The following is a 72,089-nucleotide window of genomic DNA, read 5'->3' as shown; positions in this document are numbered from 1 at the left end:
CTACAGTCTCTCCCTTAATAGACTCTGCTTTTGGTGTAACTGCTTAAATACATGAAATAAGCTCTCAAGTTGGATTTACCATAGCTTTAACACCTTTCCTACTTTATCCTTGTATATCACTTTCGGTCTAAATTATTCTCATGAAATCATCAATAAGCTTAAAGTCTTTCCCTGTCTTAGGTAATTGCATCAACATCCAATTAGTTACTCAAGTCCAAAATTTGGAAGTTATCCTAGTTTCCTCTACATGGAAATTAGAAAAAAGAGAGAGCCAAAGAGCCCAATCCAGGGGTAATTTCAGAGCAGCTTCCATGAATGTTACAGTCCAATAAGAAGGTATATTCTTACATTGAAGATGAGTTAATAGCATTACTTGTAAAGAGTGTCCTAATATATTTCCCTAACTTCTCATTGTAGTATGTACCTCTCATAGCCTATTAAGACTCCCTTAAAGGGAAGAAGATATCCTGAATATCTAATGTGAGTATTCAGGTCTCCCTAGCTGTCACAACTGATAAACAGACATTCTGATTTATATATCACTATATTATGAGTTAGAGCATTCATTTATTCATATATTCAACAAATATTTATTGCGTGCATGCTAGCTTATTATATGCCATGCCACTGTTCTACATGCCAGAAATATGTAAGTATAAAAACCAGACCAAACCCCTGCCCTTAAGCTTATATTCTAGTGGGCTAAAGAGAGACAGTTTGTTTTTTCTCAAGGACAAGACACAGGGCGGGGGTTCAGAAGAGTCTCCCCAGAAGTCGCCACCCTGGCATGCAGATTATTTTAAGCTGAAGGCAATTAAAGCTCAACAAACTCAAAAGAGCTATTATTTTAATCTCCTCCTTTACCTGCTTAAATAAATTCAGATAGAAAAACCTGCATATCCACCTTAGAATATAAGCACTAAATGTGGCAGACAGGAAGATCCAGACAAGTCTGTTTTTTAGACTTCTGTGTCTCATTGTTTGAGGGTGCCCAGGCAAAGATTTCTTTACCACATGTCAGCTCTTTTTCATCTACCTGTGAATTACCTATTTTCCCTTTGAAGCTCCAGACCCCTAATTCTCTCTCCTTAGTGTAGAATATACCTCATATTGTCTGATTATCTTTGTAATTTTCATGCTTATGTGAATTCTTGGTGCACATGTATTAAGACTTGATTTTCTTCCTGTTAGTTTGTTGTACGTCATTTAAATTATTTAATCAACCTGAAGAACTAAGAGGGGCAGGGGAAAGTCTCTCCATCCCCCATCAATAGTATGTCAGATAGTGATAAATTCTATAAAGAAAAAGAAAACAGGGAAAGGGACAATAGTGGAAGCAGGAAGACCCGTTGGGAAGAAATTCCAGTCGTGTAAGTGAGAAGCGATAACTTTTAAAGAGAAATGGGTGTCAGGCATGACTGCAAAACTTTGGCCTGAGTTACCAAAAGAACCAAGTTTCCATTTGCTGAGATGGGGAGGGGCAGATTTGGTGGGAAAAAAACAGGGGTTTGGTTTGAGACACCTTAGGCTTGAGAAACCCATTAAATGTCCAAGTAAAGCTATCAAAGAGGCATCTAGGTATGAGAACCTGGAAGTTTAAGGCAGAATTCCAAGCTGAAGATACATATCTGAAGGTCATCAGGACATAGATAGTATTTCAAGACATGAGACTAGATTAGATCACCATGGAAATCAATTTAAATAGAGAAGAGGCTCAAGGACTGAGCCTGGAGCACTCCAATATTTAGAGGTGGACACGAAGAAGTAGCAAAGGAGACCAAGGACTGACCAAGAGTTAGTCCCCTGAACCAACTCACTGCGGGTACACTGATAAGACTGAATTTCTGGATCTACAAAGCTAAGAAATAAACAGTAGGGACCCCCACCAAGATACTGCTGTCCTGTGAAGTTTGGCTAAGTAGGCAGTCTGCCTTCCTTTTCACATCTTTTAAATGCAACAAGCCTCATGCAGAATATGTGCAAAATAGCAATGGAGACAGGCCAGTAAGCAAGGACAGGGGGAATAAGGAAATAGACAGATAACTGAACAAAATGATTGAGCAATTTACAGCCAGATACAGGTCTCCTCCCTAGAGACAACATCTAAGCCACAGTTGTATTTCAGCTCCAGGCCCACAAAAGCAGCCAAACCAAGTGAGTGATGCCAGGACCAGCTGCAACGATTAACGACCCCCTGCCGTGGCACTGACCAATCAGTGGAGACCACGCCCCTGAAACGGCACACCTGGAAAACTGATAAACATTCTGCTGAAACCTTTCCCCTAAGGCCTCCCCTAAGATTCCAGCCTGCAAGAGAGAGATAAAAACTCAAAACAGGGGAGCAGCCCATGCCATTCCCTTCCTGCTCTTCTTTCCTCTCTTCTTCCCCACAGGCATGCATCTCCTAAACTCTTAGGGTCCCCAGGAGACTTGCAGCCAGAGGGACAGCAAGCAGTGGCAGCTTGTCCCAGGCTAACCCCCTGAACCTGCCTAGAAAGCCCTTTTTTTCTCTGACTTCTCAGTAATCTAAGACAGTCCAGCCTAGGGTCTCTTGTTGCTTCCTCTATGCTAAGCCCTTTCCTTGTTTCCCTGTCTCCAGCTTTAATAAACATACCCTCATAATCACCTGGACTCGTGTTGTGAAATCTTTTGTACATGTAGTCAAAAACCCACACACTACCGACTGGCCCCAGGCAGACCCACTCAGGGCCAGGTCCCTATCCAGTAATGGCAATGACATGGCCATTTTGTGGTAGATATGGCTAGTCTCTGGTTGGGGATGTCAAATACCAGAACTGTACATGCCACTTTTGTAGGAGGAGTTCAGTCCGTTAACCTCAAACAGACCCTCAGGCCCAGTTTTGGAGGACACCCAGAAGGGACACTGAACATATTCCCAGGGCCCCAATGCTTAGGGCTCCGTGGCTCATTGCAGCCAGCTGCTGCTACCTTCACTGCTGCTGCCAACACCAGCTGAAGTAAAGGAGCACTTTACACTAGAACACTTGGCCCTTACTGGCCAGTTAGGGTCAGGATGAGGGTTAATTTAGGGTTAGGGTTGGGTTACGGTTAGAATTCCCAGTGTGTCATGGGCTAAGTTCCAATAGCCTCAAACGTCTCCTCAGGATGCTCCTTTGGCATCCTGCTGTAACTGACACCTACACTGTCTGCTGGCCCCTCTAAAGTGTAGGCTGCTTTTTCCTCTCTTCTCCCTGCAGCTAAATGGTTTAGAGTGCAAAGAAGTAGAGCTGGAGCTCTCCTTGCTCCCCAAGGCCATTTTCTGACCTTTGTTTCTTCCCACTTTTGAGAAACCTCTGGCTCCCTCTCGGCTCGCACCATCACATTATTTCACCATCTCCCCATCCTGGTGGTAGCCCTTTGTCACCCTCCCGGTCACTATCCTCCATGAAGGCTTCAGTTCTTGACTCACAGTCTGTCCTCTTTGTCCCAACTTCTCCCATCATTCTCAGTAATTCCAATGTTCACATGGCCAACCACCCAGTACCCCTGGCCTCTTGTTTCCTCCATCTGTGCATTGCTGATGATCACTGCCACTTTGCAAAGCACTTCACAACACAGAGCACCAGTATGGGGCCTTGTACCTTGAAGGTCCCTGTACATCAGTGCATTTTATGACACTCTTGGAAGGCAAAACTATAGGGACAGAGAACAGATCAGTTGTTGCCAAGGGCTGGGGGTGGAGGAGCTCTTGACTACAAAGAAGCAGCACATGAAAATTCTTGGGACTGATGGAACAGTTTTGTATCCTGATTATGATGGTAATAGTCACACAGATCTAGTGTTAAAACTCTTAGAACTCTACACCAAAGATTACAGGTAATTTTACCACACACAAATTGCAAAAAGAATAGAGATGAAGTGAAGCGCTTAGTCCTAGGTCTTCAGATAGGTATCAGAAATTTATCATTCCTCACTTGGATCATCTCTTAGTGTTATAAAAATATCAAAGGCAAAGAAGGTAAAAGTATCATGTAACTACCATGAAAAACCATCAAAATTTGTATTACCATAGCCTGATAATGGGAGCAGATTAAATTCCATTAAGTTGTATATATATCCCCAGCATAATTCATGATATAGAGTAAGCATTCAATAAATATTTTTGGAATGAATAAGTCAGTGAGTGAGTGAGCAAGTGAGTGAATGAATAGATGAAAAGACTCACATATTTCGGTATAAAAACTTACTGTTTTGAACATCGCAAAAAATTTGGAAGCAGAATAGAAGGGCATTCAGGCATTGCCTAAAGTTAAATAAAGTGTGCTCAGGATAAAAATGCAAAAGCTGTGGAAACCACATTTTATAGTGGTATATTTAACTGCAAAGTTTAGAGCGGCTGAAGTCATTGTTGAAACACTTGTAAAACTGCTGCTAAAGACATGGTGAAAATGATAATTGGGGACAAAGCAAATGTTTTCGTCAAATGTCACAGTTCTCTTTAGAATTACAGATGTGGCTGGAAACGTAAAATGGCAAATATTCAATTTCTGACAAGGCTGATATTATTCAGTGTGAATTGATGAATCCACCAATCTTTAGAATTAGTTAATCATTTGCTATTTATCATATATGACCTAAATAAAATAATTTCATGAAGACATTGTGCTCTACTAATCTTTTCTAACTTGTAGAACTAAGAAGAGATTTCCTTCTTTCCTTCCTTCCTCTCTTCCATCCTTCCTTCACTCACCTAACTAATGATTGCTGAGCACTAACTAGGTGCCAGCCAGTGTTCCAGGCACACGGGACACAGCTGTGAACAAGAGACAAGATCCCTTCCCTCATGGATCTTACATTTGGGTAGGTGGAAACAGACAATAAACCAAGAAAAGAAAGATAACAAATAGGGATAAATGCTATACACAGCATTGAAATGGGGTGATGCGGTAGTGTTAATAGAGGCTCTGTAGATGGGGTGGTCAGGCCAGCCCTCTGAGAGGAGATAATTCAAGCTGACCTCTGAATTACAAGAAGGAACCAGCTCTGCAAACACCTGAGGAAAGACATTTCCAAGTAGAGGGAGTGGCTAGAGTAGTGGTTCTTAAAGGAATGGCACTGCCTTCTAGGGGGCATTTTGGAAATGGGGGGGACTGCAATGATGGGGCACTGTACTGGCATTTAATGGGCCAGGGGTGCTGCACATCTGCAATGCACAAGACTGTCCTTTGTTCTTCATGGCTTTCAAAGATCCCACCAGACATCCGTGTAGGTGGAAAGGCTATTTAAAATGATCAGACGTGAGAACTTAACTCTGCTTTGCTCCTAAAGACAAAACATTTTTCCACAAACCATGGTTTAGCTGTAGATTTTTAGCCTGGTATCTCTGGAATATTTTGTTTCCTTCCTGTTTTGTTAATGATATATGGCTCTGTAAGTCTATTTTTGCTGTTTTGATTAATTTTATGAATAAAAATTGGAAATATTTATTAATTCCAATAAAACCATTTTTTCACAGTGTTAATGTACATAGAATAGTCTGGAAATGCAAGTACCATGTAAATAGCAATCAGAATTTATTTTATTTCATTCAGAACTTCACCAAGAGTGGGTCAACATTTCAAAATTAACACCTCCCCAATGGCAAGACCATGTCACAGAAAACACTGCCCCTCATGGGAATCGTCGTCGTCGGCAGCCGTCCGTCTCGAGAGACGATGGTGTAGCTTCTTCAGAGTCTATCTGCACCACCGAGAATGGCTGTGCAGTCCGACTCGGGAGTGACACGGTATCTGTCTCCTCCCGTGTTGAATCGACATCTTGCGATGACGCTGGAGTGTCCTCTCCAGTGAAGCTGAAGCTACAGAGCCTGGGCAGGGTGATATGGAGGGTCTGCTGTTGCCCATGCAGCAGACCCCCGCCTCTCTTCGCAGCTGAAGGGTCCAAGGGAAAGACGGAGTCAATACAGCTTGGCTTCAGGTGCGCCGCAGGAGTTGCCGGTGTTGACTACAACGTCAAACCGCCTTAGGGACTCCGGCTCCGGATTTTCTCTCGGGGTTTACTCCCTTAGCCTTTCCCCTGAAGAGGTATGCCGCAAGGCAGCGGAGGTTTTTTGGAGTCAGAGTTTTCCTTCTCTGCCCTCATGGGAATACTTCAGAGAAAATCAGTGATAGAGGAGAGATTTTTTTAAAAATTGTTACATACATATATCCCTGATAAAAAGAAAAGAGGGAAAAAGGCAAACAGTACAAAAAAGCACATAGTCAAAAGTCAATCTTCCTTCCATCTGTGTTCCCAACTTTCTCAGTTTTCTTCCTTAGAGATAACCTGATTATCAGCCTTTTGAATATTCTCCTAGAGGGATTATCTCATTTTTTTTTGTTTTAAAAGAAAGGCAGGTGCCCTGGCCAGTTTGCTCGGTTGGTTGAAGCATTGTCATGTACACCAAAAAATGTTGTGCTTTCAATTCTCAGTCAGGGCACATACCTGGGTTGTGGGTTCAATCCCTGGTCCTGGGCACATACAGTACAGGAAACAAGCAACTGATGTTTCTCTCTCTGTGTCTCTCTGTCTTTGTCTCTGTCTCTGTCTCTCTCTCTCTTCTCAGTGAACATATCCTTGGGTGAGGATTTAAAATAAATAAATAGCCCTGACTGGTATGGTTCAGTTCGCTGGGCGTCATTTCACAAAGCAAAGGTCGCTGGTCCCATTCCCGGTTAGGACACATGCCTAGGTTGCGGGTTCCGTCGCTGGTTTGGGACTGTGCAAGAGGCAATGAATTGATGTCCCTCTCTCACACTGTTTCTCTCCTTCTATTTTTCCCTCTCTTCTTCTCTCTCTATAAACAAACAAACACACAAACAAACAAAAGGCAAGCAGGGAGGGAGGGAAGGAGGGAGAAAAGGGAAAATCCATCTAAACAAATATTTGAGCATTTAAAAAAATGTGAGGAAGGATGTGCGCATATGCACCAAGCTCTTAACACTGGTTACCGCAGAGCAGGGAGACACCCTCAAAGACTGACTTCTATTTAAGATTGTGAATAAAAAAGGGGTTCTGTGGAAAGTAACCTCATAGAATTATATGATCACAAATTCCTAACTGGGCAGGTTATGGTGGGTAGTCACACTTCTTTAGTAAAAAGCTTATCTTTGCCTTAGGCAAGCCCTGTCCATTGTTTCTGTGCATCTAGGTTAACACACCTCTGAAATACCTCTTTTCAGACCCCTCATTCAAAAATGTGACCACCGTCAAGAGAACACATATCTTAACTATCCTGTAATACAATCTCTGCCTTGCTTTTTCCTGCCTTCATGTAGTCTTCCTTCTGTTCCCTCCTTAATCTCCAATGCACAAATGAAACTGAAACTTATTTTCTGGAGTATTTGAAATCTTGTCCCCTGGCATATGTCCTCAGTTCGGTTCAAATAAACTCTTATATACAGGTTTAGACATTTCTTACATGGACATTTACTTAGTGTAGTATGGCAAGATTCCAAAGAAGCCCACCCAGGACAATCCCTTGGACCTAGACCCAGTGCTAGGTACCAGCAGGGGCCCACTGTGCTCCACCAGGTCCCCACTTCACATCAGGTGAACCTGAGTGAGTTTTTCCTTAGAATCCTGAACTATGTGGTTCTTTTTTGTCGTGTCACGGTGACTGTAGCCAAGATCCTCACCTCCACACACATGTATTTTCATTTGCTTAGATCATCTTATCTAAAGAGAATTTCTTAGTGCATAAGTGTTATGCCATCGCATAGCTCAGACTGACTGGGTGCCACCTTCACTAACTTCATGTTTATATACGGGTCCCTCCTGTTCAAGGGGTGCGGATGATTTTGGTTCCCCAAGTCCTCACCCGCTGCTACAGGACAAGATGATATTGGCTCTCTAAATACTTGCCTGTTGCCTCAGGACAAGAGGGAAGGCAGATAATCCCTTGGACCCCATGACTCCCTTGTTCTAGCTCACCGCCCCGAGAATTTTAAGGCGAATCCTGTCATTCCTATCCTCACCCACAGGAGTGAGATTAACTGGTATGATACCCCCTCCAATGCTCCATTGTCATTTTTCAGTCTCTGAGAATCTAAAGTAAACTTAGCTGGAGTTGAATTCTTGTGCTGATACATTTTTAATTTCAGCTTGTTTAAATTGGCTCAAAAGAAAAAATTAAAATTAAGGTGGGAAATTGTGCCATGAGGCAAACAAACTCCACAAGAGTCAGCCTCTCTAGTACTCTGGCAAGTTTTATGTATAATACCCAGAGTCTCGACTTGTGAGTATCTACAGAATTGGGTAAGTTTAACTAAAACTGATATCAGCTGATGATGGCCGAAATAAGGTTCTTTTGATACCTCAAGATTAACTTTTTTGGTGTACTCAGTTGGAAAAGCAGGCTCTAAAGTTGAACTGAATAAATGGGATGCTTACTTGACTGGAAAATAAAAGCCTCTAAAAGGAGCATAAACTTTCTTCTTTTCAGGAAGTTAATAAGAAAATTTTAATGACTGTCTTTCTGTGGAGGACAGACAGGTATGGGGAGATGTGGGAAGCAGACAGGCTTGGTTTAAAAGACTCTGACCGCTGTGTGGAGCTGCCCTCCGCTGGGCCCTTAGCCAGCAGGTTGTCTTCCAGGCCTGCTCTGAGTCCCACCCTCTGGGGGATTTTAAACATAGAATAGAAGTAAATAGAAATACAAAGTGGCTTTTAAGGAAAAGGGAACCTGCTCTGTTTTTCTCTGTATAGCCTCAAATGCTTGTCAGTAAAATGTGAAGAACAGAACGATTAAGTAAGAGGAAATGTTTTGATCTTGTGTAAAGTACTTGGATGTTTCAACCCTGTATTGATCTTCATTTCTCTTTCACTCCCTACCATTTGGGGAAGGGTTGCATATTTTCCTTATGTATTTCTGCACATGGATAGTGGATAAAAACCCTGGCGATTTTCCACTAGACAAAACCCCCTCCCTTCCTTCCTCAGATGGAGAGTGTCTGAGTAGTTTCTTCATCTTAGGTTCAGTAAGAGCCTCAAAAACCCCCACCCAATAAGTTGATTAGCAGGAAGTAAAAACCACAAACAATAACTATTAAGGAGTCCAGTGAAAACCTCCTCAAATCTTGCAAAACACCAGTAGGGGGTAGAAAATTTTTTACTCCCTTATTCTATTCTTCTCCCCAGCAACATGCCCAATAAATCACCAAGTGCCTTCTCCCCAGCAACATACCCAACAAAACACCTAGTGCCTCGTTGTTCCCACCATTGTGCCCGCCATTATGTTACAGAAACAGGGGAGTCCAAAAATCCCCAGAGTTTGTGGTTGGGGGATGGGGAGAAGGAAGCAGCTGTCAGAATGCCTCCACACGCCTGAGGCTGGTGGCTAGTGTCTTTTTTATGCAAAATGGCTTAAATGCATCCAAAGCCTCAGGTAGATGGGAGGGGTCTTGAACCAGGGGACAGTATGGAAAAAGCACACAGAGCCTACGTACGGTTCTGTGAATGGTCAGAACTGTTTGCAACACCCACTGCGTCAGAGGACGCAGTCAGGGATATATAAGCAGCTGTGGACATTTTAGCTCTCTCTCTTGCTCTCATGCATTCCCTCCATGTGGCTTGGAGGAGGGGGCCTCCAGGCTGCTTTAAGAAGAGGCTCTCGTCATGCGGTTTTGAGAAGGAGAGGAGATCCATGCAGTTTGCAGGAAGAAGGCAGTTTACAAGGAGGCTGAGAATCCAGGCAGTTCTGCATTGAGCTGGAGGGCACCACAGCACAGAAAGGACCTCCCCAATCAGAATTGAGTGATTGGCAACTGCTGGTAAAGCTGAACTGTGTTTGGAAAGTAGGGAAATGGTGTTTCTGACCTTCCTAAGACTGGCCAGGTTTGGTAGGGGGGAGGCAAGGATATGTGTTTATGGGTGTTTTAAAGAGCATAAGACTTAACAGCAGAAATCCGTAAATAATCTAAATCTATATAACTGTTAAATAAACAATTCTTTTTCTTTTCACTAAACTCTGGTATTGAGAGTTATAATTTTGGAGCGGGCAATCGGGCCCCTAACTAAAGAGCCCATGGGTTTGTTTTCAATTGGAGCAGCTCAGGGGTTCTGTAACAGTTACCCCCAGACCCAACCCATTGTTCCCGCCATTACCCCCAGGCGCAACCAATCACAAGGCGCCCCGACACCCTGTTCCAGTCATTCCCTATCCCTCCCTTTAAAACCTTGTCAGCCTGTACGCCAGCTGCTGTTCTCTCCTTTGAGACAGCCCAGCAGGTTCCTCTTAATAAATCTTGCATCTCAGCTTCCTTGGTTTTGGTTTTTACTATTTCTAACACTTCATCCACTCCGAGGGACCCAGAGTCTCTCTCATCTTTGAACTCTCAAATAAAATCTCTTCTCTTCGGGAAGTTAGTAAGAAATATTTAGAGACAGCCTCTGAATGAAGGAAGGCTTCTGAAACTGCTCAATGCCAACACCCCACTTCCCCCTTTCTCCAACTGCCCCACTACTTTCTTTTTTAAAAGTATATTTTATTGATTATGCTGTTATAGTTGTCCCAATTTTTTCCCTCTTCCCCCTTCTGCCTGGTACCCCCTTCCCTCCAGCAATCTCCTCACCTTAGTTCATGTCCATGGGCCGTGCGTGTAGGTTCTTTGGCTTCACCCTTTCCTATATTATTCTTAACTTCCCCCTATTTATTTTGTTCCTACCAATTATGCTTCTTAATCCCTGCACCATTTCCCCATTTCTCCCCTTTCCCCCTCCCAGCTGATAACCCTCCAAATGATGCCCATACCTATGATTCTGTTCCTATTTTGGTTGTTTGCTTAGTTTGTTTTTGTTTTTAATTTTTAGATTCAGTTGTTGATAGTTGTGAGTTTGTTCTCATTTTAATGTTTAGTTTTGATTTTCTTTTTCTTAAATGTGTCCCTTTAACATTTCATATAGTAATGGCTTAGTGATGATGGACTCCTTTAGTTTTACCTTGCCTGGGAAGCATTTTACCTGCCCTTCCATTCTAAATGAAAGCTTTGCTTGATAGAGTAACCTTAGTTGTGGGTCCTTGCTTTTCATCACTTAAATACTTCTTGCCAGTTCATTCTTGCCTGCAAGGTTTCTTTTGACAAATCAGCTAACAATCTTATGGGAACTCCTTTATAGGTAACTCTCTTCTTTTCTCTTGCTACTTTTAAGATTCTTTATCTTTAAACTTTGACATTTTAATTATGATGTGTCATGGTGTGGTCCTCTTTGGGCCCAACTTGTTTGAGACTCTCTGTGCTTCCTGGACTTGTATGTTTATTTCCTTCATCAAATTAAAGAAGTTTTCTTCGTTATTTTTTCAAATAAGTTTTCAATTTCTTGCTCTTTCTCTTCTCCTTCTGGCACCCCTATCATCCAGATGTTTGTATGTTTAAAGTTGTCCAAGAGGTTCCTAATCTTCTCATTTTTTTCAATTCTTGTTTCTTCCTTCTTTTCTGGGTTATGTTTATTTCTTCCTTTTGTTTCAAATCCTTGATTTGAATCCTGGTTTCCTTCCCATCACTGTTGGTTCCCTGTATATTTTTCTTTATTTCACTTTGTATAACCTTCATTTCTTCCCTTATTTTATGGCTGTACTGAATCATTTCTCTGAGGATCCTGATCGCCAGTGCTTTGAATTCTGCATCTGATAGGTTGGCTATCTCCATTTCATTTAGTTCTCTTTCTGGGGTTTTGTTCTGTTCTTTCATTTGGGCCATATTTCTTTGCTGAGTCGGAGTAGCTTCCAACACCCTAGGCTCAGTTGGAAATTGCTCTGTCCAGCACAGGTTTCACGACCATGATGGAACAAATCTATCCAGGACACTATATTATGTCTGGGGGGAAGGAAGGTGGCTGTTCTCTCTAGGGGATAATAGCGAACAGACCTCCATCCCTCGTGCCTTTTATTGAGAAGGATACACACTGGGAGATACAAGGTCAAAATTCATGAATCATCAATAGCTTTTAGGCGCTTGGATTACAATTGACAATAACAGATTACAAGTACCAGTACAGAGGGCACAGTGACCAGTCTGTGTCAGGGTCTATTAAACATCTTGACTCCACACTGGCATTAGGTGCAAGGTTTCATACATTCCTTGCTAGAGATTGTTTATATTACATTAAGAGATAAGAAAAGCAGAGCAAGTTCTAAAACATAATAAGCATTCTTTAAATCCAATTCTCATGGAAGCCCTCTGAGTGGCTTTCGGTTATGTCTCCCGCACAGCCTTATGTTGAGACTTAAAGACAAGCACAGCCGGGGCAGTGGCGGCAAGTCAGGCTCGGGCCCAGGCTACAATTCCCTAAACCACAAAGAGCAGTTCCCCACACTTTGCCTCCTCAATTTTGCAGCCTCCCTGTGTTTGTTTCTATGTATTAGGTAATGCTGCTTTGACTCCGTGTCTTGGTAGTATGGCCTAATGTAGTAGGTGTCCTGTAGGGTCCAGTGGCACAGCCTCCCTTATCACCCAAGCTGGGTACTCGAGGTGTGCCTTCATGTGGGCTGAGAACACCCTCCTCTTGTAATTGAGCTTTGGTTGCTGGTGGCAGGTCAATGGGAGGGATTTACCAAAGCCAGTCAGCTGCAAGGACTGGCTGTGACCACTGACCACCAGTCTCCACCTTCTGTGGAGGATCAGCTGTGCAGAGGCAGGGTGGTGGTGCTCCAATGTGGTCTGTAGCTGTCCACTCAATGTGCTGGCCCTGGGGTTTCCTGGCTTGTGCAGGCCAAGGTCAGCCCCTACCTGTGTTTTGCCTGGGGCACCCTGCCTGAGCTATAAAGGAGTCTGAGATGGCTGCTACTTGTGCTGGGCTTGGAGATTACCCAGGCAATGCCAAGCTGTGAATCTAAGTTGTCTGCTGGTAGAGCTGGGCCTGGAGCTCACTGAGGCCAGCTGTTGCTTGTTTGAGACAAGTTAGAAAGTTGTGAAGCATGAGCCAAGACAAGCCATTCATATGGAAAAGCACCTTGGTGGGCCTGTAAGTTGGGTGGGCAGAGTCTCCAGGGATCTCCAAGGTGGGTCAAACAGTGTGAGCCAGGTTGTTGGGAGTCTCAGATATGGTACCAGCTTGCCAGCTCTGTGGGGGTACGGTTTAGAAAAGAGACAATGGCCTCTGCTGTCCTTGATGCCAGGCACTTCAGCTTCTCACTGTATACCACTGGTGCCTTTCAAGCTGCTACCCCAGTGCTGGAGCTCAGAGGAAGTGTCTGAGTAGGTAAGTCCATGTGTGGGTTCTTTAAGAGGAACTGCTTGGGGCTCCAGCAGTTTCTTCCACCAATTCAATCCCTGCTGGTTTTTGCAGCCAGAAGTTGTGGGGACTTATCTTCTTGGCACTGGAACCCTGGCCTGGGGCTCTTTGTTCTTGAGATATTAGGGAGGTAAAAATCCCCTGAATTTTTATCCACCACACGTGGGTGAGAGACTAGCCCATTCTGCATCTGCGCCCCTCCTACCTGCCTCTGTGGGTGTGGTTTCTTTAATTCCATTGTTGTCAGACTTCCTTTCAGCTCAGTTTCTGATGGTTCTGGCTGATGGTTGTTCTGTATTTTAGTTGTAATTTTGATGTGGTTGTGGGAAGAGGCGAGCCATGTCTATCTATGCTGCCATCTTGACTGGATATCCCCACTACTTTCTGAGCTCCCTTTCCTGAACTTACCCTCCTCTTCTCTCCTCTCCACCACCACCCTCTACTGACTTAGGGGAAACTAAAAATAGAAAGCCAGATCAGGAAAGGCTAGAAGAAACAGAAATTCTGCCAGCTGCCTTTTGAGAAAAGCCAGTCCCAAGACAAGGGATCAGCAAAATTTACTCTCCTTGGAGTAAAGCAGAATTAAGGAATCTAACCAAAGATTTTTCCGATTTTCTCCAAAACCTTATTGGATTGACAAAATAATTTTATTTGTTAGAATATATGATCCTGGCTATTCTTACCTGTTCCAGCTAATACACGTATTGGTTTCTGAGAGCAAAGAAGCAGAATGGCTAGGTAAGGTCTGCTGAAAAACTCCTATAGGGGATTTAAAAAAAAAAAAACAAAGACAAACAGACCTAGAAAAATGCAAGGAATGAGCCCATCAGTTTCAGCAAGCCATTCCTGAGATTTTTCCCTGGAAAACAGACTAGACAAAAACCTAGCAATGTAGACAAAACCTGATGAAACTGTTACAGAACCCCTGGGCTGCTCCAATTGAAAACAAACCCATGGGCTCTTTAGTTAGGGGCCCGATTGCCCGCCGCCAAAATTATAACTCTCAATACCAGAGTTTAGTGAAAAGTAAAAGAATTGTTTATTTAACAGTTATATAGATTTAGTTATTTGCGGATTTCTGTTGTTAAGTCTTATGCTCTTTAAAACACCCACAAACACATATCCTTGCCTCCCCCACTTCCAAACCAGGCTAGTTTTAGGAAAGTCGGAGAAACCGTTTCCCTACTTTCCAAACACAGTTCAGCTTTACCAGCAGCTGCCAATCATTCAATCTGATTGGGGAGGTCCTTTCTGTGCTGTGGTGCCCTCCAGCTCTCAATGCAGAACCACCTGGATTCTCAGCCTCCTTGCAAACTGCCTTCTTCCTGCAAACCGCGTGGATCTTCTCTCCTTCTAAAAACTGCATGGCGAGAGCCTCTTAAAGCAGCCTGGAGACCCCTTCTCCAAGCCACATGGAGAAGGCCCCTTCACCAAGCCACGTGGAAGGAGCACACGAGAGAGCGAGAGCCAGAGAGAGAGAGAGAGCGTGCCAGCTAAAATGTCCGCAGCTGCTTATATATCCCTGACTGCATCCTCTGACACAGTGGGCGTTGCAAACAGTTCTGACCATTCACAAAACCCCACGTAGGCTCTGTGTGTTTTCCATACCGTCCCCTGGTTCAAGGCTCCTCCCATCTACCTGAGGCTTTGGATGCATTAAAGCCATTTTGCATAAGAAAGACATTGGCCACCAGCCTCAGGCATGTGGAGGCATTCTGAAAGCTGCTTCCTTCTCCCCATCCCCCAGCAGCAAACTCTGGGGATTTTTGGACTCCCCTGTTTCTGTAACAAAACCATACTTGTTTTCTTTGAACGTTTTGAAAAATCTTTCAAACAATGTTCAGGATTGCCTCCAGTTTTAAGAGTTATCAAAATCATATAATGCTCAATTTGGCATTTCTGGAAGGATTAGGAGTTTGTAATTCTGATTAAATAACATGAAATAAACTGGGCAACCATAGATGCTGCTAAACTAGTGACTCTGGTCAATTAATTATTTAAATTTATTCTAAATGAAGAAATGAATAAAGCACTTGAAGCATTTAGCTCAGTCTCTTGAGATCTTGCTTCCAAGTAGTTTTCTCTGTTTGGCTCAAATAAACTCTTACAAAAATTTTCTACAGGTTTGGACATTTCTCACATTGACACCCCAATCATTGAGAGCAGACCAAGGTTTCTGTAATCGGAGCAATTGCTCTCAATATAAACCCTGCAATATCTTTTAGAAAAGGTTCCTTTATCATGTGTGTCGTTAACTAGAGAACATAACAATACAAGTCTAAAAGCAATTGTGTACCTAGGATGTCTTATACTAACAAACTGCTGACTGCCCCATTCCTTTTTATTCTTATTATTTATCGGTTCTGTTCTCTCTGCCCCAGTCTATACCATAAAAACCACAGTTCAGAGCATCTACTTAGGATCAATACTGTTAGAAACAAGGACATAGTGACTCCCAAACCAGTAAAAAGTCATTAGTAACAAAGGGCAAATATAATTAAAGGGTCTTAAGGGCAAATGTAATCAGAGGATCTCTGAGAAGGGAGTTGACAGCACTGGCATATCTACAAACCACAGAAGCAGCATTTAGATAACCGTGTTAGCTTGTAACTCTGGAGTAACCAGTAATGGAGAAACGGGGAAGAAGGAGAGGGGAGGGGGAGCTAATTGCGTTAGGGCCGGGAAGCTAATCGCTCTCACTTTAGGGCAAGGAAGATAATCACTTTAGGGTGGCAATTTTAGGGTGGAAAAGATAATCACTTTAGAGTGGCAATTTCAGGGTGGGGAAGCTAAGACTGTAAAACCAGTTTCCTTTGTCTACTTGGCGCGCACATTCTCCTGGCTGTGAGGGTGCGCCCGGCTCTGCAGACTCGTGAATAAAGGCCTCGCTTTACTGCTCAAGTCCTGTGTCCCAGTTTTTACTGTGAGCGTTTCTCACAATACCACTCCCATACACACACATATATGGCTAAAAAAGAGTTGGCATCAGGATATGTGATATATAAGGAAGACACTGGGCAAATGACCAATTTTAGTTTCTATCTCATGTCACACTCTTGGTAATCCTAAATTTACACAAGTGTACTATGTTCTCCCAAGTCAACATCCCAAGATCCCAATTCATGTAAAACACATTTGCAATCCCATTTATTTGCCATGTACTTCTATGAAACATGACTTAGGTTTTAATTGATATATAAACACATTTTTAAAAATACATTCATATTCTGTTAACAGATCACTAATGAACCAAATAAATTCTGGATTTATTTTTTTTCTCAAAAAGATTTTTAAAATTAAGAGAAATTCAGAATCCCTTTTTAAAAGATTTCTATTTATTTTTAGAAAGAGTAGAAGAGAGGGAGAAAGGGCTGGAGAGAAACATCGATGCTAGAGAAGAACATCAATCCATTGCCTCTCACATGCCCCTAACCACGGGACCAAACCGGCAACCCAGGCATGTGCCCTGACTGGGAATCGAACCAGCGACACTTGGCTTGCAGGCTAACGCTCAATCCACTGAGCCACAGCAGCCAGGCCTAATATAAGTTACTTAAGGGAAAGATAAGTTTCTCATGAGTCTTCAGGATCTCTTCTAGCCTTTAGCTTAAAATAATCTGCATACCACAGAGACACGTTTTAGGGTGACTGGTTCTGAACCCTTACAGGGTGAACAAGAAGAGAGGCAGCAGTGAATACTTAGGAAACAAGAAGTCTAGCTGGCTGGGCCTCTAGAGAGCACAGTGACTCTTTCTCAACAGTCAACAAACGTGCCAGCTGCAGAGCAAATTGTAAATCCGGGAGGCTCTGGGCTGTGGCAGCCTCCTCTGCTCCACCCACCGCACCCCACCCCACTCTGAGGCTGCCAGGGCGGGCCAGCTTCCCGGGCTGGCGGCGCGTCCGTCCCTCTGCGGGCAGGCTTCGTCTGCCCCCTCTGCCGAGAGCCTGGGAGCCCCAGGCCCGAGACACTCCGTGTCCTGGGCCAGGGCTCTGCCGGCGGGGCGCGATGGCGACGTGGCGGCGTGATGGCAGGCTGACCGGCAGCCAGCGGCTGCTGTGCGCGGGGCTGGCCGGGGCGCTCAGCTTGAGCCTCACCGCGCCTCTGGAGCTCGTCACTGTGCTAGCCCAGGTCGGCGTGGTGCGAGGTCGTGGCCAGGGGCCGTGGGCCACAGGGCTCCGCGTGTGGCGGGCCGAGGGGCCCCGGGCCCTGTGGAAGGGGAACATGGTGGCCTGCCTGCGCCTCTTCCCTTACAGCGCCGTGCAGCTCAACGCCTACCGCAAGTAAGGGCCGGGCTGTGAGGGCGGGTGGTTCAGGAGCCCAAGAGCCGGGACCGCTGGGGTTCCAGGGTCAGGGCCCTGCCGCGGGCCCCACTTGTTTTACTGATCGCGTGGGAGACCCTCGGGGCAGCTTGGTGGACAGGTGACATATTCAGCCCCCAAAAGCGCAGTCCCCAAGTTTATCACGTGCCCTTGGTATTTCTTCCTGCCCAGGTGCAATTTTGTAGGGGCAACCCTGACCCAGAGAGGCTCACCAGATAGGACATAGGATGGGTGAGGGGGTGGAATGTGGCAAAAGGGGATCTGGGGGATGGAGTGAAGAGACCTACAGAGAGATGACTCCTAAAACCACTCCCACTGTCCATCAACTTGGAAACTGCCTTGGCTATCCTAGGAGACACAGAACCCTTTGAAGTGTGTGTATCCAACTGTGTCTGTGTGACCAAATCCCAGAAGAAAGTATTTGATAGGGCCAGGGGACTCAATCCATTGCCACACAAAAAGGCCACAGGTTTCTACATACACATAAACACACAAACGCACACACACACCCCTAAATGAAGCTTGCCTTTAGAGTCCAACAGAGGCTGCAGCTTCCCCTCCTCATGGTGTACTGCTCACTCCACACTCACTGCCCAGTGGCTTTGGGCTTCTTAGGACAGGATAATGCCTGATGAGTTTTGAAGCCTTCTCAGAGCTCACAGATATTTGCATTTTAGCTGGAAACAAAGCCTAAAAGAATAATGGGATTTCAGGAAGAGGAGATGTTTCTATGTTTGGCAGGATGGTCCCTGTGTTGCTCAGTGGGGAACACAGTGCCAACTCTGAAGACCGGCCTTGATTCTGAATTAGATAAACAGCCCACAGTCTTGAGCACATTGTTCAGCCTTGGAGGCTAACAGTCAAAGAATTTTGCCTTTGGCTCTGGGAGGCCAGAGCTGGAAGGCTTACCCGGCAGCTGACAAGCAAGATGGAATCAACCTTACACTGAGTCCTCCAGGCCAGGGCTCATTTCGCTTAACACCTGGGAGTAGAGTTTGCCTTGTCTTCCACTGAGAAGCAAAGGTAGTGAGATCACCAGGCATTTCTGTCAAGGGTCTCTTTCCTCCCCAGCACCCCCTTGCCCTCAGCTACTTCTGGCCTGAAGCCTGTAAACAGCTCTCTGAATTTTAATGACTCAACTTCTCCCCGCTTCACTCTCTTCTCCACAAAGCCGGTGTGCAAATTTTCCTTTGAATACATACCCAGGGAAAGAGAACAGACCTTCAAAGGCTGGTTTAAGTGTGGTGGCTTTTCTGGTAACCATCTAATATATACATCATTAGATTTTTAATACCCTGGCTGGTTTGGCTCAGTGGATTGAGCGTCGGCCTGCGAGCTAAGTGTCACTGGTTCGATCTTCCAGTCAGGGCACATCAGAGAAGGAAAACTCTGATTCCAAAAAACCTCCGCTGCCTTGCGGCATACCTCTTCAGAGGAAAGGCTAAGGGAGTAAACCCCGACAGAAAATCCGGAGCCGGAGTCCCTAAGGCGGTTTGACGTTGTAGTCAACACTGGCAACTCCTGCGGCGCACCTGAAGCCAAGCGGTATTGACTCCGTCTTTCCCTTGGACCCTTCAGCTGCGAAGGGAGGGGGGGTCTGCTGCATGGGCAACAGCAGACCCTCCATATCACCCTGACCAGGCTCTGTAGCTTCAGCTTCACTGGAGAGGACACTCCAGCGTCATCGCAAGATGTCGATTCAACACGGGAGGAGACAGATACCGTGTCACTCCCGAGTCGGACTGCACAGCCATTCTCGGTGGTGCAGATAGACTCTTAAGAAGCTACACCATCGTCTCTCAAGACGGACGGCTGCCGAGAGAGAGATTTTTAAAACACCTTTATTGAGATATGATTGACAAAAAATTGTATATATTTAAGGTGTACAACTGGATATTTTGATATACATTGTGAAATAATTACCTCAATCAAGCTAATTAACATATCTATCACCTCTGTATAGTTATTTTATGTGTGTGTACATCACTGAATTTTTTTTTTTTTTTTTTACTGTGTGGTTGCCTCTCACTCGCACCCCCAACTGGGGACCTGACGTGCAACCTAGTAACGTGCCCTGACTGGGAATCGAACCAGCGACACTTGGCTCGCAGGCCGATGCTCAATCCACTGAGCCACAGCAGCCAGGGCTTTACATCACTGAATTTTTAAAACTCCTGCCTCCTACCCTGTAACATCCATAGGGTGGGAAATATATCCATTTTACAGATGCAGAATTGGACACAAACTGGCCATGCCATTCATCAATGACAGAGCTGAGCTCCACTGCCTGGCTTTCTGACTTCAAATTTCATACTCTGTTACATCATGCTTCCTTTCTCTCTGCCTTTATTTGATATTAATTTACTGATTCTTCATTAAGCGCCTACTGTGTGCATGATGCTGGGGATGAGGTAAGGATGAGCTTACAAAGTAATGGAAGAATAAGACCAGTGTGTCCATAGTGTGTGATTTCCATGGTTAAAGTGCTATAACAAAAAAACACTAATGATAAAAGATGAGGAGGAAGAGAAGTGAAGACTTCACAGAGCAGAAAAACCATCTGAGTTTGGTCTTAGGAGAATGAGTAGGAGTTTGCTGGTCAAAGATCGGGAGAAAGATACTGCAGGTAATGCCATGAGCAAAAGCGCAGGTGTGGAAGGCATGCAGCATGACTGGAGCATAAGGTGTGTCTACAGCAGTAATGGGATATACAGCCAGAAAAACAGGTTGGGATCAGATGTTGGAGGGCCAGTTAAGAAGTTTGGACTTCACTTGATATACAAAGGTAGCTGTGAGAGATTTTTGGTGGGGGAAGGGAGTGCTGTGATTAAAGCAATTCAACAGTAATAACTGTCATCTGGAAGCAGGGTAGGATGACTAGAGAGGAAGAAGACTGGGGGCAGATGGCAGGACCAGTTAGGAACGTATTACACTAGTCTTTGTGGCAGCTGAGGGCACCTGAAATAGACTGGTGACAATGGGAGTGGAGAAGATTTGATGCATGGGAGAGAAAGAAGAGATAGTTACCCAGGCTAGGTTTGCTAATTATTTTCCTGCAAGATTATTTTCTTTCTGGAAACTGAAAGGAAGTATTTTAGTGAATGGCTAGGCATAAATAGAAAGTAAAGTGGTTCATTGATCATGGTGCTATCCTTTCTACATACAGACAATACCTTTGGTCTATCATTATACTGATTCATCTCTACTCTTTCCTGACCATGAATTTGCAAAATCATTGGTGGGGGCAACGGTAAAGCTTACGATCATGGATTTCAGCAAAGAATAAACATCTGAATGTTTAGAGAGTGGAATGAAGTGGTTAAATAACTTGTCTATAAACACAATTAATGACAGACCTGGAGCTTGAAACCAGATCTTCTGGCTCCACAGTTCAGGACTGTGCTCACCATTGTGATGCTGAAATGTCTGCTTACTTGGGTTAACAATCAAAAGTCCACTCAGGAGAGTCTATTATGGGTACTTGTAATACATAATGCCTAACACAATGGATGGCTTTCAGATATATCAAAGAGCCCTCACCCAACTTGATACCACAACTGCTTGCCTAGCTGCATAAGCACTGGTTTGGGTCCCTGCAGCTCTGATATTGTTCATAACCAACACCAACTCCTTATTGTGTAACCACTTCATGAGTTTGTGTTTGGCTGCTAACTTGTATTAGGTAGAAGTGTTGGCAGTTTTAACTACATATATCCAGGGTGTGTGCGATATCTGTGTGGTTGAAAAGAATGGGTCACTGCTGTTCACCAGCTTATCCAGTCTTACTGGAAAAAACTGTGGTGCATGTGTGTGGGGGTTGGGGGAAGAGCAGAAAGGGGAATGAGGGTGCCTGGCCAATCAAACAAGAACTTAAGATGTGGGAACCAGGATGGTATCAATGGCCTATTAGGGTTCCCTGCCTTGACTGTGATTCTAAGGGGAATGATAAGTGGTCATTGTCTCTGTATCAGATGGTTGGAGTCTGAAAAGAAGGGACTTCCTTTGGTTCTTTAATTTTGTATATTTGGTAGGAAGACCTGACTTTATAAGGCAATCTGATGTAAGGCAGAGTTCCTCTTCCTAGCTCATTAAGTCATTCAGTCAACCAAAGGCTTATTTCCTCTCCTGTTGCCCTTACCAGTCATGTTTTTAGCAGGACTATTGAACTCTCTTATGATCTATGCTGGGTATTAGCACAGTGTCTGGCACATTGTAGACATCTGACAAATGGATAATGAATTAATTAATGCCTTGGAAGTGGCCAAGTGGAATAGGGAATAAGGGTGAGGCAATGAGAATGAATGGTGTCTCCTTCAGCATTTCAAACTTCATCTTCTTCTAGATCGTTCTGCCTTTACTGTGGACCACTTCTCCAGTCAAGCATTTTCATTTCTTCAATCTCCCCTTCCCCTTCTAAGGTTCCTCCCACCAACTTGACCGGCCAGAGGAGAGAGGAGGGAGAAACAAGGAAGCATGCAGGCAGTGAAACTGAGTCAAATGGTCTGTTGGTGATTGCTAGATTTAGTTACCTGAATCTTTAAAAGGTAGATGGTTAAGTCAGATGACTGTTTTAGTTGGTGCAGTTAAGGTACATTAACAAAATGAAGTCAAGATTTTCCTACAGCTTGAAGGAGATGCTTAAAAAAAAATCAATGGGTGTTTACTTGGGAGCAAGGAACCATCCTAGAACCCCTTAAATAACTGCACCTGAACACCCATTCACCTTATTTAGGGCCCTGGTTTGCTGCCAAACTGAAGGAGCAGGAAAGGCACTTCTTCACTGGAGGTTTGAAAGTCAAAGCACTAGGGACATTCTCCCTCTCTTTTTAAAAAAGATACAATACTTCTATTTTATCCTAGTTCTGTTCGCTTTCCTTTTATTCAAACCCTTGCTATCCCTCTCCCTCCCAACTATCTGGCAGAAAATATCTTTCCTGGTTTGCAAGTCCCTTTTGATCTTAGCATCATCAGCAAGATGGAGTAAAATTCCTTTGCTTCCTGTTCCTGACCACTGAACATATGTCATGTAAAATTTCCTTTATAACAGTTTCTGCCGAGGTAGGCCCTCATGCCTGGGGATGTGCTGCTTCCCAAAGGGGGGATTGTAACAGAAAAACTTTCCATTTTGCATTTGGAAAAGTCCACCCAAAGTCATTTTTTACTACATTGTAAAACTGCAGAGAAACACAAAAATAATCTAGCAAACAACCATCATCCAAAATTGATAGCAAGATAGTACAAAGGATACTTCAAATGTCTTTTTTAAAAGATTTTATTTATTTACTTTTTTAGAGAGAGGGGAAGGAAGGGAGAGAGAGAGAGAAACAGCAATGTGCGCCCCCAACTGGGGACCTGGCCCACAACCCAGGCATGTGCCCTGACTGGAAATTGAACCAGTGACCTTTTGATTTGCAGGTCAGCACTCAATTCACTGAGCCACACCAGCCAGGGCAAATATCTGTTTGTTTGTTTTTTTAGTATATTTTATTACGTTGTTACAGTATCTCGAGACGGACGGCTGCCGCCGACGACGACGACAGTATCTCAATTTTCCCCTTTGCTCCCTTCTGCCCAGTACCCCCCTCCCCTACAGAAATCCCACCCCCCTTATTTCATGTCCATGGGTTATGCATATAAGTTCTTTGGCTTCACCCTTTCCTGTATTATTCTTAACTTCCCCCTGTCTATTTTGTACTTACCAATTATGCTTCTTAATTCCTGCACCATTTCCCCATTTCTTCCCCTCCCCCCTCCCAGCTGATAACCTGAGAGGGACTCTGGGTCCCTCGGAATGGATGAAGAAACTACTCAGACACACCATCTGAGGAAGGAAGGGAGGGGTTTTTTTCTGAGGAAAATCACCCCCTTTTCTTTATTAGCCAGGGTTTTTATCTACTTTCTACATGTGAAATGCATAAGAAAAACATGTAGCTCTTCACCAAATGGTTGGGAGTAATAACAAAGGGAAATGCAGATCAATACAGGGTTGAAAAACCCAGGTATTTTACACAAATTTAAAAACATTCCCTCTTACTTAATTGTTCTGTTTTTCACATTTTACTGACAAGAATTGGGGCAATTCAGAGAAAAACAGAGCAGGTTCCCTTTTCCTTAAAAGCCACTTTGCATTTCTATTCTACCTTTAAAACTCCCAGAAGGTGGGATTCATAGCAAGCATGAAAGACAAAAACCAGCTGGTAAAGACCCAGGTTCCCGTTTTTTGGGCCAGGCTCCACACAGTGGTCGTCAGTCTTTTGAACTATGCCTTCTTGTTGTTACAGAACCCTTGGGCTGCTCCAATTGAAACAGAACCCACGGGCTGTTTAGTTAGGGACCCGATTGCCCGCTGCCAGAATTATAACTCTTAATACCAGAGTTGGTGAAAAGAAAAAGAATTGTTTATTTACACATAGTCCTGCCTCCCCCTCCCAGACCTGGCCAGTCCTAGGAAAATCAGAAACACCGTTTCCCTACTTCCTAGGCACAGTTCAGCTTTACCAGCAGCTGCCAATCACTCTGTTCTGATTGGGGAGGCCCTTTTTGTGCTGTGGTGCCCTCCAGCTCTCAATGCAGGACCACCTGGATTCTCAGCCTCCTTGCAAACTGTCTTCTTTCTGTAAACCACGTGGATCTCCTCTCCTTCTCCAAAGCACCCCTGCGAACACCCTCCATCGAGGGAGACAGCCCCAGAGCGTGCCCCCCCTAAAGTGTTCGCAGCTGCCTATATATCCCTGACTGCGTCCTCTGACGCAGGGGGTGTTGCCAATAGTTCTAATCATTCACAGAACCCCACGTAGGCTCTGTGTACTTTCCATACCATCTCCTGGTTCAAGACTCCTCCCATCCACCTGAGGCCTTGGAAGCATCCAAGCAATTTTGCATAATGAAAGACACCAGCCACCAGCCTCAGGCGTGTGGAGGCATTCTGAAAGCTGCTTCTTTCTCCCCATCCCCCAGCCTCAAACTCCAGGGATTTTTGGACTCCCCTGTTTTTGTAACATTGTCTCCCACAATAACCCTCCAAACGATCCCCATACCTATGATTTTGTTCCTATTCTGGTTTGCTTAGTTGGATTTTGTTTTTATTTTTTAGATTCAGTTGTTGATAGTTGTGAGTTTGTTATCGTTTTAATGTTCATAATTCTTCTTAAATAAGTCCCTTTAACATTTCACATAGTAATGGCTTGGTGGTGATGAACTCCTTTAGTTTTACCTTGCCTGTGAAGCACTTTATCTGCTCTTCCATTCCAAACGATACCTTTGCTGGATAGAATAATCTTGGTTGTAAGTCCTTGCATTTCATCACCTTGAATACTTCTTGCCAGTCCCTTCTTGCCTACAAAGTTTCTTTTGAGAAATCAGCTGAAAGTCTTATAGGCACCCCTTTGTTGGTAACTCTCTGCTTTTCTCTTGCTGCTTTTAAGATTCCCTCTTTATCTTTAATCTTTTGCATTTTAATTATGATGTGCCTTGGTGTGGTCCTTTTTGGGTCCAGTTTGTTTGGGACTCTCTGTGCTTCCTGGACTTGTATGTCTATTTCCTTCACCAAATTTGGGGAGTTTTCCTTCATTATTTTCTCACATAAGTTTTCAATTTCTTGCTCTTCCTCTTCTACTTCTGGCACCCCTGTGGTTCAGATGTTTGCACGTTTAAAGTTGTCCCAGAGGTTCCTAAGCCTCTTCTCATTTTTTTCAATTCTTGTTTCCTCATTCTGTACTGGTTGACTGTTTTTTTCTTTCTTATGTTCCAAATCGTTGATTTGAACCCCAATTTCCTTCTTTTCACCATTGGTTTTGTGTGGATTTTCTTTCGTTTCATTTAGCATAGCTTTCACTTCTTCCCTTATGTGTTTACCATACTTAAGGGTATCTGTCAAGTCTGTGAGCATCTTTATCACCAGTGTTTTGAACTCTGCATCTGTTAGGTTAGCTATCTCCTTGTTTGTTAGGTTGGCTATCTCCTCGTCACTTAGTTCTCCCACTGGAACCTTGATCTGTTCCCCCTTTTGGGCCATCCTTTTCTGTCTCCTCATTTGACAGGCTCCTGTGTTTGTTTGCCTCTGTGTCTTAGGTAGAGCTGTTGCACCTGTTACATTGTAAGGGGCAGAACCTTAGGTATTTGTCAGTATAGGGTGACCCATTTCACCACGTTGTGGCGCTGTATGTGGGGGAGGGGTCCATGGGGGCCCTTTAAACAAGTGGACTCTGCTGAAAGACTGGCAGTTTCTTCCTCTACCCCAAGCCCCACTGGTTGGCACAGTCAGAAGCAATGAGACTTGATTTCCCCCAGTGCTGGGACTGGGAGCTGAGTGGTCTGGTTAGGAGCTGGGAACGATCCCCAGCTATCCCTCCTGACTTCTTAAAACATGTGACTGTGCTTTCCACCAGCCTGCTACTGCCACCATACCCCGTCCTCTCCGCCCCAGCTATGCCCCCTCCTACCTGTCTGGATGAGTATTTCTTCTTTATATCTTTGTTGGACTTCCATGCAGCTTGGTTTTCTGGAACTTCTGGTTGTTTCTAGTTTTGAGGTAGTTGTATTCCTTCTTAGTTGTGAAAGGAGACGCAGCGTGTCCGTCTAGGCCTCCATCTTGGCCGGAAGTCCTGCAAATATCTTTTTTAATTCAAGAAATAGAAATAAAATGTTATAGCTCAAGCTGCAGTCCTCTTCAGTCTCTTTCCCAGTCCAACCCTTCTTCCACCTTCCCAGAATTCTATTTTACACTTTTTTATATGTATCTATATCTATCCATGAATAATATAAGGTATGATTTTGTGAATGTGTTTCTTAATTTAAATAGGTCATTGCGACTCTGCACTTGCTTTTTTCACTCAACTTTATGATTTCTTTATGTTAATATGTAGTTCTAAGCTCATTCATTTAAACTATATAGTGTCCATAGTATGACTACACTGTAATTTATCCTTTTCCCTACCAATGATCATTTAAATGGTTTGACCTTTTCACACTTACAAACAATGCTCTTTGTGTGTTCAGATGTCCATGTGCAAGAATTTCTCTAGGTTATACTTCTAGAAATGGGATTGCTGAGGTCAAAGTAAGCATGCTTTCAATTTTACTAGATACTACAAAGTGGCCATACCAATTTGCACTTCTACAAGCAGTGGGTGAGAGATCCTGTTTCCACTCATCCTCACCATCACTTAATATTATTAGACTTTTTAATCCTTGTCAATCTGCTAGGTGAGAAATGGTATCTTGTTATTGTTTTTATTTATCATTTCCCTGACAGCTAGTGGGGTAGCACATCTTCTAATTAACCCAATCTATTTTTAAAACTCAGTTTCTGGAGATGCTCAAAGTCATTATTTCAAGAAATTCCATTTCTTTTAAGTTTCAACAGAAGCAAAAGAGTACATTACAGTTTGGTATTTACCAAGTACTTCTGCGAATTTTCACCCCACAGGCAAGCCAGAGTTGACAGTTATGTGGATAAAAGGGGGAAATGCATAAAGGGAAGTGAGAAGGACTTAAGGGTAACTATAAATAAGAAGGTTGGGCATCTCTTCCTTACAGTTAGCTAGAATTATATAAATATAGTGGAGTTGGATGTGTTATTCATCAATCCTAATTCACTAATGTGTCACTTTTCATTCTGTAAACCATTTCCAGATGCTAGAAGATGTTTCAAGTAATGTAGAGCAGTCTAGTACAATCCATAGCTGATTCCCTTGGGCTTTTTCCCCCTGTTTTCTCCCAGGTTTGTCGTATTCTTCATGGATGACCTGGGCCATATTTCCCAGTGGAGTGCCATCATGGCTGGAAGTCTCGCAGGCATGGTTTCCACCATTGTGACATATCCTACAGACCTCATCAAAACGCGCTTGATTGTGCAGAATACACTGGAACCATCTTATAGGGGGATCCTCCATGCTTTTTCTATTGTTTATCAACAGGAAGGATTCCTGGCTCTTTATCGAGGGGTTTCCCTTACAATTTTAGGTAAGGTGGAAGTTTTTGCCTTGTCCAAGGAAAAGCTGCATTCTTTTACATATATGAATGTACTGTATACCTTTATACCCAGTTAAGTCTGTTTATTGAGGTCAAGGTCATATGGATTTAGTCCATGGCTATATACAACCCTCTCCTAACTTTGGCCTGTCACATTCCAGAGAGGGGTGAAGGATAGAGTGTGAAGGTGGCTATACACATACTGTTAGGAAGACAATACCATACACTCCCCATCTGACTGTGGGAAGAAGTCTCAATATGCATACTTGCACATGCGCACATAATCAGAGTAGCAGTTGTATCTCCTGTGGTCTTTGGAGCCTGTGCCAAGGCTACACACACACACAGAGGTCACCCAGAACCTCCAATGGCCAATCCAGTAGACTTTTGCCCTTTATCTGACCTTTGTTGCAACATATGTTGAGATTGATCACCCCTTCTTCTGGAAACTTGGCTTCTAGGACCCCAATATCTCCTGGATATCTTTCCCACCTCTCTGGCAGCTCTTTTTTATCTGACTCATCTGGCTCATCTGACACTGCCAGCCCCCTACAGATCGCTAGTCCCCCAGCTCCTTCCTTTACTGTCCTTTCCCCCTCCATACTCTCCCTAGATGGCCTCATGTAAGCTGTGGCTTAAACAAGCATCATTGTACTCTAGTGACCCCCATTATCATTTCTTTTTTTTAAGATTTTGTTTATTTTTGGAGAGAGAGAGAGGGAGAAAGAGAGGGAGAGAAACAGTGATGTGAGAGAGAAACACTGATCAGTTGCCTCTCCTATTCATTGCCTCTCATACACATCCCAACTGGGAACAGAACCTGCAACCTAGGCATGTGCCCTGACTGGGAATTGAACCAGTGACCTTTTGCTTTGTAGGACGATACCCAGCCAACTAAGCCACACCAACTAAGCCACACCAATCAGGGCCCAATATCATTTCTATATTAACACTTATAAGTGCTTACTATGTGCCAGGCAGTGTTCTAAATGTTTTGCATACAATTTCTCATTCAAGCCTCATTTTACAGATGAGGAAATAGATGCTTAGGGAAGCTAAGTGACTTGCCCATGGCCACATGGATAGAAAGTGAAAGAACCTAGCAATATAACACCAGAGCCCTTTTTCTTTTAAAAATTTTTTTTAAATTTATTTTTAGAGAGAGGGGAAGGAAGGGAGAGAGGGAGAGAAACATCAATGTATGAGAGATACAGTGATCAGTTGCCTCTCACATGCCCCAAAGCAGGGACCCGGCCCACAACCCAGGCATATGCCCCAACCAGGAACTGAACCAGCAACACTTTGGTTTGCAGGCCAGCTCTCAATCCACTGAGCCACACCAGCCAGGGTCAGAGCCCTCCGTCTTAACCACTGACTGCCACCAATTCCCAGTGGCAGTACAAATACCTACTATTGCACACCCTCACCTGATGCTCCCTTGGCACATCAAACTCAAGATTAAACCCGGTGTCCTCATTACTCTCACACCTGCTCTCCTTTTGCGTTCCCTAATGAATGAGATGCTTTCCTTTCACCCAGTGGCCCAAGCCAGAAGAAACCTAGACTCACCTCAACTCTTCCTCACTCCACTCTCACTTTAGTCATCAAGTGCTATCAGTTGACCTCTTTGAACTCACCAGTCTCTCCCTCTTCTCCATCCTCATCTCCTCTGCCCTAGGTCATGCTCCTGTCACCATCTTTCCTGTGGACACTTACAAGACGATTGTCCTACCTGCTCCCAGTCTTGAGTCTCTCCTGTCTCAGTCTGCCTTGAGCACTGCAACGAGGGTGTGGTGATCTCTCTAAATGCAAGATGATTGTTTCACCACCTTTGCTCCACTGCCCTGCTCAAAAGCCTCCACTGCCTCTGGAGCTACAGGGAAAGGCCCCAATTCTTTAGAACCTACCAGATCCTTCAGAACAACCCTCTCCAGCCATAGAGAAATACTTGCATTTCCTGGAAATACTACTCTCTTTGTTTATGCTGTTCCCTCTGCCTGAACTGCCTGTCCACTCTATGCTGAATGAACTCCTACTCATTCTTCAAGACTCAGTTGAGAAGTTCTCTCTTCTGTGAAGTCCTTCCTGATCCCTCCTCCAGCAAAATTAACCCCTCTGATCCTAGTGTACCTAAAGCACTTTGTATAGCCCCCCACCTTATGGCACCTATCAGGGGCCTCACCAATAGATGGTGAACTTCTCTAGGAATTAACCTACTCTATTGTGTATTCCTGCACCTGGCCTAGTTCCCAGCACATAGCATAAACTGCACAAATGTTTTCTGAATGAAGGTAAATGGGAGACGTTCATCATTTTAAATGTATTTATTAAATATAAGTATTATAGCCCTGGCTGGTGTGGCTCAGTGGGTTGAGCACTGGCCTGTGAACCAAAGGGTTGCTAGTTCAATTCATGTGCCTGGGTTGTGGGCCAGATCCCCAGGTGGGGGCGTACAAGAGGCAACCGCACATAGATGTTGCATTCCCTCTTTCTCCCTCCCTTCCCCTCTCTCTCTAAAAATAAGTAAATATGTATATATTATTCTAAGGACAAGCAACCCCACTGTATTATACCCTCTTAAATCCCTTTTTGAGGGAGACACTTAGTCCCCCTGTAAAATTAAGATGATTCCCAAAGTTTCTGGAAGTTTGTGAAAGTGCTACCTACTGTGCTCCTCTCTCACCATATTTTCCTAGAAAGGTAAGGATGCCATACAGTGTAGGGTGCCCACTGGACCCTGATGGGGCCACATCATTTCCAAAGACAAGGTCAAGTAAGCTCCCTCACCACTACATTCTCACTTTCCAGTTTACATAGAATGTTTCCTTCTCAGCTAGAGACCAGTCCCTCGTTGTCTCCCAAAGTTGACTAAGTGCAGCCCACTAACTTTTTCTTATGAGACTGATTTTTCTTCCAACATTTTATTTTTTTACAACTTCAAACAACCAGAAAAGTTTTTATAAAAAGTTGGAAACACCCATACACCTACCATCTAGGTGCTACAATTAATAGTTGGCTTTATCACATATTTTTCCATCTCTCCATCCGTCTAGCCATTCGTCAGTCCATCTTATATATTTTTTATGATTTCCATATAACTTGCAAACATCAATACACTTCACCCCTCAACTCCTCAACATGTATATCATGAATTAGATTAGAGTTCAGTATTTGTTTATGGTTCTTTTTAAAGTAAAATTTACATACAGTAAAAGTGCTCAAACCTTTTGCAAACCCTCTGATGCATTTTGACAAATGATACAACCCCTGTTGAAACAGAACACGTTATCATCACCCAAGAAAGTTTCTTCCTGCTGCTTCAATTGGAGTGATTTTAACAAGCCCACAGAGGGTCTTGTTTACTTGCCCTGGATTCCCCATAGGCATTCATGTTCTCAAGCCAGTGTTTCCCTAGACCTCAGCGGCCTCTTCCTGTCCTTGTTTTGCAGGTGCTCTGCCTTTCTCTGCTGGCTCCCTTCTAGTTTACATGAACCTGGAGAAAATCTGGAATGAACCCCGAGATCGCTTCTCTCTCCTCCAGAACTTTGCCAATGTCTGCCTGGCTGCTGTGGTGACTCAGACCCTCTCCTTTCCCTTTGACACGGTGAAGAGGAAGATGCAGGTGAGGAGTGATTTTGGAGGGGGTAGTGGGGGAATGCCTTGCAGTGTTGGTGGGTGAGTAACAGCAGTAGAGAACACTGACCCTGAGCAATGACAGGTTTCCAAGGAGATTGTGACTGCACATACACATACTTTCCAACTCCCCACTCCAGGACATTTCTGCTGCTAACCTCAGGGCTATTGGCTCCAGCCCAAGCTGCTGTTTCATTCCCATACTCTGCTTTTTTTTAGGGCTTTTATTACTCCTCCAGATGAGGCCCACTTTTCTTTTCTCTATTCCTCTTAGCTGCCACTGCCCATGAGATCAATAAAGCCTACTGGCTCCCTATCCCTGGGGCCTCCACAGTGGAGAGAGGGCATTCTTGCCTTCACAGCCACCTCTTACCTCAGTGAAAAAGATTGTAGAGAACCAAAATAAGCCAGGAGCTATTCAATAGCCAAGCTCCAATAGTCCCTGAGTCCCTTGCTAACAAAGTAACTACGTTTGAAAAAGGTCGGTGACTTAGTGGGATTGGCCCTGTGTTTTCCCAGTTGTTACCTGGGAAACTCACATTTTCTCTACGTGTTTCTGCAACAGCCTGGCATCCAAGGTCCCAAACTAAGTAACTGGCTTAGCCTAGAATCAGCCAATTTTGATTTAAAAAAAAAATCAGTGGGCCACCCTGGCTGGTGGGGCTCAGTAGATTGAGCACCGTCCTGCGAACCAAAAGGTTGCTGGTTTGATTCCCAGTCAGGGCACATGCCTGGGTTGCGGCCCAGGTCCTTGGCTGGGGTTGTGTGAGAGGCAGCCAATCAATGTATCTCTTGCACATCAATGTTTCTCTCCCTTTCTCCCTCCCTTCCCTTCTCTCTCTAAATAAATAAATAAATATTTTTTTTTTAAATCAGTGGACTAAGTAAGGTTGGGGGTTACAAGCAGGTCTGCACAGTGAGGGTGAGCTCAGAATCTAAAACACTGAGGCTTCGCATCTGCCTTTAACCCTAACTTGCTCTCTGACAGCCTCCCTAAAACATCAGTCCACAGACTTGCCTGCCTCCCTGGCCTCTTCCCGGCAAATCTTGATTTATATGATTGATATGTGTTCCTGAAGAGCTGCTTGGATATTAATATGGGGTCAGTTGAGTCCAGTTTTAAATGATTGATCTCAGCTGAGTTTGTTTTTCCACATGTCTGTAACTTGTTCCTCCACAATCTCAGTGGCCCCCAGCTTCCCTTCTGTGGCTTTCTCAGTTGGACTGGACCCCACTTACCTCAACACTAAGAAGCTTGAATGACCCTCACTTGGTAGTTCAGTTGGTTGGAGTGTCATTTTGATACACAAAGCTTGCAGCAGGTTCCATCCGCAGTCAGGGCACATACAAGAGGCAACCAATAAACTCATAAATAAGTGGAACAGCAAATCAGTGTTTCTGTCTCTCTCCCCCCTTCCTCTCTCTCTAAATTCAATAAATGAAAAAATATATACTCCAAAAAGCGTGAAGGTACTTATCTCAACCTATTAAAAAAAGCTGCCTTCAGAATAATGCATATCACAATGACATTCAATTCTCTGCTTTAGTCCATCAAACCCCTCATCTATCTGGGTTATGTTCCTTTCCTGTTCTTTGTCAAAACGGATGAATAATTGTCATACTATTATAATTGTAATGTAGATGCAGGTTCAGAGCCTACTCAGTGCATGATTATTTGTAATCCATTATGCCTCATTTTAAAAAAACTGTACATACACTTAAAAATGGTTAAAATGGTCAATTTTATGTTATTTATGTTTTGCACAGATTGTGGAAAAGTATGAAAAAGAGAACAATTACTTATAAGCCCAACACATATGCACTATAATGACTAATAGTTTTCCTTTTATGTCTCTTTGTATGTGTGTGCATGTGCATACATATGTGTATGTACGTAAATATAAATATATAATACATATATATGTAAGGGTTTTTTTTACATTGTGTTCCTACTGTATATAAAAATTAGTATCCTGCCTGGCTGGTGTGGCTCAGTGGATTGAGTACCAGCCTATGAACCAAAGGGTTGCTGGTTCTATTCCCAGTCAGGGCACATGCCTGGGCTGCGGGCCAGGTCCCCAGTTGGGGGTGCACAAGAAGCAACCACAGACTGATGTTTCTCTCCCTCTCTTTCTCCCTCCCTTCTCCTCTCTTTAAAATTAAATAAATAAAATCTTAAACAAGAATTAGTATCCTGCTTTTCCCACTTACTATAAAATGGATATTGCCCTAGCCCATCAAGTGTTGAGAATTTCTTTTTAAATTATCACATAATATTCCACCATATGGACATGCCACAAATGTTCTTTTTTTTATTTTATTTTATTTTTTTAAGTATATTTTATTGATCATATTGTTACAATAGTTCCAATTTTTTCCCCTTTGCTCCCCTCCGCCCAGGACCCCCCCTCCCCAACAATCCCCTCTCCAAGTCCATGCCCATGGGTCGTACATACAAGCTCTCCCGCCTCACCCTTTCATATATTCTTCTTCTTCTTTTTTAAAAATAATTAATTAATTAGTTAAATATTTTAACAATAAAAAATAACAATCCCTCCCTCTCAGACTTAAGATCCTTTACAATCTTATAAAGGACAATGGACGAAGGTCTCGAGCTCCTCTTGCTGCTTCAAGCTGGACATGGTCGTCGTCCTACCTACCCGTGGGTCAAGAAATCCCTAATAAGAGTCGGGGTGTGGAGGGGAGGGTGGCCTTCCCACAAGGGGAAGGATCGTGCAGACTCCAGGTTGGTTGGGTGTCTCTGGACAACGGCGTGTTTGGTTTAACAGGCTGGCATCCTTGTTGTATTCTGGGGGCAACAGGGTTAAAGGACATCATTCAATCCGTAACCACTAGATGACAAAAGACAGGTATTAATTTTTCAATGTCCCACATTAGGGAAAATAAGGGCTTCTTTGGAGGAAGGTATGCCAGGTACATCTCACCTGTCCAAAACCCTTTTGCCCATTATACTTAGTTTGCACTGAGGGACATATTTTAGGTTTCCCCCCTCTCAGGCCTCTGGGCTCTTTCTGTCCAAGCCATTAGGATAGAAAAGAGAAACCAGTTTTAAAGTGAAGCCCACAGATGACCCCGTTCTTCACCAACCCAGCCACTTAGTTCAGCCAAACCATTGAGTCTCAGGAGGCAGCGATGCAGACAGGATTAAGTGAGGCCTATACGTACAGACAATCACTCAGGTAATGAGATCGTAGGCTCATGCCCTTTGAAAACAGAAAACACATGTTAATTTATGTAACATAACCCACACACAAGTTTATAGATCTGTAGGACTGTCTTATCGGAAAGACATCCAGCTGCAAGGCATTTGACATTCTTCTTGCCTATAAATTAAACATCTTTGATAATGCCACAGACATAGTTTAACTTTCAAATGAAAACAAATTTTAAATGAAAAGAAACTTTAAAGACAGTTAGTTGCACTACTTTATAGTCTACCACTGGGCATTGTGATCTTCTTTGAATTGTGATTTTTCTCCCTAAGATTACCCTCCTTGTCATTAAAGGGACTGCATTAAGTCCATTTTTAATTTATCCTGTTCATTTGCATAAACACAACAAGAGCAGCAAATGATCACTTATGATCTTTAGTTCTGCTTTGCTGGAACTTACGCAAGGAACATTTAGGGTGACCTTCAGTCTGCCCTTCAGGGCACAGAAGCTGAGCCACATACCTGGCATTCAGCCTTGCCTGTAAACACCTGTCTTTTCCAGGTCCTCCTGGTTTTCCATTGTGCCTTAAGGTCCCTTCTAGCCATCTTTCAGGAAAACAACCTTCATTCCTTCCCTGGAAAGATTACTATGGACCGCTCATCCATCCAAGTTACCAGGCCTTTTATCTCGTGGACTTTTATTACCTTTGAAAGTCAGTCCCAGTTGCTCAGGGCTTTTTGGTAACAACCAAAGCCCAAGCATGTCTCCTTTAGGCATGACATTCCAGTCAAAGTCTTAGTCAAAAAAATCGTTATTAACAACTGGTCTTATTAGTTTTATGCAAAGAAACTTAGGTCATTACTTACTTCTTTAGAATGCCAAATTCTGGAGGGATCAGATAGGGAGAAAAATATACAGTGTGAAGGAAAATTCTTGTCCCTCTAATATTCACTGAACTTGCATTTCTATTCTTTATATTTTTATTTTTTCCCCCACTAAAAATTTTTCTGTTTGTTTGTTTTTCCATTACAGTTGTCTCACTTTTTTCCCCCTCTTGCTTCCCTGCACCCTGACCCCCTTCTTCCACATTCAGTCTCCACCCAGTTGTCCATGTCCATGGGTCATTTATACATGTTCTTTGACTAGACCCTTCCCCTTCTTACCCCTTCTCTCCCTCCCATCTCCCCCTTTGTTACTGTTAGTTTATTCCTTGTTTACATACCTCTGGTTCAATTTTGCTCATTTGTTTGTGTTGTTCATTAGTTTCCTCTAACAGGTGATAGCATAAGGTAATTTTCTTTTGTTGCCTGGCTTATTTCACTAAGCATAATTCTCTCTAGTTCCAATCATGTTGTTGCAAATGGTAGAAGTTCCTTCTTTCTTTCAGTACTTATTCATTGTCATTTTCCCCCTTTGTACTCGTGTTCCTCTCTGTCTCTCTCTGTTTCTTCATCTTCTTAAAGCAGACCCTTTAGCATCTCTTGCAATACTGGTTTGGTGGAGATGTATTCTTTTAGCCTTCTTTTGTCTTGGAAACTCCTTATTTCACCTTCCATTTTGAATGAGATTCTTGCTGGGTAGAGTATTCTTGGTTGTAGGCCTTTGTTTTTCATTGCTTGGAATATTTTTTGCCATTCCCTTCTGGCTTGTAGTGTTTCTGCTGAGAAATCTGATGATAGCCTTATTGGAGCTCCCTTGTATGTTATTAGTTGTTTCTCTCTTGCTGCTTTTAGGATTCTCTCTTTGTCTTTGAATGTTGCCATTTTAATTATGATGTGTCTTGAAGTGGGCCTGTTGGGGTTCATCTTCATTGGGACCCTCTGTGCTTCCTGGACTTGCATGATTCTTTCTCTCCTCATGTTAGGGAAGTTTTCTGTCATTAGTTTTTCAAAGAGGTTTTCTATCCCTTGCTCTTCTCCTTCTCCTTCTGGAATTCCTATGATATGGATATCATTGCGTTTCATGTTGTCCTGCAGCTGTCTTAGAGCCTCTTCAGTCTTGTTCAGTCTTTTTTCATTTTGTTGCACTGTCTGTGAGTTTTTGTCTACATTGTCCTCCAGCTCGCTGATCCGATCTTCTGCTTCCTCTAGCCTGTTTTTAATTCCTTCTACTGTGTTCTTCAATTCCGAGATCGTATTCTTCATTTCCTCCTGGCTCTTATTGATAGCTTCCATGTCCTTTTTGATGCTGGTATAATTCTCAGTAAGTTCCTTATAGTTCTTCTGGAGTTCACTGTAGCTTTTCTGGAGTTCTTTGTAGTTTCCGCTGAGCTCATTGAGCTTCTCCATAATCCATGCTTTCAATTCCATATCTGGTAGTTGGCTCCCCTCTATTTCATTTAGCACTCTTTCTGGGGACTCTACCTTTCCTTTTGATGAGGGATTGTTTCTCTGTCTCCCCATTTTTGTGACTCCTATTGTTTGTTGGTGCTTCTTAGAATGATCTGCACTTCCTGGGTCTGCCCCTTTTTTTTATTTTTTATTTTTTTCTGAGCCACGCTGCCAGGGCTACAAATGTCCTTTTCAAAAATTTTTAAGATTATTTATTTATTTATTTATAGAGAGAGGAGAAGGGAGGGAGAAAGAGAGGGAGAGAACCATCAATGTGTGGTTGCCTCTCGCACACCCCCAGCTGGGGACCTGGCTGGGAATCAAACCAGCAACCCTGTGGTTCACAAGCTGGTGCTCAGTCCACTGAGCCACAACAGCCAGGGCACCACAAATGTTTTTTAAAACAGCAAATATTTATTCTCAAAGTTCTGAAGGCTGGAAGTTTAATATCAAGGTGTTGGCAGAGCCCTGCCCCTTTTGAACGCTTTAGGGGAGGAATCTTCCTGCATTTTCCAGATTCTGGTGGCACTAATGGTTCCTGGGTTTGTGGCAACATAACTTCTATCTCCGCCTCAGCTTTTGAATATTTAGGCTGTTTCTGATTTTTCAGTAGAAGACCTTACTTCTTTCACATTTGTGATGACACCTTTCAGCTATAGTCTTAGAAATCCACTTACAGGTCACAAAATAAAAATAATTCTAAGGTTCTTAATGAAGTTTGCACCCTAGAAAGGTTGTAAGTTTACACTTGCACCGGCAGTGAATAAGAGTAGTTCATCTTGACTCTCATCAACAGTAATTACTATCACTTTCTAAATCCTTGTGAACCTAAGAGCTGACAAATGCTATAACATTGTTTTAATTTGAATTTCATTGATTACATAAGCAAATTGCACATTTTTCATATATCAGTTGGCCCTTTGTATTTTTCTGGAAATTTTCTCTTTGTGTTCATCACGTATTTTTCTAGGTTATTCAGCTTTTTCTACTGATTGGTAAAAAGTCTTTATATGTTACAGATATTAACCTTTTGCCATATATTACATGTACTTTTCCCAGTTCAACATTTGGCTTCTGATGCTGTTTATGTACATATTTTTTAGACTTTCTTTTTTTTTTTTTTAACTGTGTGGTTGCCTCTCACTTGCGCCCACAACTGGGGACCTGACGTGCAACCCAGTAATGTGCCCTGACTGGGAATTAAACCAGCGACACTTGGCTCGCAGGCCGATGCTCAATCCACTGAGCCACAGCAGCCAAGGCTATTTTTTAGACTTTCTTGCAGTTATATTCATTACTGTTTTTTGTTTCTAACTTTGCTTTTCTGCAAAAAAGGCCTACCCCTTCCCACAATCATAAGACTATTCACTTATATAGTTCTTTAACTATTTTTTTGTTATGATTTTTACACTTAACACTTTAACATATTTGGAATTTCCCTGGGATATGATATGCAGTAATCATCTGGCTTTTACAAAAATAGTTTACCAATTATTTAAGGATATGTTAACCTAAAAGTAAAAACACCTTTCACAGTGAGAGACAAGAAGCACTTATTTGAGATAAAAAAAAAAAAAAAAAAAAAAAAAAGCTACTCAGAATGTACTGATTCAGGCAGAAGCTCAAGTAGTATTCTGATTAAAGACAAAAGTAGTGGTTATTTGTGAAAGAGGGAAGGGGAACAATTACATCAATGGAAGGAAGGCATTTTTATTGATGCAGGTAACATAACATAATGATATTAATTCTAAACAATGTTTTTAATTTTCAGTGCTGTAGTCATCAGTCCTGTGGTCATAATATCTGCTTTCTTATCTTTGCAAACAGTTCTTTGGGGCACAAAGTTGCTTAGGCCCAGCCCAAAGTTTATCTTTCCCTGTTTAAACATTCTAAAGCTTGAGGCATAAGATTTGCAAAGCAATTTTTCTGGAATGATACCTCCAGCTCCATTTTAAAGTGGCTCTGCTTATGTTAATTTTCCTAACATACCATTTCTGAAGTAATCTTTCTATCCCCCTCTATTCTGTGTTGCAACTTTTACCACATCCTAGATGTTTACATATTCTAGGGTCTCTCTTCAGCTATGTATCCTGTTCTGTTGATCTGTCAGTCTGTTCTTGTGCCAGTACCACAATATTTCAATTCCTCTAGCTCTGTAACACCTTTTTAAAAAGATTTTATTTATTTTTAGAGAGGAGAGAAACACTAATGTGCAAGAGAAATATCAGTTGGCTGCCTCTCACATGTCCCCAACGGAGGACCTCGCCTGTAACCCAGGCATGTGCCCTGATCAGGAATCGAACTGGCAAACTTTCAGTCTGTGGGATGACGCCCAACCCACTGAGCCATGCCAGTCAGGGTTGTAATACCTTTTTTAAAAAAATTACTTATTTATTTGTTTGTTTATTTATTTTTAGAGAGAGAGGGAAAGAGAAAGAGAGGGAGAGAAACATCACTGTGTGGTTGCCTTTCACTCACATTCCCAACTGGGGACCTGACGTGCAACCTAGTCATGTGCCCTGACTGGGAATCAAATCAGCGACATTTGGTTTGCAGGCCAACGCTCAATCCACTGAGCCACAGCAGCCAGGGCTCTGTAATACCTTTTAATAGGTGGCAGGGCACTTCCCTTATCATTACTCTTCTTTTCAGCATTTTCTTGATTATTCTCAGTCATTTGTTTCTCCTGATGAACTTTAGAGTTACCTTGTGATTATGAATGGAGCTATGTAAAACCTATAAACTTGGAATAATTCATGTAAGATAGTTGGTCTTTTACTTAGGAGTGCCATATATCTCTTTTAGTTTCAGTCATCTTTCTTTAGATTGAACCATATACAATTGCCAATGTTCTACGATTTTAAAATGATTTTTTAAATTTATTGATTTGGGAAGGGGAGAAGGCAAAAGGGACAGGGAGAGGGAGAGACATTGATTTGTTGTTCCACTCATTTATGCACTCATTGGTTCATTCTTGTATGTTTCCCCACTGGGGATCGAACCTGCATCCTTGGCATTTCGGGACAATGCTCTAACCAACTGAGTTACCCAGCCAGGGCTAATATTCTACCTTTACCTTTTTGACATACTCAAATGATAATTTCATATGATTCAACCTTTAGAAAAGTTGATTTCCTCATGTGGTAATTATGCTTTTTCTAAATGAAAAAAAGATAGCCTTTTAAAAACAGTGTCATGGAGAGTTTTAGTAGGAAAGACTTATGATATACTAAAACCTTTTTTTTTTTTTTTCATTTATTAAAAACCCTGGTCCTAAGAATTTCTTTTACTGTCAGGAACGAGAATGGGCTCTCATTGGTTGAGCATCAGAAAATGGATGAAAGAAAGGCTACTTACAGCACTGGCTTCCATGCTTTGAGGTTCACTTTTTGCAACAGTAGAGCCAGAAGCATGTCTCCAACACTTTCTGCCACCTCTTATAATTTAGTGTTCCTTATGCACAGTTTAAGGCCTTCAGTCTGGTGGTAGGGCTAATCAATGAAAAAAGGTAAGATTCTGGGACCAATTCCAATATGTGAGGTTTTTTTTCCCCCACACCAAGCAGTTCTCCAACACCAGCTGGGTGTCCTACAATTCAACTCAATTCTTTTGTTTTAAGATTATTTATTTATTTATTTGCAGAGAGAGGGCAAGGGAGGGAGAAAGAGAGGGAGAGAAACATCAATAGGCTGCCTTGGCGTGCGTCCCCAACTGGCGGCTCTGCCTGCAACCCAGCATGTGCCCTGATGGAGAATCAAACTGGCAACCTTTTGGTTCCCAGGACAACACCCAATCCACTGAGCCACACCAGCCAAGGCTGAACTCAATTCTGACACTATCTACCTGGAGATAGCATCAGATCATGGGGTAAGAGCTCAGTTCCAGAAGACAGCCACCCCCCACTTCAGATGCCAATCTCAAGTCCAGGTTATTAACTGTGTTTCTGACTGGCTATAAGTCAGAAGTTCCCAGGACCCCATCCCTGGGTTTGCTTAATTCGCTAGAGCAGCTAACAGAACTCAAGAAACCAGATTACACACTAGATTACCAGTTTATTACAAAGGATATTAAAGGATATGAATCAATAGCCAGGTGAAGAGATTCATAGGCTACAGTCCTAAACAAAGGAGCTTCTATCCCAATGGGATTTGGGACCTGGCAGCATGGCATATGCATGCATTCTGCTTCACCAACGTGGAATCTCTGCAAGCCCTGTGCTTTTGGGGTTTTATGGAGGCTTCATTACATAGGCATGATTGACTAAAGCATTGGCCATTGGCAATTGATCCAGCCTCCAGCCCCTCATCCATCCCAGGAGGTCCGGGAGGCAAGACTGAAAGTTCAACCCTTCAATCACCCAGTTGGTTTCCCTGGAAACCAGCCTCCATCCTTAGCTGCACTCCAAAAGTCATCTCATTCACATAAACTTAGGCGTGGTTGAAAGGAGGTTGCTATGAATATCAAGACATCTTTATCACCCCCATCACTTAGGAAATTGCAAGGGTTTCAGGAGGTCTGTGCCAGGAATGGGGATGGAGACCAAATATATATATTTCTTATTATAAATCATAGTATCACAGAGGGTTTTAGATAAAATTCAATGACATTTAAATGTAGGGGTGGGGTTTCAGTCTTCCCCATAAACTTTTAGTTTTCCTTTATGCCCCTGAGAACTAAAATAATGACCTCTTCTGAGGGAATCTAGCCACTACTACATTCTACTCTGGAATATTTATATACATACAACAATGTACTATAAACTGGGTTAAATATATGAGAAGTGGGTATTTGCGTGTAAATTTGTTAATCTTTCCCCTTATATAGAAACTTTCTGAATAATTCATACACAGAGTTTCAACAAGAAGCTTTAAAATAAATGCAAAGTCATAATGATTGTTTTAAAAAAAATCCAAAGAGTCAATTGCTCAATTTTCAAAAAGTACGATCAGCACCCAGTTATGAATAACATCATAAATGGCATTCAAAGATATAGGAAATGAATTATTAGGATTTTGGTCAAAGTATTATTTAACAGGGCTTAATAAATATAATAATACTTTGTCCACTCTACTTTTTAAAAAAATTCACAAGACAGAACGAGAGGCTTTTAAGTGTAGACATGCATTGCTTTCTCTGGCCATTAGATGTCGCTGCAGTAAATGGAGCGTATCTGAGCACTACCTGAGGGTATTAGAGCCATGGAGCTAGTGATCTCTGTCCAGTTAAAAACCTCTAATTCCTGCTCGAATTACATATTCAGTTTGGAGGATAAGGGACCTAGAAACAACATTCGAACTCTAAATTCTGCTGTAGTTGTTTTGTTTTGTTTTTCCTGGAAAGCACACAATCCAAACTCTCCAAGAAGAGAGAGCTTTAATAACAATCTCTCCCCGGGGCAGTAGGCAGGGTTTCCCAGCAGAATTTTTGAGGAAGCTTTGCAGGACAGCCATGCTGCCCTGAGCATCTTTAGTGATAACATTTTCATTCCATTGGCTGTCCGTGTTGCACTGCCTATCAGGAAGCAAATCCACGTCAGGTGTCTAACCCTACACTGACTGGCCACTTTGTCCGAATGTCTCCTTCTCCTAATATGGTTTAACACACACACACACACACACACACACACACACACACACACACACACACACAGCCTGTTTAAGGCCACATCAGGTTGAAACTCTCTTGAACATTAATGACAATAATTAGAACTCTTGTTTAACCAGCTGGGCCCTTCCTTCACTGTGCTTACTCTCATTTTATTTCTCTTTCTTTTTCTTGCCCTGGCTCCTGGATGGCATGCTAGAGAATGGAGAGGTAAATAAATTGTGCATGTCATGTGCATGTTTTGATGGCATGGTTTCTGGTGGGAAGGGGGTAGGTCAGCCCTCTGTTCAAATGGAATGAGGTGCCCTGCACCTGGTGCACTTTCACAGACGCCAAGGCTACCTTGCCTAAAAACTCTGTGGCTACCCTTCAGTGCCTTGTAGTTCAAACTCTTCCAGGTATGGCTTGGCTTTTTCACCTTTGTATCTTCCACTCCTGGCCTGGAGCCTGGGCCTGAAGAGGTTGGCAACACTTAGTGTATTGAGAGAGTAGAAAGGGTAAAGTATTGATGGAGATTAATTTATCTCACTAATCTGCGAGCTCCTAATAAGGATTTGGGATTCCTGAGCAAACAGTTCTCTGGACAGGCAGCTGTGGAGGAGAGAGGGAGACAGGCTGCCCTGAAAATCCAAGGAGTAGCTGAGAACATGGGACCTCCTGAGAGGATCAGGAAGGAAGCACCAGGCACAAGCTTGGTCCTCCCACAACTCTGCCTCCTACCCTCCCCTGTTGCCCATATTAGGTGTCTCCTATTTATCAAATATAAAACTGAGTGTCAGCCTGTTGCTTTACACCCCAGGGGACTTTGACCCCGTCAAACTCGCAAGGTAAGCAGGATTGAGCCAGGTCAGCATTTAAACTGAAAGCACATAAGATGAAGGACAAAGGTAGTCTCCAAGTGGCACAGCTGACAAGGCAGAATACGCACGGTACCTGAGTGAAGGGAGGCCCTGATCTGTTCAAACAGAGATGCCGAGCTTGATCGAGATGCCTAACAGCTCAGCTGCTTTTAGTCAACTGGACACTCTGCTTCACCAGGCCCTCCCAGAGTCTCCCTCCCCCACACATGGTTTCTCGTACTCAAATCCACATCATCTCCAGCCCCACATTGCAGGCATTACCATCTAGCTATCACCTCTCCACTGGCACCTCTAACTTATTAAACTGACTTCTTCCTCTGAAACATTCTTCCCAGAGGTTTCCATTTCAATGCCATCATTCTCCCAGTTATCCAGGCTGGAAATCCACAAGTTATCTTTGAGCTTCCTCTTATCCCACCCCCAATCAACCTTGAGGCCAGCTGGTTCTGCGTTCCCAACATCCCCAACCTCCCACACTGGTCTTTCTTTTGGTCACTGTCCCAATCCCAGTCTGGGGCCTTAGCAGCTTGTAACTTGACTACTGCAGCATCCTCTACTTGGCCTCCAGGATAATTCTAAAAATGATCCTGGAGCATTCATTTACCAGGCACTGTGCTAACTGCTTTAAGCTTGATATCTTACTTGATCCTTACAACAGCCCTATGAGGTGGGTACTTTTTTTACCAAGCCCATTTTACAGATGCAAAAACCGAGGCACCGAGAGTTTCTGTAGCCTGCCTGAAATTCCAGACCAGATAGCTGGTCTCCAGCGGCAACACTCATTTAAGTTCCTCTAGCTCAGCTCCTAGCTTCTTCCAGACTAACTTTCTTAAGATCTGCCTGTGTTTCGTCCTTTTTTTTTTTCCCCTAGAGATAAAAGGCTGAGCCCCTTGGCCTGCCCCTACCAATTTTGCCACCCTCATTGGCACAAAGGCCCTCTGTATCAGGAGTTGCAAAATCAGACAACAGGAACTTGGAAGTCACTTGAAAGAGAATAAATAGGAAAACCCAGGTAAGGTACAGTTGCCCCCTAGAAAATAAGCTTTCAAATGTTCTCTGAGCCATCAAGGTTTTGGGCTTTCAAAAGCGTTCTGTAGAACTAACTGCACTGTGCTCATCAAGTGTGATTAGCATCTAAATGGGAATAGCAGGGAAGAACAAAGCCACTGGAGGCTGTGCAAGCTCCCATTTTCCAGAGGAAGGATGCCATTTAGAAATGTGGGCCCAGTTTTTCAAGGGAGTCTAAAATCCAGATTTTTATGTCAAATCTCCCCATTTTTCAATGTTGGCCAATAACATTAGGTAAATACTGCCTGGGCTAAACAAAACACCCCTTTTTATAACCTCTGTTCTATTCAAGCCTCCAATCAAAGTGATCTTAGTCTGCCTCCCTCACCCCCCTAAAGAATGAGTGTGTTTCCAACATGAGGCACCTCTGCCTGGAGCGTCTATCTCCACCTCCTTCAAGGCTCAGCTGAGGTTTGCCTCAGTATTGGCTGTCTCTTCGGACCTAAAATGGCACATATCTGCTGCTTTAGTTTGACAAATGAGTTGGCTTTTCCCACCCCCAAAAGAGCCATCCCATCCTGATTGATAAAGGCAGGTGTTTTGCCTCTGTAGAGCCACAATGGGGGTGTTCCAGATCACTGCAGAGGGATTGCAGAGCAAGTCGCCAGTTAACTAGCAATGTGCTCTAGCAATAACTGAAGACGCTATGTTTTCACTATCACTCCCACCCCTCCCCCAGGGGCACTGTTATTTTGTGGCAGTTTTGTGGGTGAATAAACCCCTTTAAATTATGCTATTAGTCTGTGTGTGCCCTCTGTCCCAGCCGATTGAATTTTCAAAGCATTTCTCTACATGCCTCCACTTCTCCCATCTCCACGCCACTGCTCTGCCTCCATCCTGTCAAAGCCACATCCTGAGGTCTTCTCTCACCTCCTGCAGCAAAAGGAGTTTCCTTCTTCTGAATGCACATAACACACTGGCTATAGCTCTCTTAGGCCCATGCAACATGCCTCCTTTGTGTTATAATCTTGTGTCATTTTTCCCTCTAGACTGTGAGCTCTTTGCCTTTGGGACATATGTCTTACACATTTATATATCCCCACAGCACAAAGCCTCATGTAGCAGGCACTTGATACTCGTTTAAAAATGAATGAAGTTCAGGGCTGGCTTATGCTATCTCACTGTGTGTGAGTACAGAATCTAACCTTAGCTACTGCTGAGTGAGCTCCAAGTCTGTGTACTTGTTCCTACCCACATGGAAGGTAAGAACTGCCTGCTCTAAGGAAACCCCTGCTTTGTCCCCCTGCCTATAATTTTCACTCTGATAATACACTATCTTCTATCTCCTACCTTAGCAGTCAGGTTCTATTTAATCTCAGCCTAAACGGCTCTTAACCTCTCAAAATAGGCAAACATGCTGACAGGGCAGAATAAAAAAATCCTAACACCATTTGGATGTACACCCCCTCTTCATTGCAATCTCCCACCACTTTGTATGGTGCCTGGAAATGCTTGACAAATCATAGCACTACAGAATTTATATTTGTTAGTTTCTCAATTTCACTGAATGTGACCTGATGTAAATGGATGTGTCTAAATCTATGCTCCCCTTTGACAGGCCACTTTTGTCAAGGGTAAGGACTGGGGACCAAATATGTCAGGAGGAGGTAATAAAAGGAGATTGTTCTCTGGGACTCCAAAATTATAATAATATATCTACCATTTATTAGTCATTAATATGGACTAGGCAGTTTAATATCACATTCCACCCTTTTTATAGAGCCTATGAAATAAGTGCCGATATGATTCCTATTTCCTAGATGAGGCACTGAGACACAGAGAGTCAATAATTCACCTAACAGCCACATAGCTAACAAGTGGTGGGGTTCGGATTGAACCCAGGTCTCCTTCTTCAGGCCCATGCTTCATCCACCAGAAAAAGTACAAGGGCTTGTTCCTAGATGCTGGGGAATCAGTTCTTTTTTTTTTTTTTTTTTAAGTTCCTTTGCCCCAGACTTGGCAGTAGTAGTGGAAGAAGGTGAAGAAAACCTAACCTTGAGAGTTGGGAGCTCACCATGTGGGACAGAGAAATAATTTTCCTCCTACTCTTCTAAATTATTCTGGCTGGACTAATAATCAAATTAGCACAAGGCAGATTAACAGAAAAAATTTATTACATAGGTAGATATAAAGGTTCCCTAAGAATATGAGACCTAGGACACACTGGGCCATTGAGGCTTATATGCCATTCTGGACTAAGGAGAGGAAGGCAGGGGTTGGGACTTCAAAGGGAAAGTAGGCAATTCACACTTGGACAAGGAGCAAATGTGTGGTGGACAAATTATTGCTGAGCCACCCAGAAACAATGGGACACCAGGGGAGCCTGACATACTTTATTAGATTGCTGGGGTCCTCACTGTCTACCACATGTAGTTTCTATTATGATGCTAAGGTAATGGCTCCCTTCCTTTAAGCAGGTTTTTCTATCTGAATTCCTTTAGGTACGTGAGGGGGAGGGTCAAAGGTTCTTTCTGAGTCTTTCGTTTTAATAACCAGCTTAAAATAATCAATATCCCAAAAAGCATATTTTGGGGTAGCAAACTCTGCTTCCCCTGCCAGTTGCAAGAGCACTTGAAAACACCACAAAATATGTAACTTCAGAAACAGGCAAGAGCCTGGCTTTGGCCAGGGAATGGTTAACTCAAGCTGGGGGGGGGGGCGGATCTTCCGAAAAGTGGGCTGCTGCCTGGGGCTTGCTTTAGATCTTTCAGTAGCCACGGCCCGTTGGCCAGTGACAAACTGATCAAGCTGCTCAGGGGGACTGGGGAGAAAGCGCCACTGGCTCTCTGAGTGCCTGGGAGAGCAAATGCAAAGCCCCCAGAGGGAAAAGGAAATTGTGATCATCACACCTGCCAGGAGGTGCTCACAGTTTTCAAGTGGTTCAAGGGTTCTTGGTTGACATAGCATCTATTCTCAGTAGGAACAGAGCTCTGTATTCCCAGCAGAGCCCGCTTACCTGTCCTAAAGTGCAAACAATGCTGGGTTCTAAGCTGTCAGGGTAGTGGGAGAAGATAGGAACATTACTTTTAGTCTGCTGCATTTTTGATCCCTTGCTGTCGTCTTACTTTTGGGTCTGGCCCCTTTGGGGACTGACTTCTGCCTAAATCAATAGCATTGCCTCGGCAGTCTGGGATAAAAGGCCAGTTTTTGGCTTCAGGTAGATGTCTGGATATCCCTTACACACGGTGGCTTTGAGCTACTTTAAGGTGTAGGGAAAGGAAAACAGTCCCCTTTGGTTTTGTCTTGTTTTTTTTCCCAAAAGTTATAGTGTGGTAAATACTTTATGTGTGGCAGTTGTTGATCGTGGGAACAAGACTGTCCCTAGAGGGCAGGCAAGGAAGGAGTGGGGAGGAACCTCCTTCATTCCACTCTGTAAAATCACTCTGCCGTTTTCTCCTGACCTGAGCTGGCTAACTCTTTTGAAGAGATAAAGTCTGGGAATCAAAATGTCTTAAGCAGGTTTCTTTGTGTTCCAGCTGAACAGTGATAGCAACTAAGATAGGAGTGTTTCCCCCTCTCCACTTCCACCCCACCTCCAGAGTGTAGGTGAAGAGAGAGGTAGGGGAAAGGGAAACGAACGTCCCAGAAAGACCCACAGCTGTGAGTAGTCATCTGCAGCTTCTGCTGTCAGGAGATGACTAGAGCTAGCTGACCCTTCCCATGCTGGCCTCAAGCCACTTTCAAAAATGCATGGAGGGTACCTCGTAGCTGGGCCATGTCCACAGAGCTGCCTACACCCACCTTTGTGGAATCTCCACTGCACCTTTAGAAACCAGTTTTCAACTCCTTTTTAAAAATTTCTTGTTTATCTTTGGAGAGAGGGGAAGCAAGGGAAAAAGAGAGGGAGAGAAACATCGATGTCTGAAAGAAATATCTATCCGTTGCCTCTCACAGGCCCCCCCCCCCACCGGGTACCTGGCCTGAAACCCAGGCCCATGCCCTGATTGGGAATCGAACCTGCAACCTTCTGATTTACAGGTTGGTACTCAATCCACTGAGTCACACCAGCCAGAGCTCACCTCCTTTTCCCATGTAGATGTTTGTTTTTGATGGCTGTGTTCATCTTAAAGCTTTAATGGGGCAGAGTAGCTCCATGGTCAGGAGTGCAGACTTTGCCCCTTACTCCTGCATGAACTTGGGTAAGCCATGAACCCTCTCTGAGCCTCATCTTCCTCACCTGTAAAACATGGGGAGAAGCGTAGTGCCTAGCTCATATATGGAGAGAGGATATTGAATTGGATTAATGCAGATACAGAGCCAGGCACATGAAAAATATTCAATAAAGCCAAGGTGCTATTTTTATTGTTCTTGAAGAATCTTTCAGAATCTATGTATGGTATTGAAGGCCTGATTAGAACTATAAAAGCTTGTCCAGGTGTGTTTCTATGTTTCCTATGATTGCTATAAATACACAAATGAGTTAACATCACAAAACCTCAAAAGACCCTCTACAGATAATGAGGAGCAGGGATAGTAGGAGAGTTATTCATCTGTACGGCTCCTTTAACGGGCTTTTACCTAGGGGCCACCATGTGCAAGTAATGCATATATCTGTATATTCCCAGCTCCCTGAAAACTCTCATCTTTCAAATCTTTCCTCACCCTTCCTGCCGGATCTCACACCCAATCAAGGTGACACTAAAAGTTGGCACTTCCAGCTGCTACTGCATGTGCTCCCCTGGCCTCATCCTGGGCAGCTCCAGCAGCTCCAGCGGCTGCGCTCACTTGCATCTCAATTGCTTTCTCTAGTCTGGCCCAGCTGCACTTTTGGTTTCCCCACCCCATCCCCCACTGCCACACAGGAACTGACTGTTTCTCTTCTCTTTCCGAGCAGAATACTAACCTGCTGTCTATTTGCTCTCTGCCTTCTCCGTTAGCCAGGGCTTTCTGAGCAGCTGGTCAGTCCTCCAGCCTGCTGCTGAACCATGAGGCACGCACATCAGCCAGAATGGAGGGCATCTTCTAGGCAAGCCATGCTGGGTGCAGCTGTTTACACCCACTTTTATGGACACCCCCACTGCAAAGCCGCAGTGCATCCCAGTTTTGGGAACCTGGCTCTGCCAAGAGCAACCTGGGCCCAGTAGTTCACAGGACAGAAAAGTCTTTCCACTTCAATACAATTGGAGTTTTTTTTTATTAGTGGGGATTTGCCAAATGACAAAAATCTCCCACCACAACTGCCTTCCAGGCAGGTGTGACCCTAGATGGTTTGGAAATGGAACAGCGTGGTCTCCAACTTGTGTCCTTTCCCACTAACAACAAAAGGGTTCTGAGCTCCTGTTTGCTCCAACTAGTGGACTCTTCTCGTTTTTCTTTTCTTTTGTCTCTCCTTTTAAATGCCATTTTTAAACTGACTTAATTTTTTTAGAAGTTTTTGGTTAACAACAAAATTGACAGGAAGAGGTGGAGGACGGGTGAAAAGGTGAAGGCAAATAAGAGGGACAAACTTCCAGTTACAAAATAAATAAGCCACAGGGATGCAGTGTACAGACAGGGAATGTAGTCAGTAATATTGTAATAACTTTGCACAGTGACAGATGGTGACTAGACTTATCATGGTGATCACATCATAAAGTATATAAATGTGAAGTCATTATGTTGTACACCTGAAACTAATACAATACTGTATTCCAACTTAATTTAAAATTTTTCAATTGAAAGGAAGGTAGAGATTTTTCATGCACTCACTACCTGCACAATGCTTTACCAACTTCCCCCACCGGTGTTACATGTTACAGTTCAGGAACCTGCACAGGCACATCATAATCACCCAAAGTCCATAGTTTATGTTAGAGCTCACTCTTGGTGTTGTACATTCTATGGGTTTGAACAAATGTATAATGACATGTATCCATCATTATAGTATCATATAGAGTATTTCCACTGTCCTGAAAGAGTGTCCTCTCCATGTGTCCCGAGTTCCAAGAGTCCAGAGAGAGTCTTGGTCTGCAAAGCAGAGTCCTTGGTGGCTTTGAAGTCAGCTGGAGCAAGCACTACCAAAGCAACAGCATGCTGGCTGGCTTTCTTACTACCCCCGGCCAGGCGCATGGCCAGATCCTGACTACAAACTGCATAACTACTTGCTGCTTCCCACATGGCTGCTACAACGTTCTCCTACCTCAGTGCACCCCTCCATCATGCTTTTCCAACATACTTCTTTTTTCAAGGCTGCTCACCCTTCCTTCCAAATCCTGAAAGTCACTACAGCTTTTGCCCCTGGTAGTAGCACAGCTATTATCTAGCTATCAGCTTGCCATATATATACAAACTATCTTGAAAGCTGTATTATCTCCTTCCCCCACCCCCCAAACCATAGGCTGTGGGGACTTTGGCATCCTTTCCCCTGCTCTGTACCCTGTTTCAAGTGCTCTGGATATTGGCCATTCTAATAGGTGTGCAGTGATATCTCATGGTTGTTTTAATTTGCATTTCCTTGATGGCATATGATATGGAGCACCTACTCATATGCTTATTTACTGTCCGTATATATTCTTTGGTGAGGTATCTGTTAAAGTCTTCAGCCCAATTTTAGTTCAATTGTTTTCTTATTGTTGAGTTTCAAGTGTTTTTTTTACAAATGTTGGATTAGTCATTCATCAGATGTGACTTTTGCAAATATTTTCTCCCAGTCTGTGGTTTGTCTTCTTGTTTTCTTGATTAAATGTTCTTTTAAAATTATGTACTCTATCTTTTGCCTCTCTGACATATGCCTGTGATACAATTTATTAGTTTCAGGTATATAACCCCATCATTAGATATTTATGGAACTTACGAAGTGATCACCCTGATAAATCTACTGCCCATCTGACACCATACATGGTTATTACAGTATTTTTTAATATGCTTTATTGGTTATGCTGTTACAGTTGTCCCAATTTCTTTTCACTTTGTTTCCCTCCACCCTGTGACCCCCCCTCCCTTCAGCCGCCCCCCTCTGCTTAGTCCATGCCCATTGGTTGTACATATAATTCTTCTCAACATCTTCCTGTCTACTCCAGTCCCTCCTACTATGCTTCTTAATTCCTGTACCATCTCCCGCCCTTTCCCCCTTCCCCCTCCCTGATGAGCTCCCCCCAAAATGTTCCCCACACCTATAATTCTTTTCCCACTCTCGTTGCCTACTTAGTTTGCCTTTGTTTCGATTCCCTAGCTTCTGTTATTGGTTGTTGTGATACAGTTTTCATTTTAATGTTCATAGTTTTGATCCTTTTTCTCCTAAACAAGCCCCTTTAACATTTCGTATAACAGTGGTTTGGATCTGATGAACTCCTTCATTTTACTTTGTCCTGGAAGCACTTCCTCTGCCCTTCTATTCTGAATGACAGCTTCGCTGGATAGAGTAATTGTGGTTGTAGGTTTTTGCTTTTCATTACTTTGAATATTTCTTGCCAGTCCCTTCTTGCCTGCAGGATTTCTTTTGAGAAATCAGCTGATAGTCTTATTGGTTGGGACCCCTTTGTATGTAATTCTCTTCTCTCTTGCTACTTTTAAGATTCTCTCTGTATCCTTAATTTTTGACATTTTGATTATAATGTGTCTTGGTGTGGTTCCCCTGGGTCCAGTGGTTTAGGAACTCTCTGTGCTTCCTGGACCTGTAAGTCTATTTCCTTCCCCAAGTTAGGGAAGTTCTGCTTCATTATCTTTTCACATAATTTTTCAATTTCTAGTTCTTCTTGATCTTCTGGAAGATCTATGATTCGGATGTTGGCCCGCTTATGGCTGTCCCATAGGTTTCTGATCCTCTCCTCATTTTCCTCACTTTTCTTTTCCTCTTTCTGCACTGGTTGACTGTTTGTTCCTTCCCTATGTTCTGATTTGTTGATTTGATCCCTGGTTTTCTTTCTCTCACCACTAGTTTCATATGTGTTTTTGTTCATTTCAGCAGGACTAACCTTCATTCCTTCACCGTCTTGTTTAAGATCTGCCATTAGGTCTGTAAGCATTCTTATAACCAAAGCTGTGAACTGTGCCTCAGAAAGATTTCCTATCTGCTGCTTCGTTAGATTAGACATTTGCTGTCTGGTCAGCTGCATCACTGGGATCTCTATCATGATCTGTGCCATCCTGACCGTTTTGGTTTACCTTTGCTTCCTGGGCAGGGCTGTCACACCTCCTATGCTATAGGGGGCGGAGCCCCATGCATTCATCACAACCAGGTGACCCTTCTCACCACGCTGTGGCATTTTCTGTGGGGGCAGGGGTCCAAGATGGATTGTTGCCATTTACTCTCCGCTGAGAGACCGGGAGCTTCTTCCTCCATCCCCAGCCCCTCCAGCCTTCACAGTCTGAGGCAATGGGGATCTGCCTTCCCTGGCATTGGAATCGTGAGCTGATGGGTCTGGTCTGCTGCCAGGGGTGCTCCCTACATGTTTCTCGCCTCTTTTTAAATACAGGTGTCTGTGCTTACTGCCATCCCACTGCTCCCGCTGCAACTGCTGCCACCAGCACAGCTTGATCTCTCCACCCCGGCTTCACCCCTCCTACCCATCCGGATGAGCACCACTTGTTCATAACTTGATATGTTGGACTTCCATGTAGCTTTTTTTTTCTGGAACTTCTGGTTATTTCTGATTTTGCGGTAGATGTATTCCTTCTTAGTTGTGGAGGGAGATGGAGCATGTCAGTCTAGGACTCCATCTTGTCCGGAAGTCCAGTTATTACAGTATTATTGACTGTATTCCCTGTGCTATAATTTACATCCCTGGTACTATTGTGTAACTACCAATGTGTACCTCTTAATTACTTCTTCTTTTTCACCCATTCTCCACCCCCCCATGTGACAACCATCAAAATGTTCTCTATCTATGACTTCATTTCTGTTTTGTTTGCTCGTTTATTTATTTTGTTTTTTAGATTCCACATATAAGTGAAACCATATGGTATTTGTCTTTGACTTATTTCACTCAGCATAATAGATGTACCATTTCTTTAACTAGACCCCTATCAGTAGACATTTAGATTATTTCCAATTTTCTGCTGTTACTAACAATATTGCAACAGAAATCCTTATAAAATATATCAGTTCCCACATGGGCAAATATACCTGTAGAATAAACTCCTAGAAGTAGGATTGCTTTGGTCAAAGGGTGTGACTTTTATATATTTATAAAATATTGTTTATTTCTGTACTTATGGAAAGAATGAACAATCTGAAATGTTGCCTTTCCTGGAAGGCCTCTTTGGAATTTATCACAGAAACCATCAAGTGCTTGGCTTTGAAGTATTTGTCTTTTATTTTGATCTACTGCAAGTTTGTTCTTTCTTTCCTCCAATGTGTATTAAGCAAATACTGCATGCTAGGTGTGCTGGTAGGCTTTGGGGGGAAAAAAACCACAAACAAGAGAGACGTGGTCACTGTCCTCATGATATTTACAGTTCGGGAGGTTGGGGTTGTGGGGGTTAGCACACATGAGGGAAATAATTATACGCCAAATCATTACAAAGTGTGTCACATGCCATAAAGGAGAAGTACAGGATGACCAAAAATGTTTACTAGGCTCCTGACTTTGGGGATCTAAGAAGACTCCCTAGAGGAAGTGATGTCTATTGTGATCAATAGGAGATTCATGCCCTGACTGGGTGTGGCTCCGTGGATTAAGCGCTGGCCTGCAAACTGAAAGGTTGCTGGTTCAAACCCCAACAGGGCACATGCCTGGGTTGTGGGCCAGGTCCCCAGTTGGGGGTGTGTGAGAGGCAACCAATCAATGTATCTCTAGTACATCATATGTTTTTCTCCCTCTCTTTCTCCCTCCCTTCCCTCATCTCTAAAAAATAAATAAATTCTATTAAAAACAAACAGATTCAGCTAGGCAGAGGAAATGGTAGGTTTAAAGACTTGGAGTCAGGGACTTCCGGCCAAGATGGAGGCTTAGACGGACACGCTAGGTCTCCCTCTACAACTAGAGAGGAATACAACTACTTCAAAACAAAGGATAACTAGAAATTCCAGAAAATAAAACTACACGGAAGCCCAACATATGAAGTTATAAACCAGCGGTGCTATTTGGGCAGGTAAGAGTTAAAGAGGGCAAAGCTGTTTGCAGAGCGGCGGGGCGCGAAAAATCCCGGCGGCAGTCAAGCCCCTGGCAGTGCGCGACCCCAGCGCTGGGGAGAGCGGCCACCGCATCGCCTTGAACAGTGAGGCCCAGGGGGGCGGGAGGATGGATCCTGGTCTCCTAGCTGAATAACTGTGTGAATCCATCTTGGACCCCCGCCCCCAAAGAAAGGAAGCACCACAGGGCTGCGAAATAGGTCGCAGACAGGTGCCGGTCGCTGACTTGTGACGCGTACACAGGCACTGCCCCCTACAGCCGGCCCAAGAAAACAAAACGCATCTGTCAAAATGTGGCAGACAACTATAGAAATCCCGGTGACACAGCTCACCAGACAACAGATAGAGAACCTGACAGATGAACAGATAAGAAACCTGTCAGAGGCTCAGTTCTGGGCCATTGTTATCAGGTGGCTTACAGAATTCACAAAAGAGCAGGAAAAAGATAAGAAAGAAGCGAAAAACTTTCATAACGAAAGGAACAAAACCGCATACGAGACAGATGGTGAGGAAAAAAAATCCAGAGTTCATTTCAACAAACTGGAATATGGAGAAGGAACAAGCAGTCAACCAATGCAGCGAGAGGAAATGGGAAGCAACAATGAGAGGATCAGAAACCTCTGGGACAGCTATAAAAGGCCCAACATAAGAATCATTGGTTTGCCAGAGAATGAGGAAGATGAACTAGAACTTGAAAAATTGAGTGAAAATATAATAAAGGAGAACTTCCCAGACTTGGGGAAGGGAATAGACTTGCAGGTCCAGGAAGCAAGGAGAGTTCCCAAGAGACTGGACCCAGGGAGAACCACTCCAAGACACATTATAATCAAAATGTCAAAAATTAAAGATAAAGAGAGAATCTTAAAAGCAGCAAGAGAGAAGAAAAGAATTATGTACAAAGGGGTCCCAATCAGACTATCAGCTGACTTCTCAAGGGAAACCCTACAGGCAAGAAGGGACTGGCAAGAAATATTCAAAGTAATGGAAATCCAAAACCTACAACCACGAATACTCTATCCAGCGAAATTGTCATTCAGAATAGAAGGACAGAGAAAGTGTTTCCAGGACAAAATAAAACTGAAAGAGTTCATTAGATCCAAACCACTGTTATATGAGATGTTAAAGGGACTGGTTTAAAAAACAGAAGCTAGGGAGATGAAACAAAGGCAAACTAAACAGGCAACGAGAGTGGAAAAGGAACTGTGGGTACGGGAAGCATATTGGGGGGAGGTCAACAGGGAGGGGGAGTGGGGAGAGGGAGGGAGATGATATAGGAATTGGGGATCATGGTAGGAGGGAATGGAATAGACGGAGAGAGGTTGGGAGGAACTGTATGCACAACTAATGGACATAATCTAAAAGGGGGGGACAACTGGAGGGAGGGGGGCCACCGGGTGGAGGGGAGCAGAGGGAAGGGAAATTGGCACAAATGTAATATTTTAATCAATAAAACACATTAAATCTGAAAAAAAAAAAAAAAAAAAAGACTTGGAGTCAGGACGGAGTGTACAGCAGGGCCAGCAGCATGAATTAAAGGATAAGAAAGCCTTCAAGGTCACTTAATTCCAATCTCCTTACTTGACCTTTGAACAAACTTAGGTTCAAAGAACTAAACAACTTGGTCAAGGTTATATAGATAGTGGCAGAATCAGGGCTAGGACCTGGCTCCTCTGATATTTCAGGTGGTGCTGTGCTGCAACATGAAGCATGCCTGTCCTGGGGTCTGTAGGTCTAAACTAGACATCTGTGGGATAAGTGCCTAGGTTCATGCAGAGGGTGTGCTTAAATTCAGGTCCTGTGACTAGCAGCCTGACGTGTGTGTCTCTCTTTACTAATAAGATACAGTTTGGGCAAACAGCAGTGTAGCATTCCAGTCTAGTGGGTTGGTTTAGTCCTCAGCATACTTGTCTGTTCTCCAAGTTTAGATAATAAAGAGTCGTCGTCGGCAGCCGTCCGTCTCGAGAGACGATGGTGTAGCTTCTTAAGAGTCTATCTGCACCGCCGAGAATGGCTGTGCAGTCCGACTCGGGAGTGACATGGTATCTGTCTCCTCCCGTGTTGAATCGACATCTTGTGATGACGCTGAAGCTACAGAGCCTGGGCAGGGTAATATGGAGGGTCTGCTGTTGCCCATGCAGCAGACCCCCCCTCTCTTCGCAGCTGAAGGGTCCAAGGGAAAGACGGAGTCGATACAGCTTGGGTTCAGGTGCGCCGCAGGAGTTGCCGGTGTTGACTACAACGTCAAACCGCCTTAGGGACTCCGGCTCCGGATTTTCTGTCGGGGTTTACTCCCTTAGCCTTTCCCCTGAAGAGGTATGCCGCAAGGCAGCGGAGGTTTTTTGGAGTCAGAGTTTTCCTTCTCTGATGTACCCTGACTGGAAGATCGAACCAGCGACACTTAGCTCGCAGGCCGACGCTCAATCCACTGAGCTAAACCAGCCAGGGCAAATAATAAAGAGTAATGATATTAATAATGGTGGTTACTTATATAGTGCTTGCTATATGTCAAATGCTATTCTAAGCATTTTAAATGTATTTCATTTAATCTGGACAATAATCCTACAAGATAGGTATTATTTTCACCCCATTTTACAGATGAGGAATTTGAAGCTCAGAAGGTCAAGGCATTTGCTCAAGGTCACAGAGCTACCGAGTGGCAAAGCATGGACTTAGTCCAAGCAGTCTGGCTTTAGGGCCCACATACTTTTCCCAATCACTCTCTGTGTCAGCGGCAAGCTAGTAGACACAGGTCTGGACCCTGAGCAACCTGTGCTTTAGAGGGCCTATACAACCCTAGCTTCACATAAGAACCACTTGGGGAGCTTGCCAAAAAATGCTGATGTCCAGGCTTCAGCCTAGGTCAGTTAAATCACAGTCTTTAGGGGTGGATTCCAATAATTGACAGTTTTGAAAAGCTTCCCTGGTTAGTCCACTATACAGCTAAGGATTGAGAAGCACTGGTATATAGCCTTACCATTCCTTCTTTCTTTGGGTGTGTTTGATTTCAAGCTGGTGTAACAAAATACCATAGACCGGGTGGCTTAAACAACACTTACTTCTCACAGTTCTGGAAGCAGGGAAGACCAAGATCAAGGTGGAAGTAGATTCGGTGGCTGGTGAGAGTGTACTTCCTGGTTTGCAGACAGCTACCTTCTTGCTGTGTCCTTACATGGTGCAGTGAGAGAGATCATCTCTCTAAGTCTCTATAAGGGCACTAATTCTATTCATGAGGGCTCCACCCCCATGAGCTAATCACTTCCCAAAGACCTTATCTTCACATACTGTCACACTGGGGATTAGGGCTTCAACATATGAATTGTGGGGGCACACAAACATTCAGTCCATTGCAGGAGGCAACCAGCAATACATGTTTTCCTTTGTGTTCTGGATAGCAGTTTATTATGACACTTGTAGAGGCACTGATCCACACCACAACCACACCGTGAGCTCCAGTCTTAGCATAAATAATTCATTCAATGCCCTGGCTGGTGTGGCTTAGTTGGTTGGAGTATCAGTCCATAAACTGAAAGGTTGCAGGTTTGATTCCTGCTCAAGGCACATGCCTACATTGCACATTTGGTCCTCTGTCAGGGAGCATAGAAAAACTGTCTGCATTTGAGAAGAGTACCCAGTCGGGTTACATATGGGAGGCAACCAATGTTTCTCTCTCACATCAGTGTTTCTCTCACTCTCTCTCTCCTTTCCTTCCCCTCTCTCTAAAATCAATTTTAAAGACAGGATTAAAAATAAGAGTTCATTCAGTGCACATGCTGTGGCAGCCACATTCAACGCTGATGTGTGGAAACAAGCTTATCAAGGGCTAAGATAGCATTCTCAGTGCTGCACATCAGGAGACAGTGTGGCTTAGTGTCGTAGAGCTTCATTCTGCATCAAACATACCCAAATTGAAGTGGATGCTTTATCTCATGTTCTAGATTTTGGAGGTTTATCCTTTTGCCAACTCCATTTTGTCATCTATAAAATTAGGCTAATAAGATAAAGATAATATTACCTATTTCATGGGATTTTTATGAAGATTAAATGAGCCAGAACATGTAAAGGACTCACTAATGCCTGGCACCTAACACTCAGTAAATATTGGCCTTTTTTTCTTTTTTAACACTTCATGACCATTCATGTAGCTTATTTGAGCCTGGTCCCAGGTAAACAGTTGTATTTGGGAAAAGGTACTAGTAACACTGAGATTGACGGAAGTTTGGTTTGACATTTACTGAGTGCCTGATATATGCAATGAAGGATGCTAGGCCCCGAAGAGCTAGACCAGTGAGGAAGGCCCAGTACCTACCTGCTCCCCTAAGCTCTCTGGCTGCCAGCCCAGATATTGTTCCCAGATAACTGGTACCAGATAGACTGAGCCACAACAGAGGTCTAAATGAGGGGAGGAGTCAGTTAAGACAGGGAATTGGAAGCATTTAAAAAAGGTTAAGGGCATGGGAGGGTGTGTTGATCATACCTAGAAGGCATAGGTTGGGAAGGAATGTTAAATGTGAAGTTGAGGCTGTCCCAAATGGCTGCTTCCTTCCAGGCAAAATACTTTACTGCATGTTAAGATTCATTCTAAGCCCATGGAACAAAAAGAGCCCTGTGACAGTCATTCTTTGCTATCATCTTTACCAGGAGCATGGCATCTGGAGTCCAGACTTGAGACCCTGCTTACTTTGACTAGAATATTTATTTCCTGGTAACTAACTCACCTCATTCCATCTTCTGTTTCCTGTCAGGCTCAGAGCCCTTATCTTCCCCACTGTGGAGGAGTGGATGTCCATTTCTCAGGAGCCACGGACTGCTTCCGGCAAATAGTGAAGGCCCAAGGGGTACTGGGGCTCTGGAATGGATTGGCAGCCAACTTACTGAAGGTGAGAAGAGTGGTCAGTCTGTACTATTTGTCTACCTTTTCCAGTTCCTTTGATGGTAACCCAAGGCCCATGAGTACAGCCTGGCTGCCAGCCCTGAAGAGAGAGGACCCTGTGCAATGTTGGGGCATCTGATACCCCATGCCAGAGGAGCTGATCATTTAGTATAGAGGTTCCTACCATGGGGGTTCATGAACTCCCAAAGGGAACCTAACCCCTATCCTAAAATTGTATGCAAAAATGTGGATCTGTGTGCATATGTGTCTCTCTCTGAGGAAAGGAGCCATAGTTTTCATATATTCCAAAAAAAAAAAAAAAAAAACCCTCCATGACCAAAAAGATAAATAAATAAATAAAAATTGAAGAATCTGGATTGCCCTGACTGGTGTGGCTCAGTTAGTTCTGCAAAGCAAAAGGTTTCTGGTTCGATCCCTAGTCAGGGCACATGCCTGGGTTTCGGGTTCAGTCCTGGTTGGGGAATGTAAAAGAAGCAACCAATCAATGGTCCTCTCCCTTTCTCCCTCCCTTCCCCTCTCTCTAAAATAAATAAATATTTTTTTAAAATAAAAAGAACTCTGTATTAACATTGCACCAGTTGACACACAAATGGTTCCCATTGAGACAAGCATATGTTGACAGGAAGTATCAGATTGTCTATGTGTATATTAATCCAGACCTGTGCTTACCCAGAGCCCTTCAACTACTCTGCCATTCCTCAGCCCCGACCCACCATCTGCCCTCATTCCAAAAAGAATTACCATATTGTATTATCCACAGCCTTTAACTCAGTTTACCTTGACTCAAGCTGATTGCAGACATACTGACACTTTAAGATTTTAATATGATTTTTATTTTATTTTTAAACAGATAGTTCCATATTTTGGAGTTATGTTTGGTACCTTTGAGATCTGCAAGAGAGTCTGTCTTTACCAAAATGGTTACATTGTGTCTCCTCTGAGCTATAAATTGACCCCAGGGGTGGATCAGAGTTTGAAGCCCCAGGAATTACGAGAATTCAAGAAGTTCTTCAAAACTGGAAAACTAAATTCTAGAAAACCAACTCTTTAAAACTGAATGGAACTAGAAGTGCACTGACTGAAGGCGTGTTGCAATCACAGGTAAATGCAGCCTCATGATTGCACATGTATGGAGTGATGAGAGGAAACTCCTGTCTGCTGCTCCTGGAAATGAGAAGATTCAGCCATTCACAACCTCTGAGCTCCAAACTGATGACCCTGAGAACACCTACCTGCACCATAGGAAGGTTTCCCAACATGACCATCTCCTGGTGGCATTCCACCAGATTTTATAACAAAAGCTAGCAGTCATAATATGTGCTGTTTACACAATACCAAAGAAAGGGCATTGCTATGACACCTTAAAGCAACATAGTTGAAGTGGCTGAGCAGGGACCATGTCATGCACTCAGCCACAGGGTCACCGCTTGCACTAACCCATATTGGCCTAGTTTTGCTCAGTTTGACCTGAGACTTCCTAATATAATCATTATGGAACTCATAATATTTGCTGATTTCCAAGTACACACATCACAGTGTAAATTATGCCTTATCAGAAGCTAAATGAAAATGTTTAACATTTGAAAGTTATGACTATCATCGTAGAATCATCTTTTATTTAAATGTGAAGCATCTCAGGCTTAGAATCTTGTGTTTCAGGAAGGCAGTTTTTGTCATGACTTCTTAATCATGCCCCAAAAGACCTCCTTCCAATTGAAGTCATGTACAGTTTTTAAGTGGCCGGAATTCTCTGCCTTTTTAACTTGCTTTGCAAGCCTACCCTGAAAATAAATTATTTAGTCAACTTACGTTATTCTCACAAGATGTCCCAGTTGCCTAGGAAGGATCAAATAGAGCATTTTACATACATACCAAAAAAATAACTGAACAAACAGTTTAGGTTAATCATCTCTACTAGATTTTTAAGAAGTCAAATTTTGGATTGTTTCACCTGGGGGAGCCTGTGTCAAGTTTATATAACTGTACTTTCGAATGGTACCTATCTATGCATTAAACAATATCTAATATTATGATACTAATTTATACACACACAAACTTTCAGTATGTTGAAAGTATTTTTCCCTATTAAATTTATTTTCAAAAAAATAATGATGTGTTGGTCATTTCTTACTAATCTGAGTTATAAAACTGTGGTTAAAAAATATACTGGATACTTACCTGGCAGGGGAGATACCATGATCACGAAGGTGGTTTTCCCAGGGCGAGGCTTATCCATTGCACTCCGGATGTGCTGACCCCTGCGATTTCCCCAAATGTGGGAAACTCGACTGCATAATTTGTGGTAGTGGGGAAAAAAAAAAAGAAAAAAATATATATACTGGACCTCCCCCCCCCCAAAAAAAATATATATATGCACACACATACATATACTGGCCAAAACCTTTAAACTCTCAGAACCTTGTCCTATTGAAATATACCAAAAGAACTGATTTTTCCAATTCCTGTGGCAGATTGTGTTTTATGGGGAAAGGCAGTTAATACACACATGCTAATCTCATCTGTAGCCCAATCTGTTAAGAGTTTGGAGGATGGCAAACTACTCAGGGTGAATAGTTCATGTTTGTTACTCTATTTCCCTTAAGTTGAATAATTTTTTTAAATTCTGAAAACTGCAAACATTTTATTTTGTTGTACTAAATTCAAAATCCTAATGGTTATCTCATATCAGGATCTTCAAAAAATTGTTTTTAGTTTATTGATTTTAGTGAGAAAGGGGAAGGGAGAAAGAGAAGGAGAAAAAAACATCAATTTGCTCTTCCACTTACTTATGCATCACTGGTTGCTTCTTGTATATGCCCTGACCAGAGATCGAAGCTGCAACCTTGGCGTATCGGGAAGACGTTCTAACCAACTGAGCTACAGGGCCAGGGCCTCACATCAATATCTTCTGTGTATTCTTCCACAGATATGATGAAATAGATAGCTAAGCTCTTGCTACTGCCATACATAGGAATGTTTTCTGAGCTGCTGTTTTTATTTAAAAAATAAAGTAAGGAGGGAAAAGCATATGCTTCATTTTTCTAATTTCAAAAGAACTCTTTAAAACTGTAGCTCTGGTCCTGGTCAGGAAGCTCAGTTGGTTGGAGCATCATCCTGATGTGCCAAGGTTGCGGGTTTGAGCCCCAGTCAGGATACATACAAGAAGCAACCAGTGCAAATGCATCAATAAGTGGAACAACAAATCAACATTTCTCTCTCCGTTACCCTCCTCCTCCCCCCTCTCTCCCTCTCCTTCCCTCCCTCTCTGTATCTTAAAATAAAAAAAAAACCCTCTAGCTCTGTTTCTAAAATACACTTCGAGCTACTTGCATTTTCTTGATGTTATAAAGGCCAGTGTTCTGCTTTATGGTTAGCAGTGTGCACCAAACTGGACTAAGTACTTCAGGAGAATTATATAAAGTATGATGCAATATTGGCCCAGGAGTAACTTACAGTCTTAAGGTACAAAACTTATCTACATACATGAAATGACTATAATTACAAAGCAAATACAAGCAAAGGCATGATAATGTGGTAACAGCTGTTTACAAGATTGCCAAGGGGCTCTGTATACTTATTAAATCAATGACTAACTGGATCATCATGTGAGAGGGGCCAGTAATGAGCAGGGGGGATTGGAGGTAATGAGTCTTAGTTCTGAAGGAAGTGAGAGGATATTAGTTGGTCAGGAATAAGTTGTGAGGGCATTGCAGGTTGAAGGCAGATCATGTGCAGTGTCAGAGATGGAAGCAAGCAAAAGACGTTTGGGATAGAGTAAGAAGACTGGCTGCATGCACTTATTCAGCTGCTGGGCACTCTGGACTCCATGGCACATAAGTCAGATAAGGTCCTTGCCCTCCTAGAGTTTGCATTCTAGTGAGAGCAGCCGTCAGTAAAGAAATAAACGAGTCAACAAGATTGTAATGGTATGAGGGAAAGAAACAGGGCACTTTATTAGAGAAATATGTGGAAGTGAGGGAAATATTTTAAATTAGGGAGCCAGGGAAAGCCACTCTGAAATGTGACATTAGAGATGAGACCTGGAGGGTGAGAATGAACCAACCATGCAAAGAATTAGGGAGAGCATTACTGCCTGAGAAAGGTAGCAATAAACATGGAGAAGAGTGATGGATTCAAGACACATTTTGGAGTTGGACTCAGTATGATTTGCTGGACAATTGAGTGTAGGGAATAAAAGAAGGAATCAAAATGGCACATAGGTTTTTGACTTTTGACTTGAATAACCAGGTAGGTAATATTGCCATTTGCTAATATGGGAAAGACTGGTGAGGGCCAGAGTTTTGGTGGGGAAGGAATTAAAAGGTGTCTTTTGGACATATTAAATTCATAATGCCCCATGAGACATCCAAGTAGACAGTTGACTCAGGCATAGATTGTGTAATTGTCCAAACCAGTTGTGGTAGACAGAATAGTGACCCCCCCCCAATCCTTGGAACCTATGAATATTTACCTTACATGGTAAACAGGACTTTGTACACATGATTAAGGTTGAGATTACCATGGTTTATCTGGGTGGGCCCAATCAGAAGTCCTTAAAATTGGAACAGGAAGGTGGAAGAGTGGGGCAGAACAAGAGGTGGAAGAAATGAAGTGTGAGAGGAACTTCACTCACTGTTGCTGGCTTTGAAGACAAAGGTGCCCAGGAACCGAGGAATGGGGGTGGCCTCTAGAAGCTGAGAATAACCTTCAGCTGACTGCCAGCAAGGAAATGAGGACTTCAGTCTGACAACCACAAGGAACTGAACCCAGCCAACAACCTGAATGAGCCAGGAAACAAGACTTCCCCTGACAGCTTCCAGAAAGGGACATATTCAGGCCAGACACCTTGATTTTAGCCCAATGATATCCACGTCAGACTTCTGACCTCCATAACTGTAAGATAATTAATTTGTCTTGATGAAGCCACTGAATTTGCAGTAATTTGTTACAGCAGCAATAGAAAACTAATATAGCAGAACACTGTTAATAATAATACCAGGATAATAAGCATAAACCAGAAAAGTCCTGGGCAAAACCAGGAAAAGTCTACAGTTCAAGGAAGAGTGGTGACTGGAGACAGAATTTTGGGTGTCATCAGTGTCAGGACAGCCTTGCTCTGAGAAATCACCCAGAGACCACTGTGGGGTTAGGCAATGGGTTTATTGAGGGGAAAAGGGGGGAAAAGGGGAGAAGGAGAGGCAGCTCCCAGACCAACTCAAGGGCCCGCAGGAGCAAGGGCAATGGGGAACAGTGACTTCTGGTCCTCCTTGTGGGCCCCTAGGAATCCCCCCTGCACTTCTACAGGCACCATTTTTATACTTGTCAACCACACATTTTGGTGAGGGTGAGTTTGCTTATCAACATATTCAGTAGATCATTTACATCTGATTGCTGGGGGTGGGGTGCCCCCCCCCACGCACACACCAGGTTGGTTAACATATTGGGCTAGGTCCATTACCAATTACCCTGGGAATGGTTTCAGTCCATCAACACATTTTTTGGGAACTGCTAAGTTCATCAGAATATCTTTGGGAACGGCTAAGTCCAGGGCCAGGTTGATTAGCGTATACCAAAACTCCAGGTGTGCATTCCAGCTGCCTCCATGTTCTGACAATCAGTAGATAGATGGCATTTAAAGCCAAGACACTGAATGAGATCACCAAAGGAGGAGATGGGAAGAAACTCCTGGAGGAAGGGGAAACAATAAAAAATGACCTCAAATGACAACAAAGAAAGGCCTCCAGGCCATGGCTGGGTGGCTCAGTAGGTTTGAGTGTTGTCCAGTGCACCAAAAGGGTTGTGGGTTCGACCCCTGGATGGAGTGCATTGATGTTTCTCTCTCCCTTCCTCTCTCTCTAGAATCAATAAACATATCCTTGGGTGAGGAATTTAAAAAATAAAAATAAAAAGGCCTCAAGCAAGATGTGGAAGAACTGGAACTCTTGTACCCTGCTGTTGGAGATCTAAAATGGTGCAATCTCTTGGGCATAAGACCTGGGTTCTGGGAATCTGCCAGGTCTGGTTTTAGCAAGTCCCCACAGTAACTGCTGGTGTCAGTGACTGCCTAACCCCCGATAAATCTGCTGCCCCTGACACCAATGACTGCCTGTGTCCTTCAGAGTTATCCTTATCTGCAGACAGGAATTCAGCAACCTCTCTGTTCTCAGATTCAACTTCTACTCCCCCATCAGAGCCATCTGCAGGGAGTCCCTCTAACCATCACCCACCCCCAATCAACTCCCTGCTCCCTTTTAAAAACCGCTGCCTTACTATTGTTCAGGACTGACACCTTCCTGCCTTCCTGGTGTCAGCCCGCTTGTCACAGCTGGTCAAATAAACCTTTTAAACTCATGCCCTGTTTGCCTGTCGTTTCTCTTCTCACTCTCGCCGGACCTGACACAATCATTTTACAGTCTGGTAATTCCTCAAGTGTTTCAACATGGACTTACCATATATGGCCCAGCAATTCCACTCCTAGGTATATGTACTACAGAAACAAAAACATAGGTCCACATAAAAACTTGTACAGACATGTTTATAGCAGCATCATTCATAATAGGCAAAAAGTGGAAATGACCCAAATGTCTATCAACTGATAAATGGAGAAACAAAATGTGATGTATCCATACAATGAAACTACTTAGCAATTGAAAGGCATTGACTATTGATACACAAAATTGATGAATGAATCCCAGTATATATGGAAAGAAGCCACACACCCCCACAAGGGTAGTAGATACTTTATGGTTCCATTATATGAAATTCTAGGAAGAAAAACTTATAGTGACAGGAAGCAGATCAGTGGTTGTTTAAGGAGAGCAGGGATTACAGTGGGACACAAGAAAACTTAGGTTGATGATGGATATGTTCACTATCTTGTGATGGTTTCATAGGTGTATACACATGTAGAAAAAAACAGCAATTTCATGCTTTAAATTGTGTGATACCTCAAAAAGACTGTTGTTTTGTTTTAAGCAGTTACCCTAGGACTGGAATTTTTAAACCTGCCCAGAGGGGCCAGAAATGAAATCCTTGGGGGAGGGAGAGAGAAAAGGGCTTCAAATGCTAAGCTAAGGAATTCAGGTTTACGCACTAAGCAAAGAAGAGTCACTGGTTTCTTGACCAATATAGGGGATGCAGTAAAAACTAGATGTGAGCAAGATTGTTCCAGAAACTGAAGTGAGAGACTAGAGAAAGATTGGCCCACAAATGATGGGCACTGTTTCCTCCTCAGTAATTACACTGCCAATATGAATGTGATGGTACAACCTTCCATATTGCAAATGCAAGCCAGGTCTGAAAACTGGGAGTGCTTGATCTGGATCCTTCTTAGGGACTCAGATTCTGCTTATATGGACTCTGATATGGTTACCATTCCTTACCAGGGATGAAAAACTGGCTGACCAGCCTTCTTAAGCAAGGGTGGAGTGATTTGGTCATTAAAGCTCAGAGTTGGTCGACCTAAGTTAGTACTTTTCTTAGTATTAATGAAATCTAACATGTATTGAATGTTTACTATGTACCAGACTTTGTTTATACATATATAATTGTCACTACAATACTTAGAGGTTTAGGTACTATTCTCATTCTCATTTTACATGTGAAGATTTTGAACTTTAGAGAGGTTAAGTAACTTACCCAAGGCCTGACAGCAAGTGGCAGAGCCAGTATTTGAACTCAAGCAGTGTGGCTCCAGAGCCCACCCCGTGTGACCACTAGGCTAAATTACTTCTCTTTGTATTTTGTCCCAGATTCCCACACTCAGATGCTCAAATTCAATTCAGTCTTATAGATGTAAAAGCATATAGCCATAGAATCTTAGAATTGGAAGGGTGTAGGTAGGACTCTTTTTCCAGCCAACACAGCAATCTCTTCAATATCTCTAACAAGTGGCCAATTCCACTCTTAACACATCCAGCGACAAGAAGTTCCCCACATTTCACCTTTAAGTAGCTGATATTTTAGAAAGTTATTTCTTGTTTAGCTGAAGTCTACCTCCATGGAACTTTTCTACCCACTGGTGTGGGTTCCATATAGAATGTCTAATTCTCTTCTGCCTGACAGTCCTGCTTCAGTTATGAAATAGGATGTCCCTCTTACACCCAAAGCTCATTCCCAGTTAAATATCTCTCATTCACTCAGCCATTTCTCATATGACACGATTTATAGGCACTTCCCTTTCCTGACTGCCTTCTTTGAATGTTCCAGTTCTTTAATGTCCTCTTAAACATGGCATCCAGAAGTAAGCAGAAAGCTCTACAGGCTGGCCAGCAGAGAAAGTCCCCCTGATCAGTTCACCACCATCCTCTTGGACAGCCCAATACTCAGCATCTTTTGGCATTGCCACTTTACAGTCAACTAAGACCCCCAGCTTTCACGATGCTACGTTAAGCTCTAGCTCCTCATCCTGAAAAGTCCTGCACTAAATAGAGCATCAGAGCACTTTATGTGGTCCTTCGTGTTTTGTAAGCCAGGGTTTATTCTGACCTTAGCCGTCTGACTCAGCTCCTAGAGGTCTGTGATACATTTTGGTCTTTGTTCTTGAAAGCCTAGCCCTCCTTCTGTCATCTATATACGCATATGTACTTTAAAAATCCAAGCTTATCAGAGAATAATCTGTAAGGACACTTTAGTTTATTAGATCTCTCTCCCTTTTTAATTTCTAATTGGACTTTTTCCAAAGTGTACAGGTCAGGTCTGAATTTTATCTTTGGAATCTCTTGACCTCTTGAGCTGTCTTTCCCTTTAGGCCTTTGGCCAGGAGATCACATTTATCTTTCTCTGATCCTTTTGATCTCTCTCTCTCTCTCTCTCTCTCTCTCTCACACACACACACACACACACACACTCACACACACATTGAGCTATGTGACCATGCCTAACATTCTTTTACTTAACAGATCCAAACTGCATGGTCAATTTCCCCAAGATTTGTGTAATTTTTACTTTGCTAACCAGATCTTTCTCATTTATTGTCAGGATTAAGCCCAGTTTAGCAATTTACCTCTCTCTGCTTCTTCAGTCTTCTGATAACTATACTAATAAACAAGAAAGTCAGCAATTTATCCAATAGCCCTGGCTCAGTGGATTATGTGCTGGCCTGTGAACTGAAAGGTCACCAGTTCAATTCCCAGCCAGGGCACATGCCTGGGTTGCGGGCCAGGTCCCCAGTTGGTTGTGTGCAAGAGGCAACCAATTGATCTTTGTCTTTCACATCAATGTTTCTTTTTCTCCCTCCTTTCCCTTTTGTCTGAAAATAAATTTAAAAAAATATTTTTTATAAAAACAACTCATCCAATGTGTTGCTATCAGAATAATGAAACTTCCAGCAGATGTTGCATGGTTTATGTCTCTGATCACCATTTCTCCCCTGTGTGATGGGTTTATGAAGTACTGGTCAGAACGCTTATATTTCTAGGCAGTCGCTTATATACTTCCACAACTACAATCACTTTCATTTTTCCTTTCATTTTTACTGAATGCTTTTCACCCTCCAGCCAATAAATTACTGATTATACTTTCTTGATATGTTACTGCTCTGCTCTCCTTCTATACGGTATTTCCCTGAACAGGTTTACTCTTCCTTTTCCAGATGCCAGTCAGAAGTCCCATTCTACCAAGTTTGAACAATACCTATAAAATTGTTTTCCTGCTTGTATCATCATTTTACATTCACTTTATTATCCACATTCTGGGTGTTGGGTACATAAACAACTAATGGGGGACTTAAGTATCACTTCTGAGCCTCTTCTTTGTTTTTTCTTGAGAACTACAAGGCACTACCTTATATTTAGTTCCTCTTTCTTTTTAAAAAAAATTTCATTTTAATTTATTTTATTTTTAGAGAGGGGAAGGGAGGGAGAATGAGAGGGAGAGAAATATCAATGTGTGGTTGCCTCTTGCACACCTCCAACTGGGGACCTGGCCTGCAACCCAGGCATGCGCCCTGACTGGGAGTTGAACTGTGACCTTTTGGTTTACAGGTTGGCATTCAATCCACTGAGCCACACTGGCCAGAGCTACTTCCTCTTTCTTAATTTCACTTGAAATCTATACAGTTTCCAGAAACACAGTAGTTACTAACACAGAATCCCCACTATGTCTCACTGGAGGAATCCATTTTTAATGAATTGACCAGCCATATGTCATTATCTGCATCATTATCATTAATATTAGTCTCTATTTTACTGGGATCTTGCTACTGGTTTCCTATTTCTTCTTTTTACTTTTTAATTTTCTTTAACCTTCAGACAAAAAAAAATGTTGCCCCCCCAAAAACCAATATAAAGAATTTCCAGCCCCAACTGGTGTGGCTCAGTGGGTTGAGCACCAGCCTGCAAACTAAATGGTTACCAGTTCGGTTCCCTGTCAGGGCACATGCCTGGGTTGTGGGCCAGGTCCCTGGTTGGGGGCGTGTGAGACAACCAATTGATGTATCTTTCGCACATTGATGTTTCTCTCCCTCTCTTGCTCCCTCCATTCCCCTTTCTCTAAAAATAAAAATAGGATCTTAAAAAAAAAAAAAAGCTGAAGGTTTAAAAAATAATTTCCATACATCCTTCACGCAGCTTCTCCAAATGTTAATATCTTACATAACCACTGTAACTAAGAATACTATTGTTGAATAGTATTAAGTAATCCTCAAATATTCCAGTTTCACCAATAGTCCCACCAGTGTCAATTTTCTGGATCAGGATCCAATCCAGGATCACACAGTACATTAAGCTGTCGTTCTCCTTAGTCTCCTTTAGTCTGTCAGTTCCTCAGTTTTTCTGTTTTCCATGACCTTGACACTTTTGAGAACATCTGACTCCTTGAAGTATACCTGGTCATAGGCAACTAGAAGAGCTCCAGCTCCTGGTGAATTTGGAAGAATACCAAGCCAGGCATGAAGCTGCTTTTAAATGACCCATCTTCTATTTAATCTTCAGTAAAAGTACACTTAGGTATCGAAAGACTGGGAAGGGACAAATTCTATGTAATTATTTGATCATCATTTCTTTCTTTCTTTTTTTTTTTGTGGAGAGACAAAAATTTGACAGCAATAAATGTGGAAGTGCTTGAAACTGTAAAAGGTATCTGGAATAGAATACAATAGGGACTTACTTAATGCTCAAAGGGAGTAGCAGATGTGACCTTTAGAGGTAGAAAGGGGGTAAATAGGTGATAGTCCTGCATTTCAAAGAGTAATTAATATATGAATAAAATGCATTAATTAGAATGTCAAGGGTTCAAACTAGAAAGATTTTGAATTTTATTTTGAAATGTGTTCTAAAAGCCACCTCCCTCTAAATGAAATGCTCTGCAGATTTTTGCTTTAGCTTTTAATTGTCCCTAGCAGTTGAGGAGTGACTATCACTATGAAAGAATATACTCTATTATTCTCTGAAACTCTACAGCAAGGTTATTTTTGTATCCAGATGCATCGCTAATTCAAATCAGCTAATGAGAAAAAACTAGTAGCCTCTCCTGAACATGTTATCAGAGAAACTCTGGTTCTTCTCGTCAATGCAGTAAAGAATTATAGATCAATGAGCCTATTAGAGCGCATACAAAATTTATTAGTGAATGGGAGAGGAAAATCAAGGGTGGCCAAAGGCCCGGGTGGCAAGCTTGCCCTAGGGTGGCCAGAGGGCCAAGAGAGCTGAGTCCTTTGTTCTGAGGATTTACATGGTTGGCGGGATGGGGTGAAAAGTTACATATTGATTGGCAGGTGAAGGTGGTGCTAGCTTTCCAGGGCTGGGGTGTGAATATCCAATGTTAACAGGCTTCTTTCTTTAGGCCCTATAGGCCCTTTCCTGCCTTTTGGGCCTTGGGATGTAAATGTAATTTCAAAGTCTTTCCTTCCCAGATAATGGAAAGGACACATAGAATTCCAAGGACTTTTCTCCTCCCATGCTAACACAATGTTTCTTGTGATGTTGGAATACCTGGCAATATTATCAGACCAGGCCCAGGACTGCCAGGTTAGTGGGTGAGGCATGTCTCTCTCTGCTACTCATTGGACTGTAACAAACACAGGTCAAAGACACCCCCAAAATCAACAAAGCTGGATTCAACCTTGCACTTCTTTTACACGTGGTACATGCTCTTCATGTTGGGTTGCTGGCATTCTTGGGAGGGCTAACAAATTGTAAAGTATACTTATAGGACCTGAAAATTTTGGAGGAACCCTAGAATTTGGCCCTTTGATAGGCAGGTCTAGAGAAGGTGACAGAGGCAGGGAAATGAGGGATGTCCCCTTATGTCTTTAGCATGCTGGGCACCTATGGTTCAGCTGCAGCTGTGGTTTTCAAGTTATCCTTTTTTTTTTTTTTTCATTAAAAAAATTTTTAAGCATTCTTTTTTAAAAATATATTTCATTTACTTATTTTTAGAGAGAGGGGAAGGGACGGAGAAAGAGAAGGAGGGAAACACCGATGTGTGGTTGCCTCTCACTCCCGCCCCAACTGGGGACCTGGCCCGCAACCCAGGCATGTGCCCTGACTGGGAATTGAACTGGCGACCCTTCAGTTCGCAGGCCGACACTCAGCCCCACTGAGCCACACCAGCCAGGGATTAAAATTTTTATTGTTGTTGAATTACAGTTGTCCCAATCCCTCCCCCGGTTGCTCTCCCCTGTCCTGACCACTCCCCACCCACAGTCAAACCCCACCCTGTTGTTCATGTCCATTTTTATAAACATTGTTGTGATCACTTAGATATAGGATTTGTGATGATACTCTTGGCTCCTGTTATGAACCTGAAAGAGTGCATTCAAACTAACAAGTAGGTTTTTAAGGATATGTGTGGCAAATGCTTACCTAGTACCCTGATTAAGGGGCTCAGTAAGCACTTGTCCATAGACACAATGTCTGTAAATCTAACTAATTCTATCAATTCCTCTAAACTTTTCTGGAGTTCAGGAATCTACTCAATCCAAGAGCACTTTACCTGGAGTCCAGGAAGCCAAATGC

At 43.1% G+C, this 72,089-nt stretch overlaps 1 protein-coding gene and 1 pseudogene across 2 annotated transcripts; both read left to right on the top strand.

Annotated features, from left to right (window-relative positions):
* Nucleotides 1-17,142: 17,142 nt before the first annotated feature.
* On the top strand, nt 17,143-65,484 carry SLC25A43 (solute carrier family 25 member 43). Of its 2 annotated transcripts, none has more exons than XM_090264475.1 (5): nt 17,143-17,511; nt 27,272-27,513; nt 30,972-31,144; nt 58,985-59,119; nt 64,993-65,484. In XM_090264475.1, the coding sequence occupies exons 1-5, from the start codon at nt 17,237-17,239 to the stop codon at nt 64,999-65,001; spliced, it is 834 nt and encodes a 277-aa protein (XP_090120601.1). In that variant the 5' UTR covers nt 17,143-17,236; the 3' UTR covers nt 65,002-65,484. The 2 variants fall into 2 exon arrangements, with proteins under 2 accessions (XP_090120601.1, XP_090120600.1); XM_090264474.1 differs by lacking the exon at nt 64,993-65,484 and adding an exon at nt 59,984-61,210.
* Nucleotides 61,304-61,484, top strand: LOC149990865 (U1 spliceosomal RNA; annotated as a pseudogene).
* Nucleotides 65,485-72,089: the final 6,605 nt, after the last annotated feature.

This window comes from Furipterus horrens, unplaced genomic scaffold (assembly GCF_987537825.1).
Source record: "Furipterus horrens unplaced genomic scaffold, mFurHor1.1.pri manual_scaffold_17, whole genome shotgun sequence".
NCBI classification, from domain to species: domain Eukaryota; kingdom Metazoa; phylum Chordata; class Mammalia; order Chiroptera; family Furipteridae; genus Furipterus; species Furipterus horrens.
This window is presented reverse-complemented; position numbering and strand designations above follow the sequence as displayed.

Coding starts and splice junctions, on each gene's coding strand:
- SLC25A43 (XM_090264474.1), top strand. CDS start 17,237: ATGGCGACGTGGCGGCGTGATGGCAGGCTGACCGGCAGCCAGCGGCTG. Junction 27,514..30,971: donor GGTTTCCCTTACAATTTTAG/GTAAGGTGGAAG, acceptor CTTGTTTTGCAG/GTGCTCTGCCTTTCTCTGCT. Junction 59,120..59,983: donor TGGCAGCCAACTTACTGAAG/GTGAGAAGAGTG, acceptor ATTTTTAAACAG/ATAGTTCCATATTTTGGAGT.